We start from the raw sequence: 55,725 nt of genomic DNA on the forward strand, positions 1-55,725 counted from the left end.
TACATGTTAGACCTAAAACCATAAAAACCCTAGAAGAAAACCTAGGCAATACCATTCAGGACATAGGCATGGGCAAGGACTTCATGTCTAAAACACCAAAAGCAATGGCAACAAAAGCCAAAATTGACAAATGGGATCTCATTAAACTAAAGAGCTTCTGCACAGCAAAAGAAACCACCATCAGAGTGAACAGGCAACCTACGGAATGGGAGAAAATTTTTGCAATCTGCTCATCTGACAAAGGGCTAATATCCAGAATCTACAATAAACTCAAACAAATTTACAAGAAAAAAAAAACCCCATCAAAAAGTGGGCAAAGGATATGAACAGACACTTCTCAAAAGAAGACATTTATGCAGCCAAAAAGCACATGAAAAAATGCTCATCATCACTGGCCATCAGAGAAATGCAAATCAAAACCACAATGAGATACCATTTCACACCAGTTAGAATGGCGATCATTAAAAAGTCAGGAAACAACAGGTGCTGGAGAGGATGTGGAGAAATAGGAACACTTTTACACTGTTGGTGGGATTGTAAACTAGTTCAACCATTGTGGAAGTCGGTGTGGTGATTCCTCAGGGATCTAGAACTAGAAATATCATTTGACCCAGCCATCCCATTACTGGGTATATACCCAAAGGATTATAAATCCTATAAAGACACATGCACATGTATGTTTACTGTGGCACTATTCACAATAGCAAAGACTTGGAACCAACCCAAATGTCCAACAATGATAGACTGGATGAAGAAAATGTGGCACATATACACCATGGAATACTATGCAGCCATAAAAAATGATGAGTTCATGTCCTTTGTAGGGACATGGATGAAGCTGGAAACCATCATTCTCAGCAAACTATCACAAGGACAAAAAACCAAACACTGCATGTTCTCACTCACAGGTGGGAATTGAACAATGAGAACACATGGACACAGGAAGGGGAACATCACACACCAGGGACTGTTGTGGGGTGGGGGGAGGGGGAGGGATAGCATTGGGAGATATACCTAATGCTAAATGACAAATTAATGGGTGCAGCACACCAACATGGCACATGCATACATATGTAACAAACCTGCACATTGCGCACATGTACCCTAAAATTTAAAGTATAATAATAATAATAAAAAATGTGCACGTCTCTATCCTTCTCATTTAGACAGGGGACAGATAGTTAAAAGCCAGGAAAATGTCAGAAAGTTACTTTATTAAAATAAGCTCAAGTTAGTTTTATAGGCAAGATTAAATTAGTGAAGCTCCTGAGTGATCCAAGAAGATAAAGGAGTTCAAACTTCATAAACTCACTTGTAGTACTGTTTATTATAGTTATTACACAGCTGAACTTGTTAACTTGTTTTAGTTTCAAAAGAAAAACAAATGCATCCCAAGAATCCCTTTATTGATTTTATGCTCTTCTAGCTTTATTTTTCTAATAATAAATGTTTTAAAGATTTCTTTTCTACTTTAGTCCTTTAAGAAATATTATATAGAGAGATGAAAAAATATATCATGAGAGCTTTTGAAAAAATAATCCCTTTTCTATGACCAACCACTGCCCCAGAAAAGGGTGTTGGTTCCTGTTTCTTTCTATTTCAGTTAATTGCTTAAGATAATCTCGCTCATCAGAACTGCAAGTCTCAGAGGCAAGAAACATTGACTCCTCTCCTTTCTTTCCCCTCCCACTCCCAGGAACAGTCAATCACTCACATTCAGTCCACCCCTCCAAGCCTTCTTTTCCATTCCCATTGTACTCCAGATTTCAGGTCCTTGTTACCTCTCGCCTGAACTATCACAAAAGCCTCCCAGCTAGTCTCTGCCTCTGGTCTTTACCTTCTACAATCCATGCCTTCACACAAAGTTAGATTCCTAAAATCCAACCTTGAGGGCAGAGTCTTAAATTCCTAATACCCATACTCGATCACTTCCTACAATGGCATCTGTTGCCCACAGAATAAACCACAAATTCTTCATAATAATACAAGCCCCCATAATTTGGGCTCAGTGTCTCCTATCTCATCCCTCATATTACTCTCCCACTCCCCATTCTCCCTGTCACCTTTAGCCCCATCCCTAACAATACCTGAACATACACTGCAATTTTTTACCTTTAATTCTCTACATAGAATACCTTTCTTCTTTACCTCAGTGTTTTCAAATTCTGTCTTCTCTATGAAGCTTTGACACTCACCCGAGTTGAAAAAATGTCTCCCACATCTACGTACTGAGCTACTTCATTTGTATGTTGGCTACATCCTCCATCACAGGCTGACCTGTGGTATATATGTTTGTGCACCTAAGAACAGGAATTGTACCTCACTCTCCATAACATAGAGCTTTTCTTATATTAAACTTTGGTCAGTAAACTTTGGTGGAATTGAACTCAAAAGGGCCAAGCTAGAGAAAAAAATGGAGTTGGGACAAGGGAAGGGATAGTCTCCTAAAATGAAAGGTTATTGCAATTTGACAAATTCTAAGTTTATTTATGCCACAAAGAGTTTACCCAATAGCTACTGATTAGACCAAAGAAAAACTAATCTCAAACGAAAAGATTAGTGACCAAATCAATTCTATTCTTTCACAATTTTTATTTCAAAATATTCATTCTATTATCCTGGGACTTTTCCAAGCAAAAACTGAAGGACTGGCTGAAACTGAGTCATGGCAGCCATATGTGTTATCTTTAGCACACGCTCCATGGTAATATGACCAGAATCTTCCACACACATGCTATTAGCCACAGAGAACCTACCAGTGACCCAGTTGCGGTGGCAGGGGTGTGGTTTGAAGGAGCTGGGGCCACTGTGTAATGATATTGACAGTTTCTTAACATCTCCAAAAATATCATGCAGGAAATTGATTCTATTTATTAATACCCCTCTGCCAACACCCACCGTGGACCACCCCAATATGCTAACAGACAACACCCACACCAGCCAGAAATAAGAAATATCGTGGGTTCTGCCCATGAGTGAGCTATGTCACTATGACATAGTGATGAAGAGAACAGGTTTTGGATTTAGATCCTGACCATACCTCTTACTAGCTTGGGGAAATTATGTAAGTGATCTGTGTCTCAGTTTCCTCACCTTTTAAATGAATATAATAATTGTCCCTACCTTTGTTTCCCTCACTATTGTAAATAACTTATGTATATTACCTAATTTACATATGTAAAATAGGATTATTACTAGCAAGAGTAAGCACTCAATAAATATTAGTTTTCATTATTATTTTATTTACTGGAGAAACATAAAAGAGAATATAACTAAAATCAACAATATAAAGGAGAAAATGGCATAATTCATATTTTTATTGGTAACATCTGCACACAGAATTATGAAGACCACAAAAAATAAAATAAAATCGAGATCTGTACTCATCAGATTCATCTGGCAAAAGTTCCAAATGTCTTTATTTATGAAAGTTAATGTATGTCTTTTCAACTCACCCACAAGGAGAGCTCTTAAAATGTAATTGATTATTTTTACGCTTTTCTCCATCAAACTCTAGGTGGGTTAATATTAGCACCAGATGTTGGCCTGGCACATTCTCCTCCTTCCACCAACAGTCTTTTAGGGAAAAGTGAAGAGGTTAGAGGAGGAAGATAGGGGTTCACACTCAGTGGTAAATAGGGGCAAATGATTAACACCCAGAACCAGGCAAAAACCCCAAACTGTCACTTAACCATCACTTTCTGAATAATTATGCATTGATTTTAGTAAACAATAAAATGAAGATGTATTTGAAATTACATGTTTCCAGCAGCACATCATAAGAAGTGGTGATTTAAATTTGGTGCAGTTGAATTTCTACTGCTCTTGAGGCTGTATCTCTATGCCCAAATGGTAAAATAATCAACAGATTCCATAAAATAGTATTATAAGAAGTCATTTGATTTCTAGCAAAAAAAAAAAAAAAATCTTGGCTTTCACAGTGGTATTTGGAAGGCTGTTTTAGAATAAATTTTATTAGCCTGAAAAAGACAGTAAATGAGCATCCAAGCTGTTATTCCATGAAATAGAGCAATGAGATTGTCTTTCTTGGGGTTTTTCCCTGCTTCATTATGTATATTTAACTACTTGTTAGTTAAATAACTAACAAGTTATTTAACAAGTAGTCAAATAACTAACAAGTTATTTAACAAGTAGTCAAATAACTAACAGGTTATTTAACAAGTAGTCAAATAACTAACAGGTTATTTAACAAGTAGTCAAATAACTAACAGGTTATTTAACAAGTAGTCAAATAACTAACAGGTTATTTAACAAGTAGTCAAATAACTAACAGGTTATTTAACAAGTAGTCAAATAACTAACAGGTTATTTAACAAGTAGTCAAATAACTAACAGGTTATTTAACAAGTAGTCAAATAACTAACAGGTTATTTAACAAGTAGTCAAATAACTAACAGGTTATTTAACAAGTAGTCAAATAACTAACAGGTTATTTAACAAGTAGTCAAATAACTAACAGGTTATTTAACAAGTAGTCAAATAACTAACAGGTTATTTAACAAGTAGTCAAATAACTAACAGGTTATTTAACAAGTAGTCAAATAACTAACAGGTTATTTAACAAGTAGTCAAATAACTACTAATTTAGTCATTCTCAAATTTTAACTTTTAAACTACATTAACTTTAAAGAGTCAGACTAGAGGAGAAGGTGGCAGTGTTTCTAAAGGGACAAGATATACTAATACGTTTTATTGATTGTCTTTGCATGTTTGACTTCCAGAACTATTTTCCCATTTCTGGAATTCATAATAAAAATGTGTATATCTTCTTAGAAAGCCATTTTTTAAATTATTTTTTTTAAATTGACACATAATTGTACATATTTATGGAGTGCAGGGTGGTTTGGATACATGCATACATTGTGCAATAATCAAATGAGAGTAATATATCCACTACCATACATTTATCATTTCTTTGTAGAAATGATAAATGAAAACATTCCAAATCTCCTCTTCTAGCTATTTTGAGATATACAATATTGTTAACTATAGTCCCCCTATTCTGCAACAAACACCAGAACTTATTCCTCCTGTTTAACTATAACTTCGTACCTGTTGAGTACTGTCTCTCCATCTCCCTCCGCCCACCCACGAAAATGCCCATTGATGTTCTACGTGTCTCATAGTCACGTAATGGTCTCTGCAGTGAAATGAACAATAAAGTAAACTTGTTTGGGACCATGAAATAATTCCGTGTCTTGGTATTATCCATGTGCCAAAAATTAGAGATAACTAAACACTTATCAGAAAAAAAAAAACACACTTGAAAACCGATAGCCCCATTTTTTATGCATTTTTCAGAGCTATATAACCTCTATCTCAGAAAGCCATAGGAATATGAAGAGTCAAGGAAGTTATGTTTATAATTTCACTATTACTCAAGTGGATATGAGTTACATTTCCTCCTTGTAAGTATAAGATGTCATAAGTATGGAGGTGTGTATCAGGATATAGATTTTTCTCCATGCCTCCTCTGCTGGAAAAGGCAGTTTCTTGTCCATGCAGTCTTTTGATCTCCACTTGGCTGCATAAGAATGGGCCTTGGGCCTGGAACACCTTCTTAATCAGATATGAAGAGTCCTCACAGCTCAAGCTGGGCTATATCTGTCCTCTGCAGGGAGGAGACAGGGTCCTTTGTTCTGCAGCACTAGAGGAGTGCATGTGGCCAACGGCCCTGTGTTGGCTGCCAGGAGGGACCTGTGGGACGTGGAGGGCCAATGCCCACTACTGAAGCTGACCTTGCTCTCTTTATATGAGTAAAGTATGGCTCCATTTAGTACTTGGCTGTATTGCGTTTTTGTGTTTTTCCTGGTGACTCTGACACCAAGGTGCAGTGGGCAAAAGTGTAAGACTTCTACTTCTGGTGACAGACAACACATGCCACTTGCCTATAAAATCCTCATAGTTGGGACTTTCTCTTACTCTCTATGCTGTGTTTTGCTGTGTTAGAAGGAGCTCGATTCCAGCGTCTTTGAACATGATCCACAAGAAGTTGTTTAAAAACGGTGAGAAGTGAAAGCCCATTAGTTTCCTTACTTTCTAATGCCTAATGATATGAAGCTGGGCAATTTATTTATGCTTCGCTGGGTACTTTAATTTTTTTCAGGAGGAAGATATTAAGAAAGATTGTGAGAGCTAATGCAAGCTTGATAGTCTACTTGGGGATGTTTATGAACAATCCCTCTATAAATACAAACATTATATCATAAAAGACATCATTGCTGTGTTGCATAAAATAATAAAATGTCTTGAAATCAGTAAAATTTATTATATGTAAATATTTTCCTAAAAGTAAGGTGCTCAGCCACAACTGTAATGGTGGCCATATGATTGTGTTATTGCGAATTTTGTCAGTGAACACTTCAAAACATTCTGATCAGAATTTCATCACAAATGACCTCATATCCTCTCCTCTATTTCTAGGAATGGGACACGTGTGTGGATGTGTTAGGGGCCACGATGCAGTACTGTCAGCACATGAGACAGTCTGTGAGTTCATAATTTTACTAAAATGTGATTAACCTTTAGAAAAAGATGGGGAAGAGAACATAGTATTCAGTTTTACCACTGACCTTGTTAAACAGCAAAACACCTCTACATTAGAACCTTAAGTTCCCTCATGAGCTCATAAACTCCTTCTAAGATGTGGCAATTGTTCTGTGAAGCATATTATGAAACTTTGCAGGGCAAAGTAGCAAAGATATTTCAATAAGTCAACATCCTTAGACATTTCTAGTTGGAAAAATAATTGAAAAAGTCAAGCCCCGCATTGCCAGACTTTACACATGGACTTAAACCTTTCTGCCAATGTCAGAGCTATTTACTGAAGCTTTGGAATGAAACAATGAAACATATTCCACATCAGAGATGCAACGAATCATCTATGTGTACCTAATGATAAAAATTCTAAATATGATGAAATGCAAATGCCAATCCAAAATATAAAAGAGGTATATTTTAAACTACCTTGTCTGATGTATGTTTTAATGTATGATCATTTCATGCAGCAATTCTCAATAAAACATGGTATTGAGTAGTAATAGATTAGAAAAATAATAAAATACATATTTTCTATCCCCAATGAATTTGCTAAGATTTTTAAAAGTTTTACTCAAATTGTGTTTGTACCAAATTCCAAAACACTTCTAGAATAAGTGCCATGTGTTGGTGGGGAAAAAAATCTTTCAGGGAAAAAAAGTCTTCCAGCTTGTAATAAATCTTTTGTGAATCAATAAATGAAGGAATAAAACCTAAAAATGAAACCTAAAAATATCTGAAACTTAAAAATAAAAAAATAGAATTTTTATATTTGTTCAACTAGTTTAAAAAGCAGATGTTATAATAACTTATTAATATGTCTCATAACTTTCCTTAGTCTCCCTCCAGAAGCTGTGGAAGAGCTGAAACCAGGGAAGGCAGGGCACATGCAGAAGCAAGAGGCAGTGGAGAACTACATCCAGAAAGCCACAGTGTGGAGTCTGAGAAAGTTTCCAAAACCAAGGATGGGAAACAGATACTGTGTTCCAATCTAGACTAATTCTAGATATCTGGAATTGCTAGAGAGTTCAGTGATGAGCAGTCCTGATTCACTGTACCTGGAGGATTTTGGTTGGCAACCCAAATGAAGGGATAATGATGAGTTAGAAATTTTTGTAGTAACCACCAATGTATTACTGTTTCCACTATTCAAACAGTAGCACATCATTCTAGAAGGGACATTAGAATTCCTACATGTAGTTCAACTGTTAATTTAACAAGTAAATGCACTAAAACTCAGAGAGTCTGGTCAAAAGAAAGCTAAGACTAGAGCCCTGTCTCAGGACCCTGTTCACTGCTCTTTCCATAATGACAACTGTGATTTCATGTCCATTTACACCGCAAGAAATGAAGAGTGGCTTCCACACATTACCAGTTATACACTGATATGGCTTGGCTGCGTCCCCACCCAAATCTCATCCTGAATTATAGCTCCCATAATTCCCACATGTCATGGGAGGGACCCAGTGGCAGGTAATTGAATCATGGGGGTGGATCTTTCCTGTGCTCTTCTCATGATAGTGAATAAGTCTCACAAGATCTGATAGTTTTATAAACAGGAGTTCCCCTACACAAGCTCTCTTTGCTATCGCCATGTAAGATGTGACTTTGTTCCTCCTTCGCTTTCCACTATGATTGTGAGGCCTCCCTAGCCATGTGGAGCTGTGAGTCCATTAAACCTCTTTCCATTATAAATTACCCAGTCTCGGATATGTCTTTATTAGCAGTGTGAGAATAGACTAATACGTACATCTCTTCTTGTCTGTCCACAACCTGTTCAGGTTCTCTGATGCCCATAAGTCTTTCTTTGTACTGTAGAGTCAACATTTCCAAATGACCAAAGGTATTGTCATCCACATCTCCTTTTACCATTGCCTGCACTGTAATGCATCTTTTCCTTATAAAGGGGGGCACAGCAGCACAGTAAGCTGAATGGAGAACTCTAACTGCGTTAAATACCACCAAGCACTGGCCAGGCCACCAGCCAGCCACATATCATCCCTTCCAGGACCTGCGATTTTCTGTCTACCCTCTGATCACATTCATAGCAGTCCTTCACCTCACCCAGTCATGGTTCTATTGCAGAAACAAATAAGCTACCCTTTTTAAAGAAGCTCCTATAAGAGCTTTGAGAACATATAAATGTTACTTGGTAGTATGACCACTTTATATAATTTACCACCAAAGCATACTCAACCCTGAAAAGTGTTTCATGACATTAGCAAAATGTACACCTAAAATGAATGAATCTTAAGATAAAGTTCTTTTTAGGCATATTTAAAAATTCTTACTCTAACATGCCCCAGGCCACTAATGCCAAGTTCAATATAATACTTAGAAGTTTTTCCAGATGAATCCATGCTTAAAGTCATTACAGATAATTTGAAAATTAAATGGAAATGCAATTTAATCTCATTATTTGTGTTTCTCTCCCTCCCCATTCCTCTCTGACTCCTCTCTGGCACCTCTTCCTCTTGCTTCTGTGGACCGGATAACCTCAAGATTATAAAACTATTTAGTGGTTATAAACACTCAATAAAAGCAGCTTTTTTAATGAAGAATTTTACCCTTAATCAGATAGCTACAGTTGGGTTAATAGCAAATTAAGTTGAGTTGCAAAGAATTATATATATGTTAGGCACATTAAAAAAATTTTTTACAACCACTTTGGGTATTGTTTAAAAAAATTATTTATTACATAAATTTTCAAAAGGATAGGTAACCAAAAAAAAATACAAAAAAATCACTCATAATCCCGAGATTTAGATATACATCTCAATACTTTGAAGACCTTCCTCTGCTGTTTTCATGTAGATATCATACATATTGTTTAAAACCATACTTTTAAAATTTTAACATATCATATATGTTTTTCTGTCATTAAATATTTGTATTAGTCGGGGTTCTCCAGAGACAGAGCTCTTGAATTGTAGCTCCCATAATTCTCACATGTCATAGGAGGGACCCAGTGGGAGGTAATTGAATCATGGGGGCGGACGTTTCCTGGGCTCTTCTCGTGATAGTGAATAAGTCTCATGAGATCTGATGGTTTTATAAAGGGGAGTTCCCCTACACAAGCTCTCTTTGCCTGACGCCATGTAAGATGTATAGATATAGACAGATGTAGTAAGATGTATAGATATAGACAGATGATATGAATACACACACACACACAAGAAGAGATTAGGGAAATTGGCTTATATGATTATGGAGGCTGGGAAGTCTCATGACAGTCCATCTGCCAGCTGGAGACCCTGAGATGCTTGTAGCATGGCTCAGTCCAAGTCCCAAAGCCTCAGACTAGAAAAGCCAAATGTCTGAGAACCCAGGGGGCTGTTAGTGTAAGTACCGCAGTTCCAAGGTCAGAGAGGCCAGAGTTCTGATGTCCTTATTGGCAGGGGCTCCAGGAGACAGAAAGGGGGAATTCAGCTTTCCTCTGCCTTTTTGGTCTATCTGATCCCCCTGTAAATTGAATGGTGCCTGTCCACATTAAGAATGGATCTTTCCCACTCACTCCACCAACTCACATGCCCATCTCCTCTGGAAACGGCATCACAGGCACACCCAGAAGTAATGCTTTATCAGTTCTTCAGATATTCCTTAATCCAATCAGGTTGACACCTAAGGTAAATCCTCAAACATTCTTCCATAGCCTTTTTGATACTTACATGATACCTCATTACATAGATAATATTATTTTAAATCTAACATGTTTTATTATAAGAAACAACACCGCATTGAATATCCTTATATCTTTGTCACTGTATCTTTCCACATACTTTTCATTATTTCCTTAGGAAAAAATAGTGGAAGAATGATGGTTCTGCAAACTCTGAATGCTTCTCATACATATTGCCAAGTTACAATCCAGAAAGGTGTACCAATTTATAATCTACCCCAAACTTCATAAATGATCCATAGCTCTGAAAACCCACTTTAAGTTCACAAATGATAAAGAAAAAATTATGGAAACATTTAGAAGGCCCTTATAAGTACTATTTCAATTAAAATATACCGAATATAATTTATGAGCCTAAACTTTTTTATAAGATCATAAGATTTATTTTTATAAAACTGGCTACTTATGTAAGGTCCCAGAAAGACAGACCTAAGAGCTTTAGTAGGTTTTCTATGTTTAAAAAATAAATAAGTTAAGCAAAGCACATGTGGCATTCAGCTTTTCAAACTGAACATGTTTAGAGATTGCTATAGCTCACAGTATATCCCAGAATCAACATGAATGTTATTTTGCATGCATGTGTGTGTGTGTGTGTTTGTGTGTGTGTTTATGTAGCAGGGAGTTAGACTGTCATATTCATTCCCCTTTGATTATATCCCTTGCCAGTTGGCTAAGCTTAAGAAATTCTGAACACAAGTGTTGCCAGAATTCTACCCCCACAACCTGGCTGACAGCTTTATCAACAACCCTGGAGGGAGAACAGTCTCCAGCCTGTCCTCCCATCTCTGCCTCCCATCTCTGTAGTGCCAACTGCAGCCTGAATGTTTGGGCTTCAGTGGTAAACAGAAGCAGACAAGCCCCAAAGAGCTAAAGTGAGCAGATATTTGTTTTACTAGCAACAAAAACAAATAAGTAACTACATAAAAAGCAAGCTGTGACATTCAGAATGTGCATGCCCTTTTAATGCACTGAAGATTTAAGCAATTAGCAATTTAAACTTAGCAATGAAACTTAATGAATATTGTATTCAAAATATCAATAATCACATTGGAAAATAAAATCACCTTCATTAAACAAATATCACCTTTCAACTGTCTAGAAGGTAAATCATAACACAAAGAATAAGACAATTAACAGAGCAATGGCTCAGGTAACATACGTCAAATCCCTCTTCACTGCATGGATAATCAAAGCCAATTTGGACATAACACTAGAGAAAGGCCCTGCAAAGAAAATTGATGCAAATTTATCATTATTCTTTAACTGTTCTTGTTCAATGAAGTCATACTAGTAGTTCCAAATTGCCCCACAAGTTTCTCTGTTAATCACCCATCAATTACCCAAAAACATTGGCTGGAGGTGACAAGAAGGGAATTATATCAGCTAAGTCCTCCAAGGAGGTAGCTTAGCAGTGCAGTCTTGGCAGTTTCACTCCAGGGACAGGTCTGTTCCAGAGTCGAGGCTGGTCCAGAAAGATAGAACTAGCTGCTCAGAGGGGCAAGCTAGAAAGTAGTAAAATATTATTTACCTTTTGTTTATTTAATAATGAGACACTTAAAAATTGATACCCATCAGGGTAGCAATGGTTTTTTAATGGAAAATAAAAAGTGTTGGCAAGGAGGTGGAGAAATTGTAATTCTTGCATATTGCTAGTGGGAATGTAAAATGACACAGCCACTGAAACATTAAGGTGGCTCCTCAGAAAGTTAAACATAGAATTACCACATGATTCAGCAATTCTACTTCTGAATATATTCACCCAACTATTGAAAACAAGGACTCAGATATTTATACACCAAAGTTCACAGCAACATTATTCACAGTAGCCAAAAACCTGGAAACAACCCAAATGTCTATCAACAGATGAATGGATAAACAAAATGTGGTATGTATACACAATGGAATATTAATAAGCCTTTAAATGAAATGGCATCATAATACATGTAACAACATGAATGAACCTTGAAAACAGTATGCTAAGTGAAATAAGCCAAACATAAAAGGACAAATAAATTGTATGATTCCACTATGTGAGGTACCTAGGATAGGCAAATTCATGAAGACAGAAAGTAGATTGGTGGTTACCTGTGGCTAGGGGGAAGGGAGATGGGGAGTTACTGTTTAATGAGTACAGTGTTTCTGTCTGGGATAGTGAAAACCTTTAATAGATGAGTGCACAGGAATGCAAGTAAGCTTGATGCCACTGATTTGTCCACTTTAAATGGCTAAATGGTAAATTTTATGTCATGTGTATTTCACCACAATAAAACAATAGAAAAAAATAATCCATTGAACACTTAAAGAACCTGATTGAAATTTCTGTCTTTTATTCTTCTCTATAAATTGTATGTGGACAATTTTTTTACCAACAACAAAAAAGCTAAAAATAGAAATAAGTAGATCTTAGACAAACGCATGTACTTGGAACCATTTTGTTTGTTTTATTTGCTCTATTTTATTATTGCCTGATCTGACACAAAGGATCAGACTCACACAAATCAAGATTATAGCCAGTGTCAAGCTTTCATCATGATGTAAAAGAGTCAGGTAATCCAGTAAAAGATTCAGGTTCCAGAAAAGCAGAGAGAAGTTGGGGACATTGAGAGCAGTTCCCCAGCTCCTTTCGGTTCATGACAGACATCAACTCTCTGGCCCAGAGTGAAAGACGAGGTCCACAATGGAGGTTTTGTGGTGTTATCTCCTACCATAAGGGAGCATTTTATGAAACATCTCTGTGTTATACCCCAGCTTTCATGTCATTTTTCAAGGATATCCTGCTAGGAGCATTCTACAGAAAAGACCCTTCTGCTAGCATATTTCATTAGTGTATTTACCTGGAGTCCAGAATCACATTGACTAGGCACCTGCCTTCTTTCCCTCATTCCACTTGGAACATCCCCCAGATAGTCGGGGGAAACTGAGTCACAGTTCAACTGCATTATTTTTCTCCTTGTTATAGACTAACAGTTTATGTCCTCCCAAAATTCATATATTGAAGCCCTACCCCCAATATGATGAATTTGGAGGTGAAGCCTTGGGAAGTAATTAGGTTTAAATGTAGTCATGAGGGTGAGGCTCCCATGATGAGACTGGTGTCCTTATACGAATAGGGAGAGAGACCACAGTGAGCTCTGTCTCCACCATGTGAGGATACAGCAAGAAGGCAGCAACCTGAAAGCTAGTAAGAGGTCTTCACCAGGCACTGAATCTGCTGGCACCTTGATAGTGGAATTCCTAGCCTCCAGAACTGTGAGAAATAAACTTCTCTGGTTTAAGTCACTCAGTCCACGGCATTTCGTTATAGCAGCCCAAGCTGACTGCTCAATGACTAATCACTTGGATTGAATAAGTAAACAAAATATGTATGTATGTACTTGTCTTTAGAAATAATCATTTAATATAGAAACCTGGGATATTTCCATGAGAGCTTTCTACTCCCCAAAGTTCAATGTCTAGACCTCCATACCAGGAACTCTCCTCAAACAAATGCATCAAAATCACCTGGTAAAGGTAAGGAGGAAAAGGCAAAGCTTCCTTTGGATGGGTCCCCAAGTCCTTGTACAGCTCAACAAGGTGTCAGATTTAAGGAGCTATAATCAATGAAAACCTAATGTAGAAGGAAAATTGTTTTCACAAATTAGACTTCAGGCCAAAAGGAAATTGAGGGATGGATGCATCATTGCCTCAGAAGGGCTTTCCGAGGTCCACCCAGCTTATTCCATCTTTTATATTCTCTGTTGGTGACCTTCCACAGCAAAGTTCTCATTCTCCACCTCTTTTTTTTTTCTTTTCTTTTTTTTTTTTTTTTTTGGACTACAGGATTTAGACAGTTCTTTGTATCCCAGGTCAACCTTGCCTTTGACAAAAACGTAAATTGCTCTATGCTCCCAAATCCTTGATTTGGCCTCAGTTAATTCCACCCCAGGCCCAGCTCTCAGGACCTGAGGCTGAATCAGGACAGGTTTCCCACAGATCCAGGAGGAAAAGCTGTGAGGAGAAAACCCAAAATGCTAGGATTAGTGGCAGCAGCAGGAGCCACCCCAACCTGATCACCACACAGAAGACTTGGTCCTTTCACCATCACTCACCCAGAGGACAGGATTTCTCTCTGCCCTGTACCTCCTACCCAAGTGAGTCTTTTGTTAACCTTGGCAAAAGAGCAGTAACAGGGAGAGGCATAGGCCCTACTATCTTTAAACTCTCCTCAAAGTACCCCGATGGGGGTGGTGAGTCTGAACTCCACTGTCACTAGCTAGAATTATTAGGTTAATAGTGGTGCCAGAAAGTCACAGGAATGGAACCAAAGCTGGTGCCTCAGCTGTGAGCATATAGTGTCTCTAATTAATCCCACCTGGCTTCATATGATTATCTAAGCAGAAATGCTTCTGGCATTATTCGAACCATAGAATTCTGCTGGTAGCTACAGAACGTTTTCTTCAAAGCATGCGGCAATGCAAGCAGACAGAATAATTTGCTTCTTATAGATGTGCACACTGGACAAGAGACATCTTCTGAGTGAAATACTACCAGAAACATAATCAATAAGCATTTAAAAAACCCTTGTAAATGGTACCAAATGCAATTTTTAAAACTTTAGAAATTATGGCAGTTTAAATGTGAATGGCATTTTACAGCTTACAAAGAATTTCCACCCATCTTTCCACTTGAAAAGAAAATAGGAAGTTACTGTCATGCAACTCCAATATAAAAACAGCATAAGAAAACATAAGCCTGGTTATATAGGCTTCACAGAAATTCATAATGCTAGATAATTAATTCATGGGAAGAAAATGATTTGCTTTAAGCCACAGACTGTTTTCAAAAGCTTCTATGTTATGATGACAGCTGTTCTTCATAATCTTTATATTTCAGGCTCTGAAGAAAGCAAAATAAGATTTTCACCTCATTTATATGCATCAGAGAAATGCAAGGAAACATTCCAATGAAACTCACTGTGGCAAAGAATCTATTTAATTGCAGCAATGTATTTGATGTGGGCTCTAGACACAAGGCAAACCCCCAAAGCTGGAAATGATAACTGATGTTTTCGCCAAAGTTTGCCAGTGGCTGGTGACCATCACTTGCCTAATCCTGAGTGGCTGTCTCTTAGTGGTGGTTTCGTGTGTGTGTGTGTGTGTGTGTGTGTGTATCCTGCCAGAATTCTCTGGGTGGTCTGTGGAATATCTAGAATTTATGGTTGGCCTTTCCCATGGACAGTTAGGCAAACACTCCAAATGCTATTTCTGGCTGCTTGACTGAGGCGTGGTACCTGGTTTAGTCTCTCCAAAATCAAATCAAACGCCAAGGATGCCATTAGATCCTGGTTACTATTAGCATAACTCCTTCATGAGTAAGGGAAGAAATTGCCAACACATACAACATATCCTTTAGACCCACAACAAAAAAGGAATCATCTTTTGCCACTCCAAAAAAAACAAGAGGAAAGGAGAAATGTAGATTCTATCCTTGTAAGCCCACAGATATCTTCTCTTTACTGCTGAGAGTGTCATACCCTGTTCATTCTAATATATGTTAAATCACTTTGCACTATAGTTCTCTAAATTTTGAATATCAATAAGAATTTCAAGGCAAAAAAATCTACCATTGAAAAGGAAATCTTTCCCCATTGTAAAATGATGATTCAAATTTGATGCTAAGACATCATCTCTTCAAGTTAAAAAATGTAATGCACTTAGAAGAGTAATACATAAAGTATTTGACGTTATTTACACTTAGTACAAATGAAAGTTCTGAAAATTGATTTAATTTGGGAAGAAGAAAGACTCAAAATACTAACTCTCCCCAATAAATAATAGGAGAATAAATAAGAAGATAAACAATTAGCTTAGATCAAGTTTCAACATCAATTTTTTATTCACCTCTGTGAAGAGGATGATGTGCAGTCTCAACTTGTTTGGTGGTGTGGTTCATCTGGTTTCAGGGATTTCTACTGGTTTTTTTTTTTGTTTTTTTTTTTTTTAGATGTAGTTTCACTCTTGTCACCCAGGCTAGAGTGCAATGGCACAATCTCGGCTTACTGCAACCTTCACCTCCCAGGTACAAGCAATTCTCTTGCCTCAGCTTCCCGAGTAGCTGGGATTACAGGCATGCACCACCACACCCGGCTAATTTTTGTATTTTGAGTAGAGAGGGGGTTTCACCATGTTGACCAGACTAGTCTCCAACTCCTGACCTCAAGTGATCCGCCCACCTCAGCTTCCCAAAGTGCTGTGATTACAGGCATGAGCCACTGTGCCCAGCCAGATTTCTACTGTTCTTAATTGCATCTTTTAAACAATGGATTCATTCGTTCATTAGTTCAACATTTATTGAAGATCCAGATCCATCTACTACGTGCCAGGTACTGTTATAGATTCTAGGGATACAACAGCAAACAAAATAAGAAAAGTCTCTGGTTTTATGGAGCTTTTGGTGCACTATAGTCTTAATATGATTAAATCAAATACTAGAGATATACTGATATTCAAATGTATGAAGCCATCACCCTGCATGCACTTATAACTCAATGCAAACACCTAGTACACAACTGTGAATCTCACTTTGATCACCAACTCTCCTGTCCTAGGAATTGAGGCAAGATAACAACATCTCCAGTGACAACATCAAAGAGTCGAGTCAACTCCTGTGTGTGTTTTGGGCAAGCTTATTCTGTTTTGGACTGCATTGTCATATCATCAATCTCCATTCCCCTCCTCTGGAGAGATATTCTTCTTCACAGAGGAGCTACAACAGGCCAATAGCAGGGTCCCCCTGCCAACCACTTCTGATCTGCACAGTGTCCTCAAAGCCTTCCTCTCCTATCCTATTTCATCATATGACTTTGTCTTGCATGTTCTTAAACATCTCTAGCAACACAGAACTACCTTCTTGAGTCCACAATCTGATTGCTGAGTGAAAAACAATCCCTGTCTTTTTTGTCGGTGGTACTATTAACTCCTCAGGCCACCTCCCTTTCATTGAGAGATAGAAACTAGTTTCTGCAACATTATAAAATTATTCCTCTAGCCTAAATATATCTTCCTCAACTCATCTCCTAAAAAGCTTTCTAAAACAAATACTACCCTGGAGATTCTGATTCAACAGGTTTCAGGCAGGAGTCATACAGCTTTATCTTTTTTTTTTTTTAAACCACAGGTCATTCAGATGTTCATCTAAGTTTGAGAGCATTGCCCAGAGAGTTAATCAGTTAAAATATACCTAACATAACTTACATAGTGACCTCAACTTCCCCTCACATGCACCTCCTGCTTACTTCCTCAGTTTCCCTCCAGATATATCATCTCCTTCCCATATTTCAACCTAAACATTTGTACTTGTGACCACACCTGGTTGCATCATTCAGTATCTCTCCATCGCCATCTCTTTTATATTCCTAGGTGATCTTAGACTAGGCACTGCTTCCATTTGGCTCTTTTCATACTTTATTTCTAATCTATCGAGATTAGATTCTTGCCAACATTGTCTAGACTAGGCTTGATTTTTAGGCCATTTAAAATAAGCACTGAGGCAAAAAAAAAAATCTAGAAATCAAAGTATTATTCTACTGCCCCTATAACTTCCATTCAAAACAACCTGGCCTGGGTCTGACTGGGGCATGGGCACAAATGGACCATCTTGACTTCCTGGGAAAAGGCAGCGAAAGAGGAAGAAGTTGTAAGAGAGGGTACCCAGCTATGGAGGGTTAGAAAGTCCCCATCTCCTGCCATGAATCTCAAACCAGTACTGACCAGAGAAAGCAGTGGGGCGGCAAGAGGGAAGAAAGGGTGATAGCAGCAGGAAGGAAGATGGTGGGACAGCTACCAGTGTGTATGGTGGATTGTGGCACTGAATATACAAAACTGGGACATGTTGCAAATACAGAACAATAGTTTATTATCCCTTGATGTATTGCTTTCAAGAATTCAGCAAAAGTAGGCAATTAAGCTCAAAAGAGGGTGATAAAGAAAGCCAATGTCATAGACTTCTTCATTGGGGATGATGTAACAGGAAAAGCCACATATACCATGAAGTGGTGAACCCACCATGGTTTAGTTGAAGACTGTTGACAGAAAGGTTTGGAGCAAGTAATCTTTAAATACTTAAAGCAGAACATGTGGGTCATTACTTTCTTTTCACTAAACGTCCACTGAATGCTCCAGAAAACAGAATATGCTGCCGAAATAGTGTTTGAGTTCTTCAATATTCCAGGCTCATACATAGCCATACAGGCTGTTCTTGCATTAGCAGCATCCTGAGCATCAAAACAAATAAGAAAACAGGCATTGACTGGTATGGGAAGAGATAGTAAAGATGGTGGCACTCCTGTCCCACCTCCAACTGAAGGATATGGGGTTGGCAACTGCCATCCCACCTCCAGCTGAAGGATATGGGGTTAGCAACTGCCATAAGCACATTCCAATCATAGGGCAAGCATCACATATTTCATTCAGCAACTGTTCAGAGGCTGAGAAGTAGAAATTCCTTCAGAGCAATCCCTAGAAACAGCTACTGCAGTAAAGGAGTGCTACAGTTATGTCTGCCCAGATTTAGTAAAAGAATTTAACAAGTATGACACAGATGGGCCAAGTGGATTAAACAGTATACTGCAATCAGGGCAATCTCAAAGAAAGAATTTTCCATTGACGTTAGTTATGAGAGATCTTTGTGACTTGAAATCTTTTTTCACCTAGAATTTGCTAATTATGACTTCACACAACTACCTAAGAGGTAGCAGATGAAGCAAGTCAAAATGATCAGAATAATATTCTGGCTGGGCATGGTGGCTCACGCCTGTAATCCTGGCACTTTGGGAGGTCAAGGTGTGTGGATCATTTGAGGCCAGGAGTTTGGGAACAGCCTGGCCAACATGGTGAAACCCCGCCTCTACTAAAAATACAAAAATTAGACGGGCATGGTGATGCACACCTGTAATTCAAGCTACTTGGGTGACCGAGGCACGAGAATTTCTTGAACCAGGGAGGTGGAGGTTACAGTGAGCTGAGATGGCATCACTGCACTCCAGCCTGGGTGACAGAGCGAGACTGTTTAAAAAAAAAAAAAAAAAAGAATTATCAGAGCTGAGCTGATATCAGAGTTTTCTCTGCAAGAATATTAACCTCACTGAACTGGATATGCAGGAACTTTGAGTATTGTTTTTATATTTTGAAGGAAAAAAAGTGACCAAGATAAATTTTTTTAAGTAGCCTCACACACACACAACGTGAATGTATTTAATGTCACTGAAGTATATGCTTAAAATAGTTAAAATAATCACCTTTATGCAATGTATTTGCTTTTTAACAATTTAAAAGATAAAAAAAATGCATTCTTAAGTAGCCCTATGACACTTAGCATTACTCATTCATGAGACAAGGAATCCCAGTAATTATGAATTTCTACCATCCTCCCCACAAAAACAATTTGGTTTTTGTTACAAGTGCTTTTAGAACTAAGAAGTTAATATCTTAGATAAAGTCTACTGATATTCTTTTTCTTGTTAAAAAAAAAAAAAAGTAAAGGCAAGACTGTTGGACCAGTTATACTTCATGTGCTAAAAAAGCAGTATTCACAACATTTCGGTATTGCCACACTATTTAGCCTCCTCATATTGAGATTTTCTCCTAGTTCACATGTCTAAGCAGGTATCTCAGACCCAGTGTGTGAGGGGCAGTCGGAGAGGCCGGTGCTGTGTGTGCAAACAATTGTCTGCTTCTGAGGGAGAAGATGTTGACTCTCTTATTAACGCTCCTGTGGCAGGAATGACTGACAATGCCAGGGCTCAAATCTCTATTAGCTGATTTGGGGTGGTTTTGATGGACTTGTTTCCTCTTTGCTCTTTAACAGTAAACAGCAAGTTGGCAACATTTATGGGCAAATTTTTTTTTTTTTTTTTTTGAGACGGAGTCTCGCTGTCGCCCAGGCTGGAGTGCAGTGGCGCGATCTCGGCTCACTGCAGGCTCTGCCCCCCGGGGTTCACGCCATTCTCCTGCCTCAGTCTCCCAGCAAATATTTTTATAATAATTCAGAAAGGATCATTAGTATCGTCCCATTGTTGCAATAACATGAAATGTATTTGAGAAAGATGTATGCAGATTTTGGTAGGACTTTCATGAAAACATTAGTTCCCAAAAGTAATTTGTTATTTCTATTTTTTCCCAAGAAAGAGGCTGAAACATTGAATAGCTTTAAATGTCTAGGGCCTTCATGGTAAGTCTTAGTTCTAACAGATTTAGAGACATATCTTATGCGATCTGTGTACTCTCCATTCTCCAGTTGCTTTTGAAAAGAACTGAAGTGCTCCTGGGCGATGCTCTTTAGTGACAGAGTTTTGATTATTTCATTGGGTCTCACCTTCTTACCTGTTCTTCTGACTCCATCAAGCAAACCATAGTGTATATGGTCAACAGTCTATGCCCAGAAGTTCTGGGAACAATAGGAAGACCTACAATGACTATGAGTCTTTCATCCACTTTAAAGCAAACCTTCATCACTGTCATTGATTTTTTCATGTGTTTTGTTTGTAATACTGAAAAGAATAAGGCCAGTAGCTGTTTCCATCAAGAAGCAAGCACTGGCTAAGTATATGCTGTGCACCCAGCATTGTGCTACAGGGATATAAGCTTAAAACATGGTCACTATTCTCAAGAAGATTGCAACACAGTTGAAAGGGCAGGATATGCACACAGAAACTTTTAGGGGAAGAAGTGGGCATCAGGAAAAATAACGTGTGTTGTCTCCTGACTTAGTGCATTGTGTGGTCTCACACCTATGTCTCAGCCAAATTTGTTTGCTCCTGATGTTGGCCACGTTAACTACAGGTTCTCCTTGATTCTAACGCTTAGCTAATTAAAGAGAAATATTTTGTCCCTGTTGCTTTCAAAGCATCATGCTCCCCTACTGGATGCTCCCAAAACCTGAGCGGTCATGTACTCCATCTCCACCTACATTATGCTAGGATGCAAAAAAGGATGATTTTTGCTAGTACAGAAATAGTTCTGTACAGATTTCACCTTGGCTGTGGCTGAAGGCCATAGGAGGAACCCAGGAGGTTTAAGTTAGAGGCAAATCTAAGCAAGACACCCCATGATGTATGCAAATCACCACCTACTACTAACTTACAGTTCTTAGTAATCATGGTATTTCCCCTGCCAGGTGAGAATGACCTGTAGCCCTTAGTCCATGTTCACACACCTTGACTCTTCTGGCCTTCAGACTGATTTCTCCTCAATCCTCAATGCAAATTACCCCACATGATCTCATTTCATTATCCTTCCCCAAAAAATGTCCATTGTTTAATGATAGCTGAGAAGTTTATATTGGAATCCCCACTATGACATAAAAATTCAGGAACTGACACAAGCAGACCTCTCCATCCATTCAACCTTATCCACTTTTACTATCTATAGTGGGTTGACAGTGTCCTGCCAAAAGATATGTCCAAGTCCTAACGCCTGGCACCTGTGAATGTGATCTTATTTGTAAATAGGGTCTTTACAGATGTCATTAAATCAAGTATCTCTTGGGGAGACCATCCTAGACTCAGGATGGGCCTTAAATTCAATGATCAGTGTCCTTAAAAGAGAAATGAAAAAAGGATTAAAGACACAGAGACCCAAGGGAGAAAGCCATGTAAAGACAGGGGCAGAGATGGGAGGGATGCATCTACAAGCCAAGGAACACCAAAGAGTGCCACCTGAAGATGGAAAGGCGCAGAGCACAGTTTCTCCCTCAGAGTCTCCAGAAGGAACCAGCCCTGCCAACACCTTCATTCCAGGACTTCTAGCCTCTGGAACTGTGAGAGAATACATTTATAGTAATTGGTTACAGCAGCCTTAGGAGACAAATACACTAGCTAACAGTCACTTCATTGTCCCTGAAATATAACATCCTCTTTCCCACCCCCATACCTTTGCTTACCAATTCCCCCACTCAGAATGCGATATCCTTCACCTTTTCTCTCATGCCTCTTAACCTTCAGGCTTCTCTCAAATCCTACTTATTCCAAGCAATTTTCCCCAACTGATCCTAACCACTTATATTCCTAACTGTTTACCTTGATATATATAATACACTGTTTTCCCTTACTATGTAAGGTTCTGTGTTTCCTTAAAGACATGGAAAGTTCCATGAGTACAGATTCTGATGTTGTGCCTATATAACATTAAACTGGTAAGTGCTTGGTGAAGGTATATTTAATTATTGTACATCATTTGGTAACCCAAGAAAATGGGCTTCACAGGCTGGTAAATAACAGCTGCAGCACCACTGACAGTAACAATTAAATCTCAGGGATCTTAAGCAGACTCACTCCACAGAGAATCCTCTGGGATACATCTACTATAGCTCAATTACAATGGGATGAAGAAGGTCCCATGTCATTCCCCTGAAGTGCTGCTTAAGGCTGAAACTCCACCGCAAAAGCTGTTACTGTCACCCTGTCATTGTTTTTGTAAAATTAAAGGGGACCCACAGGAGGTTCTCACAGCAAGACCGTATAAATAGTGTTACAGTAATTAGTGATACTGAAGATCATTGATGTATTTTGGTCACAGAGGTCTGAGGCTGCTGAGGCCAGATTGAAATTTAAAAAAAATTAATAGTAAAATAAAATGAATGAAAATGACTCAATAGAAATGTTCAAATATTTCTTTGTGATCCAAGCACGAATAAAACATTTTCTCAGAGTGAAATGGCCTTAAGTAGACATTTTCAAATTATCTTTCCTTTTATTCTTTCTTTCATTCCAGCCAGCAGCTTTAGAAAAACACTCTTATTTTCATACCTTCTTGGCTACACATTTGCAGGACTCTCAAGTAGAAAATAATTACCCAACTCTCTGTGAAAGGTAGATGACCTGAGATCTTCAAGGCCAAAGCTGATCTAGAGTGAAGTTATCAACCAGCTGTCAGAGACGCCATTAGGACATAATACGCAGTGGACACTTCTCCTTCTGGCCTCTCTGGTTAATAGAATATGAGTTGTGAGGTGACAAACTGGGTGGGATTGGGAGGATACTGTAGAAGACACCTTATTGAGACTTCCAAATCATCATGGAAGTTTCCCTCTCTGAGTTGGCCTCAGGCCTGGGCATTGTCTGCCTCCCGTGGTGGAGTGGAATCCATGTGGTCAATAGAATTGTTTAAGCTTTCCCAAGCCAACAAGTCCTGCCTCCCCTAACATCTCAGGATCCCAGGGAGAATGGACACTAGGTCCTGGTGAGGATAACTAATGATACCCTTTCACTCTTTCACTTATCACCAAGCCTAGCTAGGCAGATATTTCATACCCGGGCTCCACGTGTCCTACAGACATGTGGACTCTGCACTCCATTAGCCCACTCCCACTGGCCACCCACCACATGCCATACCTCTGGAGCTAGAGAGCTGCCACAGTGACCTCACCTGTTCCCCAGGACAGCAGTTCTTCTTCAAAGTGCAGATTTTCCTTCTCCTCTTTATACTTGGTCAGGATGGGTTCCTAGAGAAAAATTAAACCTCAAGAGACATATTCCTTCAGTGTCTTTCCCTTCTTCTCCCTCATTTTCTCTCTCTCTCTCTCTCTCTCTCATACACACACACACACACACACACACACACACACACACACGCGTGCATCTGGAGAGCCAAACTTGGCTCATTATTTCCTTTTCTGTAATGTACATGTATTCAGTAGGTTATGAAGTATCAGAAAACTTAAAAAGCTTTCCTAACATGCTGGGGAGGAAAACAAAACCAAGTATTGGTCTGTTTGGTGGAGATGTTTGTGATATTCAAGGCCCTGTTGCTGACCCTGTGGGTTGGCACAGCACTCACACGTACAGAGCAGGCGGGATAGTGACTGGCATAAGTGCCGCCTGCCACCACCTTTCTGGGTCTTCCAGGCTTCGTGGCAAGCCATCTCTCAGAGACCTACAGTCTTCTTCTGAAATCTGCTTTGTATTATCAACACTCTGGGTCTGCAAATAGTTCTGTACATTCCAGAAAAAATAGTTCTCAATCTGGGCTAGACATTAGACTCACCTGGAAAAATGTATTAAATAGCTGATGCCTGGGCCTCGCCCTAAAGATTCTGGTTTAATTAGCCAGGAGTTGTTCTCCTGGATCGGGGGATTAAAAGTTTCCCAGGTGGCTATAACGTATGGCGTAGATTAAGTGGGCCTGGGAATGGGGAGTGGTAGGAAGTGGGTCAGAGTTCAAATGGCACAGCCTTGATGTAAATTCATATTTGCAAATAGATTTGAGAGGAAAATTAGACACTAATTCCTCTCACAATCAGTATCGTAACCCTGCTTCTGCTCCCTATTACAACTATTTCCCTTTCAACTGCAGCTTAAAACAAATATTAAAAATTTTGTCATAAACAGTATTCTTAGCTAAGCAAAGATTTCACACCAAGGCTCCACATGTCCCACAGAAAGGACTCTGCAATTTATGAGCCCACTCCCACTGGCCACCCACCCCACCACCTGCCATAACCACTGGAGCTAGAAAACTGCTACAGTGACCTCACCCATTCACCAAAACAGCAGTGTTTCCGTCTACTGTCCATTCTCCTTCCATTTACTGTCTCTGTAGGAAGATGTAAATGTTGGCATTGCATTAGAGAGTGAGGAGAAAAAACGTTACCATCCTAAGTGAACTCAGAATGTGTTCATCACATCACCTTACCCTGCATTCACTTATTTTCCTCCAAACCCAAAGCAGGAAAAAGAGGTCTACCTTTCCTGTCTTGTGCAGTCATAGGCTATTTTAATTAGAAGAAAGTATAGATAATTAACTGGAAGGCCTTATTCTATTATTAAAAAAGAAGCTAATTATTTCTCCAAAAAATACTAGTAAATAACACCCTTACGTGACATATTGTCATAACCCTGTTCAAATGAGGACAAGGCCAGTTTATCAGATTTTCCTCTGACTCATAAAATTCTCCACTCCTCCAGAGCCTACAATTCAATTACAGAGAGAAACTATAAACTACCCTACCCTGTAGAGTGCAGGAGAAAAAATTAGCCATCATCTTTATTTATGAGTATTCTAAACAAAGAAGCTGGCAAATGTGGATACAGTCGATGTCTCCCAGGCCACACCAACCAGGAGGTAAAAATAGGGTCACCATGTGTTTTAAGCAGGATTTTCTGGCTTTGTTCTCCAGCTACTCTGCCAAAACTTTAGGCCCCTCTTAGAAAACTCTCAAAGAATTCTGGGAGAGGGGTACTAGAACTGATGCTTGTGTTCGCCATGGGTTTCTGTGCTTTTCATCTGTCCTGCTCAAGCTCCCAGAGGAGATAGTGCCTGTCTCAGAGGAATCCAAAGTTGTGAGCTACACCAGCACCACCTGCTAAAGATGATAGCACAGCTGCCCATGTTAAGAGTGCCACGGCCACACTCCAAAGGCACAGTCTTCACTCCTGGATCAGCTGCTGTTACAGAGCTGATAATGGCTTCAGCGATCCGGAGAGGCTCTTGAAGAATGGCTGCTCCTCACCTGACTCTTTCTTGGAGTCCCCTTGCCCTGAGACTTAGGCAACTCCATGGAGTATGGGCCAGAGAACAATATGGTTGAAAGGCATCTGCTCTATTTAAAAGCATTTCTCTCCTCTGGATGTGGTCCATTCTTCCAGAATCAAGCATGTTTGCCTTCATTTTCACTTATGAAATTTTTTTACTGGAGACTCTTCAAGTTCACCAACTACTCTGGCCCCACTCCTAGTCTTCTGGATGTATTCATTCATTCAAGGACTATGCTAGACACTGAGTGAGGATACAACAATGACCTAGAAAGACCGTCTCCTCCTCATAGACCAAGGTCAATGAGCAAGTTCCCAAGTGGGTAGTTCAGTATGCTGTGTGCATGCAGAGGACAAACACTTCCTCCTGATACTAGTGTAGTCGAGGAAAGGATCTCACAAGAAAGAAATGACCTTGGAACTTAAACTTGATGAAGAATCAAAAGCTAAAGAAACGAGAGAGAGAGTGGGAGTTAAGGGAGGAGAGATAATTCCAGACATAAATAACATGCACAAAGCCCCAGAGGTCAGGTAGAGCATACCAAATGCCACAGATAACCTCAGAATCCTCACTTTCATCAGACATTTTAACTTTCTGCACCAACAACTTGTAACCACAAAGGGGGAAAAAATGACTGATTGAGCTTGATCTCCTCAGTTTGTCTTTGAGAAGATGTTAATTCAGTGGGGACAGGCCCTGAAGGCAAAATCAGATGAAAATAGAATTGCCAGATAAAATACAGAATGCCCAGTTAAAATTGAATTTTAGATAAATAGTGATAATTGTATAGTATAAATATGTCTCAGATATGGCATGGGATATACTTATACTAAAAAGTATTTGCTTTTTATCTGGAATTCTAATTGAACTGGGCATATTGTATTTTTATTTGCTAAATCTGGCAGCCCGAGATCATGAATATGACCACAAACTTGGTCACTTCTCACTGGAAAATCAATTGGAAAAAGAAGAGATAAGATTACAAGAGCAGACATCAATGGTAAAAACATAAAAATGCAACTCAAAAAAAAAGGACTACAACAGGCCAGCCAACTTTCTTGTCTGAATTCTAAATAACTAAAACCCATGGAGAATGCTCTACAATAGAAAGTAGTGGGTTCATTGCCAGAAGCACTTCATAAGAGCAGGATTACAGAGGAAGGACTCCTAAGACTGAGTCCCCAAGTCACTAGTAACGATCTGCTTGGTTAATGAACCTGATACCAACAGAAAAAACTCCCTGAAGTCATCAAACAACAGGGACAGCTACTCCTGAACTTGTGGTCACATAAAACCAAGGTGTTGACTACATCAGGTTCTTAAGAATTTTGTAGGGTGGAAGGATGTCTAAATGCATGCGTGTTTGTCTTCTGCATCTCATTGTAATATAGCCCCGGGCCCTGTCACATGGGCCAGTCTCAATATGTGGGCCTCAGAAGAAAGTGGATGAGAATCAGCACATCCACTAGAAAGAGGAAAATTCATGGCAGCAAGAAACAAACCAACAAAACAGATCAGCAGTGGGGAGGGGAAAGATTTGCTCCTTTCTTAGTCTTGATCTGAAGAACAGTAGTATTTGATAAGAAAATTAAATGGAAAGGAGGGTAGTCATAAATAAAAACATCATAGATAAAGTTATGAGACTTCGGTGCGTTTCATGTCTCCATATGGCAGCCTTTAGGTATATGTGTCTGTCTGTCTGGTGTGTGTGTGTGTATGTGTGTTTGTGTGTGTGTCTGTGTGTGAGAGAGAGAGAGAGAGACAGAGAGAAAGAACGAGAAGGAGAGAATGCTTAAGAGATAACTATGATGGACACAAGAAAATGATAAAAAAATAATATTTTTATTCTGTTTCAAACTTCCATAAAATGGGTGAGCTTAAGTGGAAATGAACTAAGACTGAGGACAGATGAGAACAAAACTGATAACTTTCACATGACTGTAGTGAACACCAGATGTTGAAAGAAAGTTTTACCAAACCAAACATCTGCTTTCTACTCTAAGAGACAAGAGTGATATAAAAAAATACCAGAGAAAAAGGGACACAAAACCAAGAAGAATTTGAGAAGACAAAGTGAAAACACTCAGCTCCAGATTTCAAATCAGGAGGCACTGTCAGGAACCATTGTTCATTCATTCCTCACACCCAAGTCCTCTGTCTCAGATTCCTGTGTTTCCACAAGGACCCATTTGTCTCAGTACTTTACATTCAATTCCAATCTGAAATTATGGTTTCAAACCATTCAAAACTGAAATGCCTAGAAATTCCCTGTGAGTTCATTCAGGCTGCTGTAATAAGACACCTTAGACTGGGCAACTTATAGACAACAGAAATTTATTGCTCACAGTTCTGGAGGCTGGGAAATCCAAGATCAAGGTGCCAGCAGATTCAGTGTCTGGTGAGAGCTTGTTCCTTATAGATAGTACCTTCTTCTCTGTCCTCACATAGCTGGAGATGCAAACAAGTTCCCTCACCTCTTTTATAAGGGCACTAATTCCATTAGTGAAGGGTGGAGCCCTCATGAACTAATCACCTCCCAAAGGCCCCACCTCTTAATACTATTGCATTGGGGATTAGGTATGGATACATGAAATTTGGGGGAACATAAACATTCAGGCTACAGCACCCCCTTCCATTCCTTATCCCCTTAAATCCACCCTCCCTGCAATAAACCTAAGTGTACTCATTCCTGATTACAAGATGGAGACTGGCCTTTCTTTCCAGAAGGAAGCAGAGCAGCATTGGGCCATGCAAGTCAATCTTCCCACCCAGTTCTTTACATCATGCTAACAGAAAAAAATAGGTTTTGCTCATGAGGCTCATATGGAGTCTATATATATTTTGTAGACTTTAATATATATTACTTTTTTTACAATTAAAAAGTAGGAGTTTTCTGAAGACATTAAAAATGTAACGCAGAAATAAGAAAGTTAAGCTTTGCCTGTATAAAATAATATACAATAGAGGTGAGCTATATTAAAAATTATCTCAGATGGATGCTACAATGGAATAGCTTAATAATCCAAAGCTGCTGTGCTTTCAGATCAAATAATCTGTTGCAAAGTGAACATGACCTTTAAAACAGGTGGTTATTTTCTATGCATTTTTAAAGAAATAGTTTTATCTTCCGCCACAAGATAAGGACCCCCCTCTCTCACGACTCCTATTCAACACACTACTGGAAGTTCTGGCCAGGGCAATCAGGCAAGAGAAAGAAATAGAGCGTATTCAAATAGGAAGAGAGGAAGTCAAATTGTCTCTGTTTGCAGATGACATAATTGTGTATTTAGAAAACCCCATTGTCTCAGCCCAAAATCTCCTTAGGCTGATAAGCAACTTCAGCAAAGTTGCAGGATACAAAATCAATGTGCAAAATACACAAGCATTCCTATACACCAATAATAGACAAACAGAGGGCCAAATCATGAGTGAACACCCATTCGCAATTGCTACAAAGAGAATAAAATACCTAGGAATACAACTTACAAGGGATGTGAAGGACTTCTTCAAGGAGAACTACAAACCACTGTTCAACAAAATAAAAGAGGACACAAACAAATGGAAAAAACCTTCCATGCTCATGGATAGGAAGAATCAATATCATGAAAATGGCCATACTGCCAAAGTAATTTATAGATTCAATGCTATCCCCATCAAGCTACCATTGACTTTCTTCACAGAATTTGAAAAAACTACTTTAAATTTCATATGGAACCAAAAAAGAGCCCATATAGCCAAGAGAATCCTAAGCAAAAAGAACAATGCTGGAGGCATCACGTTACCTGACTTCGAACTATACCACAAGACTACAGTAACCAAAACAGCACGGTTCTGGTAGCAAAACACATATATAGACGAATGGAACAGAACAGAGGTGTCAGAAATAACACCACACATCTACAACCAGCTGATCTTTGACAAACCTGACAAAAACAAGAAATGCGGAAACAATTCCCTATTTAATAAATGGTGCTGGGAAAACTGGCTAGCCATATGCAGAAAACCGAAACTGGGCCCCTTCCTTACACCTTATACAAAAATTAACTCAAGATGGATTAAAGACTTAAATGTAAGACCTAAAACCAGAAAAACTCTAGAAGAAAACCTAGGCAATACCATACAGGACATAGGTATGGGCAAAGACTTCATAACTAAAACATCAAAAGCAATGGCAATAAAAGCCAAAATGACAAATAGGATCTAATTAAACTAAAGAGATTCCGCACAGCAAAAGAAACTATCATCGGAGTGAACAGGCAACCTACAGAATGGGACAAAATTTTTGCAATCTATCCATCTGACAAAGGGCTAATATCCAGAATCTACAAAGAACTCAAACAAATTTACAAGAAAAAAACAAACAACCCCATCAAAAAGTGGGTGAAGGACATGACCAGACATTTCTCAAAAGAAGACATTTATGTAGCCAACAAATATATGAAAAAAAGCCTATCATCACTGGTCAGTAGAGAAATGCAAATCAAAACCACGATGAGATACCATCTCACTCCAGTTAGAATGGCAATCATTAAAAAGTCAGCAAACAACAGATGCTGGAGAGGATATGGAGAAATAGGAACACTTCTACACTGTTGGTGGGAGTGTAAATTAGTTCAACCATTGTGGAAGATAGTGTGGCGATTCTTCAAGGATCTAGAACCAGAAATACCATTTGACCCAGCAATCCTATTACTGGGTATATATTCAAACGATTATAAATCATTCTACTATAAAGACACATGTACACGTATGTTTATTGCAGCATTGTTCACAATAGCAAAGACTTGGAACCAACCCAAATGCCTATCAATGATAGACTGGATAAAGAAAATGTAGCACATATACACCATGGAATACTATGCAGCCATAAAAAAGGATGAGTTCATGTCCTATGCAGGGACATAGATGAAGCTGGAAACCATCATTCTCAGCAAACTAACACAGGAACAGAAAACCAAACACCACATGTTCTCACTCATAAGTGGCAGTTGAACAATGAAAACACATGGATGCACGGAGGGGAACATCACACTCTGGGGCCTGTCAGGGGTGGGGGGCTAGGGGAGGGATAGCATTAGGAGAAATACCTAATGTAGATGACAGGTTGATGGGTGCAGCAAACCACCATGGCATGTGTATACCTATGTAACAAACCTGCACATTCTGCACATGTATCCAAGAACTTGAAAGTATTTAAAAAAAAAAAAAAAGAATAAAGAAAGAAATAGTTTTATCTTAAAAACAGTGTCAAAAATTTGGGAAGCCAAAAGCACAAGGAAAATTTATATCACCAATAATCCTACCACTGAGAAGTAAACACTGTTAATTAAGAAGTTGGTATTTAGCCTCCTGGTCTTTGTTCTACATTAACATGCCGTTATTACAAAAATGAGATCATCCTGTGTTTATTGTTTGGTAACAACTTTACCAATAAACAATATATAGGCAACATTGTCACATCATTAAACATTCTTCCAAAACACATAGGTAATTTATAAGCACGGCAAAATATTTCATTGTTCCTCTTAAGTGGAAACACACTAAATTTAAGGACAGGTGAGAATAATAAATTGGTTTCATTTTATGAATGTACCTTAATTTATTTAACCAAATTCTCCCACCACTACTTTTCTCTCTCTCCCCCCAGCCCTGCTATAAGCAAGAATAAATGTAACATCCTTGTAATAAATTTTTTGCGTGTCTATTTGCAAGTTATTATCTTGAGATAAATTCCTAGATGTGCAATTACTGGGTCAAAGAGAATTCACTATGCTTTTTAAACCAAATTATTTTTTATTTTCTCCTGAAATTTTCTAGAATCAAGCAAGAGCTCCAACACTGTCAGTGATGTATGCAATTTACAGGTATGTCTCTTGTAGTTTACAATACCTAATTTCATTCTACCATGTAGCTGATGTCAAGCACGTGTGTGTTTAATTTTTTTAAAAACAGAGTCATTGCAACTCTCTTATATTGACAGCTCCAGTCATTTACAGTTTATAAAAATTACATCACAAATTTAAACTAAGTCATGGAAGCAATTTACATAATAAAACGAAGAGGGAGCTAATTTCTGTTCAGAGCAGTGTAGAGAGCTCCTCATTCTTAAATCGAAGTCAATGAACTGCAGATACACACAGCAACATGGATGAACCTCACAGGCGCTATGTTGAGTGGAAGAAGCCAGACACTAATATGCACATATTTATGATTCCATTTACATAAAGTTCAAGAATAAACAGAACTAATGAGAGTGACAGAAGTCAAAACATCGGTTACCTCTTGGGGTCAGGGAAGATGATGTTGAATGGGAAGGAGCCCAAAGGAGTCTTCTGGGGTCCTGGAGATAATTTATCTGTGGATCTAAATGACAGTTACATAGTATAGTAAAAAACTATTAAAATGTACACATAATAATTGAACAATACACTTAAAATATGTATATTTTCACTTCATGTATGTTACTATTTATGTTATACCTCTATTTTTGCAAAACCAAAAGCAACCTAAGGTATGAATGTTATGTGTATTAGTTTCCTAGGGCTGCCATAACCAAGTACCACAAAGTGGGTGTAAACATAAATTTATCCAGAGAATAGAAGTCCAGAATTAAGGTGTCAGCAGGGCCGTGCTGCCTCCTGAAACCTGTAGGGGAATTCTTCCTGGCCTCACTATACCTTCAGGTGGTCTGCCAACAGCCTTTGGCAATCTTGGCTTGTAGGTGTATCATCCCAACCCGCCATCTTCACATGGCCATATTCCTTTTTTTTTTTTTCTTGAGTTATAAGTCTTTTTAACTTTTATTTTAAGTTCAGGGGTATATGTGCAGGTTTGTTACACAGGTAAACTTGTGTCATGGGGGTTTGTTGTAGAGATTATTTCATCACCTAGGTATTGAGCCTAGTACCCATTAGTTATTTTTCCTGAACTTCTCCCTCCTTCTCTCCTGTTTCCCCCAGTAGGCCCCAGTGTGTGTTGTTCCCCTCTATGTGTCACATGGCCATATTCTTAAAAGGACACTAGTCATACTGGATTAGGGGCCTACCCTATTCCACTCTGACCTCATCTAATTACATCTGCAATAACCCCTATTTCCAAATGAGGTCACATCCTGAGTACTAGGGGTTAGGCTTTCAACATCCGTTTTGGGGTGATACAATTCAATCCATACTAGTTTGCAATCTTGTTTTTAAATTTTCTCTTAAAAGTGTGAGTGCTGCAAAAGGAACCAAAAGCAAGAAAATAGTGTCTGGAAGGGTTTATATTACAGTCAGCAGTGGAGGGGCCCTGTTTGCAAGGAGATTCAGTAGGATTGCAGATTTGTTCTTAGTTTCCAGAACATGTATCAAGAGGAGGGAAAGACACTTGGGAAAAATTACACAAGGAGAATTAGAAGCTAGCAAGAGATTGCTCGCTTAAGTAGCGATGCAGTGTAGTACTTCTGAGATATTAAGATATATTATGCTCATTGTTCTCCCAGTATCCAGTGACTTGGCTGCACTGGGGGAAGCTTTTGGCAGGGCAGAAAACAGAAATAGAGAATGAGCCTTCCTGGATTTTGTGTTCCAGAGTCGGGAGATTAAGTGTGGATACACAATGTCTTGGACAAAAATTTGAAGGGAGAATCCTACCTTTGTCCATTAGATATGAGAAGGATTCTTTCAGCCTTGGGATGGAAGCAAAAAGCAGGGAGACTGATTTCTGATTCCCAGCAGAGCCTCTTGGGGGGTTCAACTGCCAGAGAAAGAATAACTGTAGCAGAAGGGACTGTGGCAGCCTTATAGATGTTTCTGTGTCCCCAGTGTGACACTGCATCAGCAGATAGAGCTGCAGGGCTCATGAGCCACGTGGACAGCCTAGAGTCACCTACAGAGACCTACCAAAAATCCTAGGACTACACAGGCCCCTTACAACACATAGGCCAAAAATGAAAAAGTGATTCATTAAATTGATAACTAAATCTCAAACAGTTTGTCCCCATTTATAAGGCATTTCAAATAAATAAATGCACAAATAAGAAACATAAATCCCTTGTCAGATAAGATATTCCAATTCTTGGTTCAGACATTATGGTCACATATAAAAAATCTGGCAAAAGGGAAAAATTGTTCTAAGAGCACCAAGAGGGATGGAAACTAAAATCAAATTAGAGCTGGAATCTAGAACCAGAGATTTAGCTTATATCAACTTCTCGGTGCAGATCTAAAGAAGAAGAAACAGAAAGTATTAAATATTTGGTGTGCTGTCCAGGATACGAGAGCATGAAAGGAACACAGACCAACAATGTCTGGTCAAGTCTTGCCCATGACAATCAATACCGAGGAAGAAAGCAATAGATGGGATGCAAAGACAGATGCTGTGAAAGGAATTCCAGTGAGTAGCAGGGCATGCCTGCTGCTTCTCTTAAACCCATCTTCCAACATTACCTTAGCTGTGAGTGGTTCCCAGCTTTATAAAATCTACTAACAGACTACTAATGAAACCACTTTTACTTCTAGAAGAACATCGATGGAGAGCAGGCATATTTATACATAGTTACAGCAACTGGTGCTGTCTTTAGCAGACAGGGCTGGCCTGTGTTCATTTGGTTTGTTCCTTGTTAAGTAGTTCTACCTGCCCATTTTAGCATCATTGAATATTTCAGCCTCGCATCTGACTTTTTTGATCACTATGACTTCTGAACCAAAATTTGGGAAGTCTGACCTGATAAAAAATATTTTTTTCTGACTTGTGAGTATATTTATATAATATTCATTATCTCATAATTGAAGATGAATTATGTCATATTTAGTTAGAAATTTACTTATTCAATTGAAAAGTATAAAATGAGATAAAATTGGGTCTAGGCTAGAAAATCCAGGACATGTGGTCATCATACATGGAAAATTGGGATTTGTAGAAGAGGCACCAGCAGTCATCTGGAACCTGTCCCTTGCTTGTGGCAGCACAAGAATTTGCTTCAGGAAAATGGATCATCCTGTGAATACAGGGTCCAGCTCAGCATCATGTGCCAAGGAAGACCTAACTGTCATCAGATGATGAAATCAGAAGGATTCCACAGGCTGGAACAAGACATTTACTGGGATCTAGTTTCCTTCCACTGCATTCCTACAGTTCCGGGTCAGCTGTCAGCAGTTGCCTGCATGCCCCTTTCTGTCCTAAGCACACTGTGCTGTCCCACGGATGTCTGAGATTTCTTTCCAACAGACCTAACCATGAGACAGCCTTTCCTGCATGTTTGCTGATTCTGTTAGTTACGTCCTGTACCATGCATCTCAAATTAAATCATCAGCAGATAAACATTTGGGCCAGAGCAAGATAGTGAATGCTTCCATTTCTAAATAGTAGGATATCAACAACAGAATATAAACTTTATTTCCATTCATTGATGACTCTCCACCATGTACCTATGCATTTAATTGTTAAAATAAAAAGTATATAAGCTGAATTCTTGATTGAGCATAAAAAGTATGACCCTCATAACTTTTAGTTGATGATAAATTATGAAAAAAATTGAAATTTATTTCAATCATTTTTCATTCTCCTACACAGGAGATCTGATAACATCTAATAAAACATGCTCTTTTATGGATGAAACACGTGAGTCAGGAGCTTCTGGATAGCTGGCCACATGAGGTTCTAGAGGGTAGCGTGCCCAGGGAGGGCATGCAAGCTCCTTTCCCGTTCCCCCATACCTCACCCTACACATCTCTTCACCTGTATCCTTTGCAATATCCTTTATAATAAACCAATCAATGTAAGTGTTTCACTGAGTTATTGTTGTTGTGGCTTCTTTTACTTCCATAGTTCAGCGGGCAGGAGTGTTGCAGCTCTTTTACTCTAGCCACCCATAGTTCAGTGAGCAGGAGCCTTACAGCTCTTTCACTCCCACAGTTTGGTGGGTTCCAAGTTCTTAGTCTCACCAGGCTGGCTGTTCCCTCAGGAATAACCTCCTGAGTGTCTGGACTATATATAACCGTCTTCAATTTTTCAACAGTGAGCTGTGGTTCCTGCATCAACTCAAACATGCTCTTGCTCTTCCACTCTGCAGCATTTAAAACCGCAGATACTGTCCCTAAATTACTTGCTCTCATTAATCCAGTAGGCTACAAATCCTTCTTTGGGTTTGACTAACTTTCTGGAGTAGCTCACAATGATAGCAACAGGAGACAGACAAATCCAAACCCCTCAAGCTGTACCCAACTTGAAGCCAGTCAGTCACTTGCAACTGGTGTGGGGTGGTGTTGGGGCAGCCTTGAGGACTGAGCCCTCAACCTGGGGATCCTACACTATCTCCAGGTAGTGTCAGAATTGAATGACAGGATATCAGCCAGGGTTCACTGCTTGGTGTGTTGGAGAAAACCCACACACATTTGGTCACAGAAGTCTTCTTCTGTGTTGATGATTATTGTGGTGGTGTGAAAGCAGAATAAAAAAGGGGTTTGAGAAGAGAGTTTTTCCCTGAAACAATTGGTGTCAGTGAAGCTCAATTTGCTAGAACAACCTTCACTCATAGAAACATGTGGTTTGGGAAGAGAAAGAATGAAAGGGTGGGGAATGAGGAATCTTTGATTCCTGGGCGGCCACATGGTCATCCATGATATGAAGCTGCCCCTGTGTTGAGATCAGTTACCAAAGGTAAAAGTTACCAGTGGAATTTAGAGATGGATCCAACTCCCCAGGAGCTGGTTCACTGGATCCATAAGGAAATGCAAACTAATATGAAAAAAGCAAAACATTCAATCCCTTGGTTATCGTTATCTGTAATAGCTAAAATGAAATTTAAAAAGAACTCTGGGTCTGACCTTAATATTAGACCAAGCTTAGATTTCAGACAGCCTGAGCTCAGGCCACCAGCCTCAAAGCCACCCCCTAAGGGCAAAATTGTGCGGGGACAATAGAAAATATCTCCAAGACCTGTGGCTACCAAGAAGGTAGCGGAAAGGCAAAGCCAAGTAACTATTGAAACCAGAGGGTATAGTGTGAAGGAAGTGTTCCATTTTGTAGATTGGTATCATCAGTTTCCCGAGGAACCTTTACTAAGTTGGATTATGAGAGTAACTGAGGGACAGTATCTTTGGTTTTAAATGCTGCAGAGCAGAATGGAAGAGCATGTTTGAGTTGATGCAGGACCCACAGCTCACTACTGAACCATTGAAAACAGGTGTATAGGGTCCAGATACACAGGAGGTTATTCCTGAGGGAACAGCCAGCCTGGATGACTGGATAAAAGCCACTATACAGTCTGTTTACCCTGAGAAGGGGGAACTGTCCAACTCCCCCTTTAAATGCCAAGTGGAGCACTCTAGATGAGGCAGCTGATATGCTTTCTACACAAGCCATGCAGGACTAACTGCATAATGAAAGAGATATTCACACACTGGATATGCCCATTACGCAGGTCATAGTAAATGCTGTGGTTAAGAGGGCCCCTTTTATAAAGACACCCAAAAAGATTCCTGTAGAATCAAACAAGAGTTCCAAAAGCCTGATCAAATTTGTTGTCTCAGCTTCCTCTCACGGGTCTTACAGATGCTAATAAAAATACTAGGTTAATTAATAGCAGAATGGTGAACAGGAGAGGGGAGAGTCAAAAGACTCAGGACAGAAATTTTTAAACAGTTATTAAAAAATAAGATGAGGCCAGACATGGTGGCTCACGGCTGTAATGCCAGCACTTTGAGCTTCAGGAGGCTGAGGCAGGAGGATTGCTTGAGCCCAGGAGTTTGAGGCCAGCCTCTGCAACATAGTAAGACCTTTTCTTTACCCAAAAAAAAAAGTTTTAATTAAATTAATTTTAAAAAATAGCTGTGCTTGCTGGCATGTGCCTGTAGTGCCAGCTACTTGCGAGACTGAAAGGGGAGGATCACTTGGGCCCAAGAGGTTGAGGCTGCAGTGAGCCATGATTGCACCACTACACTCCAGGCTGATCAATAGAGTGCGACACTGTCCAAAAAAAGAAAAAAAGGCTGGGCACAGTGGCACACACCTGTAATCCCAGCACATTGGGAGGTCTAGGAGGAGAATCACTTGAGCTCAGGAGTTTGAGACCAGCCTGGGTAACATAGTGAGACTTTGTCTCTACAAAAAACCCAAAAATTAGCCAGGTGTGGTGGCACATGCCTGCAGTCCCAGCTCCCCAGGAAGCCAAGGCAGGGAAAGAATGACTGGAGCTTGGGAGATAGAGGCTGTGGTGAGTCATGATTGCGCCACTGCACTGCAGCCTGGATAACAGAGAAAGACCCTGTCTCAAAAAAATAAAAAATAAAAATAAATGAGATGAAAAAATACACTGTTGATGGGATGAAACTAAGAGGAAAGAGAGTCATGGGACTTGTCCTAACAGGATAAAAATCTTCAGATGGTTATTTTAAAATGGAATTAATAAAATAAAAATTGATGGGGTTAAAACAAAAGTCTTAATATAAGATTAGTGAAAATTGAGTGGACCAAAGGGAGCCTCTGCTGGTCCCTCAGTATTAACGGACCCCAAACCATTTGCCACATTTCTCGCAGTTGGAGGTATTTTAAAAGCCCAAAGGTAAAGATTACTCAAAAAAAAAACCCACCTGGAATTGCCTGGGGCGATGAGTAGACTGGTTAATCAAGGTATTGACAGAGAGGCCAGAGTCCCTTAGTCAGACCCCTGGCTGGAAACCCAAAGCCTCTTTTTTACGCAAGAGAGGGTAAAATGGTGTGGTGGTGAAGAAGAGAAGTTCCTGGAACTAGACCATGAAAACGTAAAAGTTGATAGAATTATACAAGTTGGTGTATTTGAATACACTTTATGTGAAATGGTTGCATCTCTCTTACCTGATTATATCATGGGAATGAACACTGTATCTGACTGGAAAATGTTTTCCCTACCTAGTACCATAAAACAGAAAGCACGTAAGTCTGCCCTTCAAGCAATATAAATTGGACACGCTAAATGGGAACCAATAAGATTTCCCAAGCCCACACAGTGCAGAGCAGAAACTAGAGTGCTATTAGGGACAAATTCTCCATTTCATAGCCCTTTATGGAGTATTTTCTAGAGTATATAGCAAAGGCCTATGAGTGCCTCCCAGCAGCAACCACTGAGACTTTGGACTAGAGAATTTCCACTTGAGGGACATTTACTACCTTGCTAATGGGGTGGTAATTGAATCTATCCCATGGCTGAAGGACATAAAATGATTTTGATACCTGAAATATCAATGCTATGCCATTGATACTGAGATGTCAGAGAAATTCTCTAAGCGGAAAAGCAGTGCCCAGAAGTATTCCACAATACAATGAAAATGGTTTAAACATGATTTTGCTGTTCACTGGATGGATAAGGAAATGCAAGTAAGAAAAAAGTAAAGTATTCAAACCCTTGGTTATTGAATGCAATAACCAAGAGGAGAAATGCAAGGAGATACTCACAGCAGGGAGCCTCTTTACCCCTAGGACTGACTCTGGAACTGTGTAAGGTGCTGCTGGAATCTATCAACACTTGGACAGCGCCCTATGAACATCTCTCAACTGACCAACAAGGAGCTGCCTGGTTTACAGACAGCAGTTCCAAGTGAATGCACAACATCCTGTTTGGAAGACTGCTACTTTGATCAAAGAATGTAAAAATGAGATCCTGTCATTTGCAATACCATGGATGGAACTGGAGGTCATTATGTTAAGTGAAATAAGCCAGGCACAGAAAGACAAACATCACATGTTTTCACTTATTTGTGGGATCTAAAAATCAAAACAATTAAACCCATGGAGATAGAGAGTAGAAGAATGGCTACCAGAGACTGGGAAGGGCAGTGGAGGGGTTGTGAAAGAAGAGGATAGTTTTGGGTCGGAAAATATAGTTAGAATGAATTAATAAGGCCTAGTACTTGATAACATAACAGGGCCTAGTACTTAATAGCATAATAAGGCCTAGTACTTGATAGCATAACAATAATTAGATTGCTTGTAATACAAAGGATAAACGCTTGAAGGGATGAATACCCTATTTCCCATGGTGTGATCATTATTCATTGAATGCCTGTATGAAAACATCTCATGTACCCCATAAATATATATGCCTATGAACCCACAAAATTATAATTTACAAGTTATTAAAAAATTGGCCAGGCATGATGGCTCACGCCTGTAATCCCAGCATTTTGGGAGGCCAAGGCAGAAGGATCACTTGAGCCTGGGAGTTTGAGATCAGCCTAGGCAACATAGCAAGACCTCATCTCCACAAAAAGATTTTAAAAAATTAAAAAGAAAATTTTGGGCTGGGCACGGTGGTTCATGCCTGTAATCCCAGCACTTTGGGAGGTCGAGGCAGGTGGATCACAAGGTCAGGAGTTCGAGACCAGCCTGGCCAACATAGTGAAACCCCATCTCTACTAAAAATACAAAAATTAGCCAGGTGTGGTGGCCCATATCTGTAGTCCCAGCTACTTGGGAGACTGAGGCAAGAGAATCACTTGAACCCGGGAGGCAGAAGTTGCAGTGAGCTGAGACAGTACCACTGCACTCCAGCCTGGGTGACAGAGCAAGACTCCATCTCAAAAAGAAAGAAAGGAAGGAAGGAAGGAAGGAAGGAAGGAAGGAAGGAAGGAAGGAAGGAAGGAAGGAAGGAAGGAAAGAAGGAAGGAAGGAGGGAAGGAAGGAGGGAAGGAAGGAAATTTTTTAATCATAAAAAATTTTTTTAAAAAAAGAAGGTAAAAACAGATCAGCTCAGTGGACGGAATTGCATGCTGTTTTTCTAACAGTAATGAAAAAATGGAACAGTGGTGAAAGTCCCTGTGTTTAGGTTTTTACTGACTCACAGGCAGTGACAAATGACGTGACTGTACAATCAGGCAGAAGGAAACCCGGATGATTAAAGGGATGCCCAAATGAGGCATGGCTCTATGGAAATTTGTGGGTGCATTAAAGTAGAACAAGTCAATGCCCATCAGAAGAACTCCCTTCCAGGTTACAAAGGTGACTGGAATCAACAAACAGATATTCCCATGTGCTCCCATGGGCCACCTTGGTCCATGAAATTAGTGGATTTGGGGTTACTGCAGCAGTGTGGAGATGAGCTGCATTAAAACATTGGCCGGCCATAGTGGCTCACGCCTGTAATCTCAGCACTTTGGGATGCCAAGGCAGAAGGACCACTTGAGCTCAGGAGTTTGAGACAAACCTGGGCAACAGGGCGAAACCCTGCTTCTACTAAAAAATACAAAAATTAGCCAGCTGTGGTGGTGCGTGCCTGTAGTACCAACTACTTGAGAGGTTGAGGTGGGAGGATCACCTGAGCCCGGGAGGTCGAGGCTGCAGTGAGCTAAAGTCCTGCCATTACACTTCAGCCTGGGCAATTAGAGTAAGATCGTGTCTCAAAAAATATATATATATATATAATATATATATATTCCTTTTGCACTGTCTCAGGACTGCCAGTAAGAACTGTTCTGTTTCTCTGCAAGAGAGACAGAGACTGCCAATGGCTATGGGGCATATTCACTGGTAGGAAGGCCCTCAACACAGCTGGCACATGAGACAGATGCTGGTTTTCTCTGGGGGCTACAAATGGATCTTGACAGGATTAGACACTGACTTGGGAGTAGGCTTTGCTTACCCAGTAGAAGAAGAAAATGCTTAGAGTGCCATAAAAAAACCACAGCAGAAGATAATGCATAGATTTGGGTGGCTAACCATCATTTCTTCAGATCAAGGAACACACTGTACAGCCCATAGTGTCCAACAATGGGCAGAGAGATATATCCTTAGAGTAATCGTTTGATGGAGAAGTAGAACAGGCAATTAAGACATTGGTTGTCTAAAACAGAAAGAGCTAAAAGCAGGAAGGGCTGGCCTACATGCCTTCACAAGTGTGTGCTCACACTCAGCATGAGTGGGACTAGAGTGTCCCTGCTAGATGTTTTCAGTTTTTCTGGTTGACCTGGGGAAGAGGGGGTGAGAGATACTGGTATGATATGACTATGCAATTCTTGCCAAGGGAGGAGTACACTGGTATACGGACTATATTTTTTTCTTTTTTTCCCCATATCACCTCGTAAGACATTTTTTTTCTCAGTCCTACCTGATGCAGTGGTCCTAGGACCAAGGGCTGCAACTACAAGTGCTGGAAGCAGGGATGATTCCTAAGCAAGAAATCTTCACTGTGTTTTTAAACTGTGTCAGAATTCCTAAGGAGCCTGATGGGGGTGGATTGTGCCTTCACCCCACCTGGCAAAATTGGGGTTAAGAATAAATGCAGCTATATTGCCTGGTGGTAAAAATGGCACATTAGTTTCAGCTTTCTACATATGGCTAGCCAGTTTTCCCAGCACCATTGATTAAATAGGGAATCCCTTCCCCATTGCTTGTTTTTCTCAGGTTTGTCAAAGATCAGATAGTTGTAGGTATGCAGTGTTATTTCTGAGGGCTCTGTTCTGTTCCATTGATCTATATCTCTGTTTTGGTACCAGTACCATGCTGTTTTGGTTACTGTAGCCTTGTAGTATAGTTTGAAGTCAGGTAGTGTGATGCCTCCGGCTTTGTTCTTTTGGCTTAGGATTGACTTGGCGATGCGGGCTCTTTTTTGGTTCCATATGAACTTTAAAGTAGTTTTTTCCAATTCTGTGAAGAAAGTCATTGGTAGCTTGATGGGGATGGCATTGAATCTGTAAATTACCTTGGGCAGTATGGCCATTTTCACGATATTGATTCTTCCTACCCATGAGCATGGAATGTTCTTCCATTTGTTTGTATCCTCTTTTATTTCCTTGAGCAGTGGTTTGTAGTTCTCCTTGAAGAGGTCATTCACATCCCTTGTAAGTTGGATTCCTAGGTATTTTATTCTCTTTGAAGCAATTGTGAATGGGAGTTCACTCATGATTTGGCTCTCTGTTTGTCTGTTGTTGGCGTATAAGAATGCTTGTGATTCTTGTACATTGATTTTGTATCCTGAGACTTTGCTGAAGTTGCTTATCAGCTTAAGGAGATTTTGGGCTGAGACGATGGGGTTTTCTAGATAAACAATCATGTCGTCTGCAAACAGGGACAATTTGACTTCCTCTTTTCCTAATTGAATACCCTTTATTTCCTTCTCCTGCCTGATTGCCCTGGCCAGAACTTCCAACACTATGTTGAATAGGAGCGGTGAGAGAGGGCATCCCTGTCTTGTGCCAGTTTTCAAAGGGAATGCTTCCAGTTTTTGGCCATTCAGTATGATATTGGCTGTGGGTTTGTCATAGATAGCTCTTATTATTTTGAAATACGTCCCATCCAACTGGATCCCTTCCTTACACCTTATACAAAAATCAATTCAAGATGGATTAAAGACTTAAACGTTAGACCTAAAACCATAAAAACCCTAGAAGAAAACCTAGGCATTACCATTCAGGACATAGGCGTGGGCAAGGACTTCATGTCCAAAACACCAAAAGCAATGGCAACAAAAGCCAAAATTGAGAAATGGGATCTAGTTAAACTAAAGAGCTTCTGCACAGCAAAAGAAACTACCATCAGAGTGAACAGGCAACCTACAACATGGGAGAAAATTTTCGCAACCTACTCATCTGACAAAGGGCTAATATCCAGAATCTACACTGAACTCAAACAAATTTACAAGAAAAAAACAAACAACCCCATCAAAAAGTGGGCGAAGGACATGAACAGACTCTTCTCAAAAGAAGACATTTATGCAGCCAAAAAATACATGAAAAAATGCTCATCATCACTGGCCATCAGAGAAATGCAAATCAAAACCACTATGAGATATCATCTCACACCAGTTAGAATGGCAATCATTAAAAAGTCAGGAAACAACAGGTGCTGGAGAGGATGTGGAGAAATAGGAACACTTTTACACTGTTGGTGGGACTGTAAACTAGTTCAACCATTGTGGAAGTCAGTGTGGCGATTCTTCAGGGATCTAGAACTAGAAATACCATTTGACCCAGCCATCCCATTACTGGGTATATACCCAAAGGACTATAAATCATGCTGCTATAAAGACACATGCACACGTATGTTTATTGCGGCATTATTCACAATAGCAAAGACTTGGAACCAACCCAAATGTCCAACAATGATAGACTGGATGAAGAAAATGTGGCACATATACACCATGGAATAGTATGCAGCCATAAAAAAATGATGAGTTCATGTCCTTTGTAGGGACATGGATGAAATTGGAAACCATCATTCTCAATAAACTATCGCAAGAACAAAAAACCAAACACTGCATATTCTCACTCATAGGTGGGAATTGAACAATGAGATCACATGGACACAGGAAGGGGAATATCACACTCTGGGGACTGTGGTGGGGTGGGGGGAGGGGGGAGGGGTAGCATTGGGAGATATACCTAATGCTAGGTGATGAGTTAGTGGGTGCAGCGCACCAGCATGGCACATGTATACATATGTAACTAACCTGCACAATGTGCACATGTACCCTAAAACTTAAAGTATAATAAAAAAAAAAAGGATCATAACAAAAGTTCTGCAAGAGAAAAAAAAAAATGGCACATTAGTTTGGAACCTATGTAATCCTTCTTGATATGAATGCGGGTGAACTAAGGGAGAGGCACTCACTAGACTAGTATTGCTGCAGGCAATCTAGATCAGCACAGTGGCCAAACCTAATGTCCTTTCCAAAAGTGTCAAAGTTTGGGTCAAAATAAATAATAAATGGGAAACAGGAGGAATAATAGCTGAGGGTAAAGAAATGAATAAACAGTGATAAATGGAGGGAAATCCAATATTACATTAACAACTCTAAAGAGTCTCGGAACAAGAGATGACATTGCCTCGTAGCTCGGTTATTCCAGCTGCCTGAAAGGGAGAAGCTATGTATTTGCCAATACCACTCTTGCTTTTGGAACCTGACAAGAATAAAAGGAAGCCTGAAAATCTAAGTGGCCTCAGCCTGGGAGACATTCATACAATATGATGGACTGGACCACTTATTAATGATTTTGTATCTTTGTTTTGCTATAAGGGATTCATGGTTGGAAAACAGGGAGTGGCCTGTGGTGTCATAATATATATTGGTATTCGCCCATGGCTCCTGGCCTTGTTACAGTTTTTTGTTATAATGTTGGGTGTGTTAGGCCTCAGGGGCAGACCTCCGGCCTTCTCCTGCCCTCTTTTCACTTGCCTCAAGGCAGGACTCTACTCTTTCCATTCTTTCTGATTGTGAGGTTTTGTTTGTCTGTTTCTCTTTTTTTTTTTTTTTTTTTGTCATCCAGGCTGGGGTGTAATGGCACTGTCTCAGCTCACTGCAACCTCTCCCTCCCAGGTTCAAGCGATTCTCCTGCCTCAGTCTCCCGAGTAGCTGGGATTACAGGTGCCCGCTACCATGCCCGACTAATTTTTGTATTTTTTGTGGAGACAGGGTTTTGCCATCTTGGCCAGGGTGATCTCAAACTCCTGACCTCAGGTGATCCGCCCACCTTAGCCTCCCAAAGTGCTGGAATTACAGGCATGAGCCACCATGCCCAGCCCTGACTGTGAGTCTTAAGATCCTCCCCAGAGAGGAGAGAAGGAGAATTCTTCTAGGAATTCTCTAGGGAGAAGAAATGCTGATGTCATGAAGCTTCCATAAAAACCCAGGAGAACTGGATTCTAAGAGCTTCCAGATAGATAAACATATAGAAGTTCTTGGAGGGTGCCATGCCCAGGGAAGGCATGGGAGCTCCTCGCCCCTTCTCTCATACCTCACTCTACACATCTCTTCATCTGTATCCTTTATAATAAACCATTAAACATAAGTGTCGAGAAAAAAGAAAAGAACTTGAGTCACAAAGAGCTTAAGGCAATGCTTCTCAAACTTGAATGTGCATCAGAACCACTTAGGATTCCACAGAAATACAAAAGATCCTCAGAGACTGGTATGAACACCTCTATGAGCACAAACTAGAAAACCTTGAGGAAATGAAAAATTCCTGGAAACACACAACCTCCCAAGACTGAACCAGGAAGATATTGAAACCCTGACCAGACCAATAACAAGTTACAAAATTAAATCAGTAATAAAAAAGTTGCCAACCCAAAAAGCCCTGGTCAAGGCAGATTCGTAGCTGAATTCTACAAGTTGTACAAAGAAGAGCTGGTACCAGTCTTACTGAAACTATTCCAAAAAATTGAGGAGGTAGCCCTCCCTAACTCATTCTATGAGATCATTATCATCTTGATACCAAAATTATTAATCATGTGGAATCTCATCACTTGACTTAAATTTTAATATTCAGTGAGAAAATGGACACAAAGCACTTGTGCTGCTTATTGAAATACTATGTTGTCTTCAAGAAAAGCACTTGTGTGATTGAGTTGTGAGTTGAAGTAGTTGCTTTGTTTCATGGAACACTATATTCATTTTCTATTGCGACTATAACAAACTGCCACCAAGTTGGTGGCTTAAAACAAAACAAATTTATTACCTTACACTTCTGGAGGTAAGAAATCCAACATTGGGTCTCACTGGGCTAAAATCAAGGTGTCAGCAGGACTGTGTTTCTTCTAGAGATTCAGGGGGGAATCAATTTTCTTGCATTTTTCGTCTTCTAAAGGCCACCTACATTCCTTGGTTCATGGCCCCTTCCTTTATCTTCAAAGCCAGACTCATAGCATCTTTAAATCTCCTACTGTTCTCTTTGACTCATAAGGACCCTGTTGACTGCAGTGGGCTAAACCAGGTAATTCAGGATAATCTTCCTATCTTAAGATCGTTAACCAAATTTTTTTGCCATGTAAGCAAACATATTAACAGGTTCTAGATTAAAACAGTCATTATTCTGCTTACCACTATCACCACTTTCACATGAAAGAATGAATAACAGACAAACTGGTTATTCAGGCCTGGGTATTTGGCATTTTCTCAAAATAAACAAAGTAAACCTGTAACTTTTAGGAAAACCACTTTTTTTTTTTTTTTTTTTTTTTTTTTTTTTTTTTTTTTTTGATACAGGGTCTCACTCTGTCACCCAAGCTGGAGTGCAGTGGTCTGATCTCAGCTCACTGCAATCTCCACCACCTGGGCTCAAATGATCCTCCAACCTCAGCCTCCCAAGTAGCTGGGACTACAGGCATGTGCCATCATGCCTGGATAATTTTTTTTTTCAGAGATGTGGTTTCTTCATGTAGCCCAGGCTTATCTTGAACTCTTAGACTCAACAGATCTGCTTGCCTCAGCCTCCCAAAGTGCTGGGATTACAGGCATGAGACTCCACACCTGGCCAGTAAAACCACTTATAGTATTTGTTACCAAAGATAAAACTCAAATTTTCAAACTAAAATTAGAATATTAGAAAACTTGTGTCCACCACAGTGAACTTGACAGCCTCCCAATGCTTAGACTTCTAATGAGATTAGTAGTGTGATTTCTTTTAGACATTAAATAATGAAATGTGTCCACATTTGGAGGATCTGAGTAGCTAAGTAAACCAATATTTTTCAAATGACCACTGCATGATGTTACAAAATCATGCATGGGTAAGAGATTACTCAGCATGGAAGATGGACCAATGGGTTAAAATGTAATAGAGTAGGAAAAGTTCATGATATGGTTTTAGACTCCACATCGCAATCAACCTTAAAGAAACTACCACTTGTTAAATTTTGATGTAGTATTTCGAAAGACTACTCACAATTATCTGAAAAGGCTATAAAAATACAATTCCTTTTCCAACTGTCTATCTGTGTCAGGCCAGATTTAGTCTGGATACCTTAATTTTTAAAATCATAACAAATTGAATGCAGAATAAAGTAAGAATCCAGCTATCATTTTGTAAGTCAAACATTAAAGATCTTTGCAAAATGAAAAACAATGCCACTCTTCTCTCTCACTTTGTTTGAGGAAATCTAGTTATTTTTTATTTAAGAAATTAATTATGTTAACACATAATGCATTTATTATTATTCTAAAGGAGTAAATAAAGTTTTTTTTAATTTCTCAGTTTTAATTTCTAATATGGTAAATATTGATAGCTATAACTCACATAAACAAAAGCTCTTCAAAGCCTTCAATAATTTTTAAGACTGTGAAGCTGACCTGAGACCAAGTACCACTAGTCTACCCTTTGGCCACCAGAGCAGGGAACAGAACTAAAGAGGTAACAAGGACGAGCTCAGCCACAGTAACCCTAATAATGGTGTCAAGTGACCCTGAAAAATGCAATCCGAATAATCTTTTCAATGCCCTCTTCCCAGGGAGAGGAGGTCCCAGCACTAAGGCAGCTGAGATGAGGTTCGGAGGAGGTAAAGAGGTACAGTCAGGACCCTTCAAACCCTGGGAGAGCCCATCACATGTCCCATGAGAGCACCAGCACTTTTGACACTTACCACACAGAGGGCATCAGTTAGCTGTTCAGGGTTAGCTAAAAAAGCAAGGACAACCAATAAAGTGCAACATTTGTCTCTTTTCCTCTCTCTTATCAAGGCTCAAACCAAATGAGAAGCTAGAGACTTAGAAGAAGAGGGAGAATTCCAGAGGAAGATCACATACTCCCACAGTGAGGGGGGCACAAGACTGAAAGAGAAGACCAAGACCTACTCCTCCCACATCAAGTCCCTCTAGCTACAAATCTGGTTGGTAATGAAAACGACTGAAACTTTAAAATTGGAACTTTAAATTCAATAGATCCTCACTAACCAAAGGATCTGGAAAGCTACTGAATCCATCCATGATATCATAAGGAATCTGCTTTAAGTGGGTGGAAAGTTAAGGAATAGTCCCCAAGACCACCCTCATTTCTGGCATCAATTGTAAGTTCAAGGGTTCCCAAGACCACCCTCAGATTTGGTAACTTGCTAGGACTCACAGAACACACTGAAATCTGTCATACACATGTTATGGTTTATTACAGTGACATGATACAGATTAAAATCAGCCAAGAGAAGAGAGGCACGGGACAGAGTCCAGGAAAGTTCCACTCATGCAGCTTCCAGCTGTCCTCTCCCAGTGCAGTCGCAGACAGCATTAACTTGCCCAGCAACAAAATGGGACGATGCACACTGAGTACTGCCAACCATGGAAGCTCACCCCAGCCTCGGTGTCCAGAGTCTTTATTGAGGCTCTAATGTATACAAGATAACTGCTCACATAACCAGTAACACACGACCAAAAGCCCCCACCTTAATCACACTGTTAGACTATCCAGTGTGGACCAAGGCCCCCAGGTAAACAAAGACATTTTTAGCAGCAGGACATTTCGGGGACTCAGAGAATTCCTCCCAGGAATCAGTGCAAAGATCATATCTCTCTTTAGGTTAGTTTTATTACATTATTATTATTATTATTATTATTATTATTACTATTGAGACTGAATCACGCTCTGTCACGCAGGCTGAAGTGGCAGTGACAGCTCGTAACTCGCTGTAACCTCAAACTCCTGAACTCAAGCAATCCTCAGGCTTAGCCTCCAGAAAGTCAAATTCTTTGCTACATAGTGGAGAAGGGAGATCCAACTTAATGAAGCTAGTGGTAATGACTGGCAAAAAGTAAAACAACTTCATGTCTGTGCTTCGTCCACTGACCACAACACATAGTCTTTACCCTTCTTCCTTGTAACCTAACTTCCCTCCCTTGAGCCTCGGTTGGCACTGGCCTGAGTGCCTGTGCATTAGTATAGCCTGTGCATTGGTATAACCTACACATACACCTCCCATCTGAGAATGGAAAACACCAACTAGTCTAGGCAGAATCAGGCAGGAGTTTATGCAAAACCCCTTATGATAAAATTCCAACATGACACCCACTCATTTTAATTAACAAACTCTTCTTAAAATACATCAGGAAAGTTAGGATTTTGGTATATGTTATTCAAGCTTCTGTCATTAGTTTTATCTTACTGTTTTTTGTCCTGAAAGCTGGATTAAAACAGTTGTTTGTAGGAAATAGAAACTAAAATATCATGAATCACAGAAGGTTTCTCCAAGCAAGTGAGTCTTTGAAGCCACTTCTGTTGCTAGCTTTTCTTACATATATATAATAGTGTCCAAAGCTCCTGGAATTTCTCAAGAGCTACCCAGAAAAAAAAATCTTCTCAAGTGATAATCATTTAGTAGTGTCTGCCTGGATCAACAAATTGAGGAAGATTCTGAAGCCTTACCTGCGCTCTGCTTGAAAAAGTGTGGTAATGCATTAGTAAGGTCAGTCTTGGCCACAGGAGAGAATGATAGCATTAGTACCTTCTAGTTCTCATTCTGATCTAATATTTAACCTCGGGCCCTGACACTGCTCTTGGGGAAGCTGGGTCACTTGCAAACCCTTAAGTTAAAATCTGTGGTTCTTCATCCTTGCCCACTCACTGGCCAATCCAGCCTTCCCATCTGTTTCTCTCCTGGTGATGTTTTACTCCTAGTGATCCAAAGACTATACACCATCCAGCAAGCACCACTGGCTCTGAGGTCAAGCGTAACAATTGCTCCATCACAGTTGTGCTTTGGGCCAGTTCCTCAGCATGTTCTGAATACCCTGACCCAGAAAGGAGAGGGCAGAAGTAGGACTTAATTTCTCCAGAGCAGTGCTGTGCAAGCATCTCCACCCCTAGTGACCCAGGAGCATCCATTTTTACCTTCAAGGTTCTGAGTATATTGCTACCAGCAGCATCATTTGTGTGTTTACTATGTGCTAAACATAGTAAACATTAACTACCTTTAATGCTCACGTCAACTCTATAAGTTACATATTAACATCAGCTCCACTTTATAGAAGAAGAAACTGAGGGATAAAAGGATTTGAAAATTTGCCGAAAGCCAAGTGAAGTTTTTGTGGTTCACCTGAGTCCAGAGATTGTACTTTAAATATTACATTGCTCACATCTTGCATAAAAAATAGCCATGCACAGTAGTGTTCTGTGTTTAAAAATAATTCAGATTACATATTCTATAATAAATCTGGGTGTGTTTTAATATAAAAATTATATTACATCTCATACACTGCAGTAAAGTTGATCCTCCCACAAGAGAAGACATGTTTATCCTGAGGCTTGATGTTCCCCTTGGGGCACAAGTACACTGTGAGAGAAACAGCACCAAGGCATTGGATTTTGTTCTACCTAATGATAAAATCTGTAAACTCAGAAAGCTTATGTTATCCTCCATACATCCTTGCTACATGTGAGACTATGAACAATGGGCTGGGAGCTCAAAGAGAAAGAATGTCTAGAATACTCTAGGCAAAAAGAAAAAGAGGAATATTTTAGTTTGAATAATAAATATGCAAGTTGAAAACATTTGAAAATTACCCCACTTCTTACTTTTATAGAGAAAACAGAGGACATAATCATCATTCACTATAAGGAGCTCATTAAATTTGGTCCTATATAAATGATCATGAAGGTAGTTACTTTTTGAAAAGCTATAGGCTCCACTTTTTCCACAGCCCAAGACCCCAGGGCCTTTGTCCTGTCATCTTTCCTAACATCAGTGACACGTTTTACGTCTAAGTACCTAGAGGTAAAAGTTTTACTTTGTCTCAAATCCTCATAGGCATAAACTTGTAGGCTTAATTGCAACAATGCATTGCGTTACATATAATAACAAGCATGAAATAACATATAGCATATGTCAGCAATATATTCTATACTGAGGCCAAATTCCATAAAAGTCAATTCTCTGGGGATAGGACTGCACTGTATCTGCCACATGATGTAACACGAATACCTCCAGTTGTGTGTCATCTCCTGAGGAATGTGATATTAATCTTCACTATTTGATGAGTACACTTCTGAAATGTGTATAATTTTTTTAACTTTTATTTTAGGTTCATGGGTGCATGGGCAGGTTTCTTCCATAGGTAAATTTGTGTCAAGTGGGGTTGTTGTGCAGATTATTTCATTACCCAGGTATTAAGCCTAGTACCCATTAGTGATTTTTCCTGATCCTCTCACTCCTTCCACCCTCCACCCTCCGAAAGGGCCCATGGTGTTTTGTTCTGCTCTGTGTGTCCATGTGTTCTCATTATTTAGCTCCTATTTATAAGTGAGAACATGTGGTATAAAACCACATTTTCCTTATCCAGTTATCACAGATGGGCATTGAGGTTGATTCCATGTATTCGCTATGATGAATGGTACTGCAATGAACATACTTGTGTATGTGTCTTCATAATAGAATAATTTATATTCCTTTGGGTATATATCCAGTAATGAGATTGCTGGGTCGAATGGTATCTCTGTCTTCAGGTCTTTGAGGAATTGCCATACTGTCTTCCACAATGGTTGGACTAATTTATACTCTCACCAACAGTGTATAAGCATTCCTTTTTCTCAACAATCTCACCAGCATCTGTTATCTTTTGACTTTTTAATAATAGCCATCTGACCGGTGTGAGATGGTATCTCATTGAGGTTTTGATTTGCATTTCTTTAATGATCAGTGATGTTGAGCGTTTTTTACATGATTATTTGCCGCATGTCTATCTTCTTTTGAAAAGTGTCTTTTCATGTCCTTTGCCTACTTTTTATGGTGCTTTTTTTTTCTTGTAAATTTGTCTAAGTTCCTTATAGATGCTTTGTCAGATGCTGTATCAGTCTATTCTCACACCTATAAGGAACTACCCGAGACTGGGTAATTTATAAAGAAAAGAGGTTTAATTGACTCACAGTTCTGCAGGCTGTACAGGAAGCATGGCTGGGGAGGCCTCAGGAAACTTACAATCGTGGCAGAAAGCGAAGAGGAAGGCAACACATCTTGCACGGTCAGAGCAGAAGAAAGAGAGTGAAGCGGGAGATAGTACACCAAACAACCAGATCTCGTGAGAACTCTATCACCAGACGGCACTAAGGGGATGCTGCTAAACCATCAGAAACCACTCCCATGAGCCAATCCCCTCCCACCAGGCCCCACATCCAACACTGGGGATTGCAATTCCACATAAACTATAAAAACGCCAAGAGTAATTTAAAACTATAAAAAAGCAAGAGTAATTTTAAAAATCCTCATAGAACTTTCAATCTGGAAAGGATCTTGGATACTACCAAGTTCAAACTACACCCTGAGTCCCCAGCCCCCATTTACAGATGAGGCCACCTAGGGCTCAAAACATTAAAGAACTTGCCCAAGGACACATTACTACCAACCCGCAGGACCAGGACTGGTACTATAGTTGTTAAAGTCCTCCCAGTCCGAGACTCTTTCTGCTTTCCTATATATTCCATAATTTAAATACTGATACAGCATCGAGCAGGGGTTAGCAAACTTTTCCTGTGAAGGACAAGACAATACATAATTTAGGCTTTTCAGGCCATATGGTTGCATATGGTCTCAACTACTTAATTCTGCCATTGTAGCATAAGAGCAGCCATAGGCAAAACATAAGCAAATCGGTGTGGTTGTGTTGAAATAAAACTTAATTTGTAAAAACAGGTGGCAAACTAGATTTGGCCTGTGGGCAGCAGTTTGATGATGCCTGGTCTAGAGAGAAAGAACTGTACTTTCTCAGACTTTTGATTCACTTCCTTCCTGTATTACTCAGGCTATGGCGTGAGTGAGTGTGGAAGAACAAGGTACATTTTGGCCCATCCCCAAAGCTCCTAGCAAAGTTAGAAAACCCTTCCCAACCCATGTCGTAAATCATTAAAATCACATATACGCACATCCCAGAGAGAGAAAGGGTGAAAGGGTAGGGAGACAGGCTAACGGGTGAACATTCTGGTAGTTAATCAGCTGCCTCTTTTACTTACTAGCTATTTACTTAATGAGATCAAATCAAGTGTCCAAGCTTCCTTGTTTATTGGTATCTAGGGGACTCATTAACTACCTATAAATCTCTGCTGCTCTCTGGTGGTAGAAGACATTCGAGAGAAGTTGAATACTGTAGAATTCAGCAACTGAGTTCCCAAAATGTTTTGGACACTAAAGAACTAAATGAGTGAGATAGAGTATTTTCAAACTTACTAAACAAAATCATAATTGAATCCTTGAAATATTTCTATGAATGATTTTCCTTCATCATAAATCCTCGTTTTTTTTTCTATCAGGCCCAAGCATCAGTTTTTCTGACAACTGAAGTTTCCATTATTTTTTTTTCTCTAAAGCAGGAGCATCATAACTAATAAACACGGCTCAGAAGAAGCTTTAATTCTTCCAGAACTTTCAGATAAGGCACAAAAAGGTGTAGCAGAGAGTCAAAGGAGATTAAGCATCCATGTGGCAGCTGACAGCAAAGGGAATTTTAATGCAAATGACAATTTCAACTCGTGCATGTAGCTGAACATCAGCAGATTTTACTTCTCCTCAGTGCTGTTTTTTTTTTTCTAGTGCCTTAATCACACCAGAGAAGCTGAGAACCCCATCTTCAGTTTTCTTGTCACTGAAAACTGCGCTTCAGGAATGGGTTGACATTCTACACCAGGAGACTAGTCAGACCACTATTTTCATATCAGTCAGTGTATGGCTCCTGGTGGCTCAAGCCAAACTTGGGTGGAGAGGTTCCAAAAACCAGAGATAAGGAAGAGTAGGAACAAATGAGCTTGAATCTTTTATGGGCCCAGGGGCTGTGCCTATCTTACCCGCTGTGGTTAATACATTCCAGCTCCTGGAACAGAGACTAATACATTGCAGGGACTAATATGCTTTTACTAAGTGAGTGAGGAAATAATTGAATGAATCACTAGTGTTTATGAGAGTGGTTTATAGGCTATATAGCACCCTATAAGTAATCATTGCATTCATACTAGAAGTAGCAAAGAAGTGAATTACAAATCAAGAGATAATGGCAGGAAATAGCACATCTAATATGGAAAGAAGTTCTTTCCAAACCCACAATTTCATGTCTCCTTTCTCAGTATCACAGCATCACAAAACTTAGGGATTAGAAAGGATTTTAACACTTTCGTTGTCCAAACTTCCACTGACGCTCTTTATTCAGAGTTCCACAATATTACCACCAAACGGTAGTCACCCACCCTCTGCTCAGACACTTCCGGAGACAGGAACTCAATGTCTGCAAAGACACTTTGTATTTTGGATGGGGAAGGGAAGTTGAAGCAGTAGGGAAGTGTTGGAAAAGGAGATTCCAGAGTTGTGCTGTTCAATAGGTCGTCACTATCCACCTGTGACTATTGAGCACTTGATATGTGGCTAGTCCAAACTGAGGTGTGTTGTGATTTTTGAAAACTTAATACAAAAAAAGGATGTAGAATATCATTAATTCCTTATAATGATTACATTGTGAAATCATAATAGCTTGTATCCACTAAGACAAATATTTTATTAAAATTAATTTCACTTTTTTCTGTTTACCTTTTTAATGTGGTTACTAGAACATTTAAAAGTATGTATATGGCTCACATTATATTTCTACTGGATGGCATGGGTCGAGAGAACACATTTTGTCTTTCTTTCAATTCAGCAAAACAAATAAAATGTCTTTAGGAGACACTAATATGGAAACTCTGGTCTGCTTTGAGTATGAAAATCAAAATCCCTACTCAATAATTTGAATCCTGTCCCCTCTGTTATGGTGCTTGTGTCTGTGTCTGTTCTTGGCTGTGAAATGGATAAAATATTTTCTTCTTTTCCTTATCTCTACAGAGAGTCATAGACTCATCATGAGCCTCTCATAATGACAGTCTCTTATTGTCCTGGAAACAGTGTACAAGGAGAGCTGCCTCAGCTCAGTGAAAGGAATGGTTTTCTTTTATTATTATTATTATTATTATTATTATACTTTAAGTTTTAGGGTACATGTGCACAATGTGCAGGTTGGTTACATATGTATACATGTGCCATGCTGGTGTGCTGCACCCACTAACTCGTCATTTAGCATTAGGAGATATACCTAATCTCCCGCCTCCCCCCACCCCTCTCCCCTCCCCCCACCCCACAACAGTCCCCAGAGTGTGATGTTCCCCTTCCTGTGTCCATGTGTTCTCATTGTTCAATTCCCATCTATGAGTGAGAACATGTGGTGTTTGGTTTTTTGTCCTTGCGATAGTTTACTGAGAATGATGATTTCCAATTTCATCCATGTCCCTACAAAGGACATGAACTCATCATTTTTTATGGCTGCAT

At 39.6% G+C, this 55,725-nt stretch overlaps 1 pseudogene; it reads left to right on the plus strand.

Moving 5' to 3' along the window:
* The first annotated feature begins 18,387 nt into the window (after positions 1-18,387).
* LOC107970441 (actin-related protein 3-like) lies at positions 18,388-18,968 on the plus strand (annotated as a pseudogene).
* The last annotated feature ends 36,757 nt before the right edge of the window (positions 18,969-55,725 follow it).

This window comes from Pan troglodytes, chromosome 2 (assembly GCF_028858775.2).
Source record: "Pan troglodytes isolate AG18354 chromosome 2, NHGRI_mPanTro3-v2.0_pri, whole genome shotgun sequence".
NCBI lineage: Eukaryota > Metazoa > Chordata > Mammalia > Primates > Hominidae > Pan > Pan troglodytes.